The 72,089-nt window shown below is 45.9% G+C and overlaps 2 protein-coding genes across 3 annotated transcripts; one reads left to right on the top strand and one right to left on the bottom strand.

The window, feature by feature from the left end:
* Positions 1-18,013: 18,013 nt before the first annotated feature.
* LOC135375634 (zinc finger protein 271-like) lies at positions 18,014-38,697 on the bottom strand. Its single transcript, XM_064608306.1, has 5 exons — positions 38,530-38,697; positions 36,950-37,093; positions 20,022-21,791; positions 18,135-18,726; positions 18,014-18,086 (listed from the first exon to the last, which is right to left on the bottom strand). Exons 1-5 carry the CDS (start codon positions 38,654-38,656, stop codon positions 18,014-18,016), a joined length of 2,706 nt encoding a protein of 901 aa, XP_064464376.1. The 5' UTR covers positions 38,657-38,697.
* A 3,378-nt stretch (positions 38,698-42,075) lies between these two features.
* Positions 42,076-69,121, top strand: LOC135375620 (uncharacterized). 2 transcript variants are annotated; one of them, XM_064608291.1, is made up of 5 exons: positions 42,076-42,504; positions 45,700-45,932; positions 62,231-62,300; positions 68,509-68,639; positions 68,702-69,121. In XM_064608291.1, exons 3-5 carry the CDS (start codon positions 62,246-62,248, stop codon positions 68,978-68,980), a joined length of 465 nt encoding a protein of 154 aa, XP_064464361.1. In that variant the 5' UTR covers positions 42,076-42,504; positions 45,700-45,932; positions 62,231-62,245; the 3' UTR covers positions 68,981-69,121. The 2 variants fall into 2 exon arrangements, with proteins under 2 accessions (XP_064464361.1, XP_064464360.1); XM_064608290.1 differs by lacking the exons at positions 42,076-42,504; positions 45,700-45,932 and adding an exon at positions 57,887-58,002.
* The last annotated feature ends 2,968 nt before the right edge of the window (positions 69,122-72,089 follow it).

The following is a 72,089-nucleotide window of genomic DNA, read 5'->3' as shown; positions in this document are numbered from 1 at the left end:
CATGTATATTTTAATGAGACAAGACTTTCGTGCAGAAGGCTGAGCTTCTTCAGGTCCAACATGAAGTTACAAAATCCCAGAATATATAAGACACGTTGTAAGGTAGAGAGCGAGGGTTGGTAGAAACATAAAAATAAATATAGAAACACATATAATAAAATAAAAAGGGGGTACAACTCCATCAGTTTCAAGCCGGCAAGGGAGAAGTTGACAAGACACTGTAGCACTGTTTCCTTGAATGTGTCGCTCCTGAATGCCTTTTGTGCCAAATACTGACCTGGCCGCCGTGGTCATGCATGTATTATGCTACACAACTCATCCCTTGTCTGTTTGAAACTGATGGAGTCGTACCCCCTTTTTATTTTATTATATATGTTTGTATTTTTATTTGTATGTTTGTACCAACCCTAGCTCTTCTTCCTCTCTACCTTACAACATGTGTTATATATTCTTTTTTTTTTGTAACTTCTTGTTAGACCTGAAGAAGTGCAGCCTTCTGCGTGAAAGTCTCGTCTCATTAAAATTTAGATGCTCTCAACCGCCTTCTTTCTGTTGTACAAAATCATTATAAAGTAAACATGACTATCTATTTCTTGTCATTAAATTCTTTTTTTTTTCTGCAGTGGTGAGCAACCTTAAGGACACATGCAAGAAATGGAGTTTCTTTGGGATGACGAACCCTCATCACCTCATGAGGATTCAGTGGTTGATGAGTCGTTCATGTTCTCAGGCACATGGAAGCTTCAACAAACAATTCACGAAAAAGCCAGTCAGTGCTAGCACCAGGAATTGAACATGGACCCTCCTGCTACCAGTCAGGGATGTTACATTTCAGACACTCATTGACTTTTCGTGAATTACTTGTCGACTTTGTCCCGAGGTGGAGCTCGCCACAGCTCATTTGCCTATCTGTTAATGTTGCGCCTTGTGTTGTGTTTTTCTGTTTGTGTGTTCCTGCCTCAGAACAGTTACTTTGGATCAGGTCAGGTACATTTCATTTAGACATAGCAAACAGGAAGCTGTGTTTCTCAACACAACTTTGCAGTGGCCTTCCTGCACTACTGCTGCGGCCATTAAGCGTGAACGGAAAGCCACAAATTATATTCACTGTACTTTTATTCTGTGCTATGTAATCCTGTTCAAGTTCTGTCAAAGGAGCGTGTAATGCCACGCAATGTAGTAATATAGTTCAGTACTTCCTTAAAGTGGGAGGAATGGCAGCGCATGAATACAGGAAGGAAAGTGTACGAGTGTTTATGTATTGTACATTTAACTACTCATTTTATTTCTTAGCTTTCACCAGCGTATCATGTCAAGCAATGTTGTATTAATTTGGAACATCCCTAAGAACACACTGTCATCCCTGGGATATCCTGCGGTTATCATACCAGGACAGGCATGACGTCCGCAGGAGGGCGAAATCGGTCCTCAGGGTATCCCTCAAGTGTTAAAATGGGACTCTCACATGTCCTTACGATATTCTTTTGGTTGTCCCTAGGAGGTCATCAAGGACCGATGTAGGAGAGTATGATGACGCAGCAGGGACATAATCTAGCATAGTTTTATTGTAACTTATTTGTTTTCGTCACAAACCACACGCAGTCTTCACAACTATTTGGTTTCACTGATTTCACTGATTCATATTGATAAACTGCCGCGCAAAGTGTAGTACTTTGCATAATAGAAATAAGCGCGGCGACTTAAACAGACAGAAATCTAGAAGGGGCGAAAAAAACGAAAGAAAAAGAATAAGTTTTGCCCGGAGCACACAAAGGCCGACAAACCCACTCCGAAAGGTACTGGAATTTCCTTAAAAAAAAAATCAGACACTGTTCATTGCTTTTGCTTGTTATGCGATCCTCCATAGGTTCGAGAGTACCGCTCGTCTCCGACACAAAACGAAGGGTGAGCTATTGAAGTTTAATTACATTTAGCAAACACACACTACTCAAGCGACGAATAGCTTGAAGTGTCAACTCGCAAGCAGTGCGAAGTCTGTGTTTCCTATTCCTTTGGTTTGAGACATCCGGGTAGGACCTTCAAAAGTCAAAAGCAGTGCTACAGAATTGCGCTTTTCTGTCTTTTCCGCGGTAAATGCTCCAAGTATCAAGGTGCCTTTGTGACTTTTCGGAGGGGAGCGTCTCTTCTGACGAATGCCATTCAGCCCCTGGGATCGGCCCAGAAAGCAAAACAAATGTGTCACTCAATATTTGCAGTCTTAACAGGAAAATGGAACAAGGTGGCATTTGTCGTCCCTTGAACTACCTGCCGGGACTGCCACAGGATGTACCTGAATGACTCTTCACGGACAATCCGCGAGTGTCAACCTCAGTACATTCCGGGAATACAAATCGAAGGACGGGGACACGATGACACTGTGAGGACGTCCTGGGGACGGTCTGTGTTCTTGGGGATGTTCATTTTAGTAGCCTGAGCAGCTGTTACGCAGTGAGAACATAGCCCATGTGTGTTTTTCTTTTCCACCATGCCCCTTGGGTTTCCTCTCTGATGCTACACATGTTAGGGATAGGTTTTAGAACCGGTAGTTCCAGCCAAGTGAGAATTGCTTTGCAGGGGATTATCACGCTGGCAGATGAAACATATGGTTTAAATTATTTGGTGGACACGAATTGCATAGCTTCACACAAAAACTACTGCTACTACGACCTAAGAGTGGTTTCAAATCTATACTGCAAAGAATAAAACTCCTTTTTAGGTGTATTTGGGGTATATCAATTTGTCTACTCTCTTATTAGATCACCGTGTTTTTGGCGTGAAATGGGCGTAATACTTCTATGTCCCGCTCTGCAGCGTGTAATTTCGAGAATTGGTGTTAAAAAGCTGTGCGTTAAAACCTTGATGACCACCACACCTTTATCACACAAATTCTTGAAATTGCACCCTGCAGAGCGGGACATATACTTATTACACCCATTTCAAACAAAAAACGCGGTGTATTATTTTCTTTCTCGGCCTAATAAAGGAGCAGAGCAATTGATACACCCTAAATACACCCCAATTACTCCTAAAAAGGAGTTTTATTTTTTAGAGTGTAGCTTTCTTGTGTTCCTGACATTATCACACAAGATGTAGTATCCACTATGATCCTTTATATGGGGAGTATGTACAGTGCAATCAACAGATGCTATTTACAAATCTGTGTTTCCTACTGTGTTGAAATGGGGTAGTTTGTATCTGAGAGCCATAGTGAAACACAGGCAGCCAAGGACAGACTTTTGATGCCCTCGAGAAACTTGGCAACACATTGTAGGGACTCTAGATGCTGCCTAAATTTCCAGAACACAGAGATCAAGGCTGCGTTTAAACAACAAGTGGTTAGAGAAATCCAAGACAGATGCATGTGTAAGCAGTCCGCTGTTGGATTTGCTTCTGTCCGAGATAGATTATCTCAAAGGGGACGCACGGGCACACTCAGAATCATACTACGGCTGCCTTGCCTGTGAAATAGAATGAGGAGAGGGGGCAGGGACGGATACAGACCCTCGGTTTGGGAAGGGGAGGGGGGTTTCTTTGTCGGAGCGCGTAGTGTGGGAGGGGGACAGGGAAATCCAATGTATAAACTTACGTTTTGGGAGGGGCGATCGCCCCCCCCTGGATTCGCCACTTAGAGGGGGAAGATATATAACCCTTTTTTCTTGTCGGTGATTCTCTTGGTTAAATTGTCATTTGTTTAGCAGCATGTGTGTGTACCTATATATCAGTTGAGAGCTAGCAGTTGTGTTGTAGCTGTCTCATCCTGTCCTTGGCTGCTTGTGTTTCACTATGGCCATGTTTGCTATTGCAAAAAAAGTAAAAGAAAAGACCATAGCAAAGCACGAAAAGAGCGACCTGGAAAGCTGCCTCTTCTAGTGCTCACATGGAGGCAATGCAATGAGGTAACATGTTCTATTTATGAACTGCAGATAGTAGTTCAGATCACAATGGCAACCAATTATTCAGATTTTTCGGGAACTATTTTGTCTTTTGGAGCTTTGATTGCCCAGCCTATTATTGGAGCTTTATGTGATTCCCCTCTTGAGATACTTGAAGATTGCTGATGCTGTGCAGTTTGTTAATTTTGAAACTGTACTGTGCTGAGGTACAAAAAGAGAATTGTGATATCTGCATTTGAGTACATAGGAATAATTTGTAAGTACTTTCCTTGTTGACATTAATATTGTCACGAAGCGAAATGGGTCGGCGAGTCGTCGAATAAACAGCGGACGGTTTATTAGACTACTTGGTAGCAAAACACAAGAGTGATAGCTCTCTGAACACAACTGAGTCCAAAGAATGAATGCTCCAGCTTGGAGCGCACAAGCATTTAAGCGTCGCGCCGAGAAGTCTAGGAACAGCACGTGCGTTTGCCAGAGAGCAGGCGATGTGTCTGGAAGCTTCTTGCTTCCTCTTCAGCACGGGCCGGGATGAGATGTACCGTTTCGTGCCTGCCCTGGAAGTTTCGCGATGATGATTCGTGGCATTGCCCCTTCCGTAGACGTGGCATCGTCTCGATGCCGTTTCTTCTTCTTTTTTTTTTGTCACGTTGTCTCCTTCCAGCCAGTCTTCAGCGCTACCTGCTGTAGTACGGCTTGAGTCGAACGACGTGAACTATTTCAGTCCTCGGGGGTCGTCGAGAGGGAACGCTGCCCTCAGGTACCACTTCGTAATCCAGGTCTCCAATGCGTCGAAGTACTTTGTAGGGACCGAAGTACCGCTTCAGTAGCTTCTCGCTCAGGCCTCGTCGTCGAATCGGCGTCCAAACCCACACCAAGTCGCCTGGACTGAAGCGTACGTCTCGTCGGCGCAACTTGTATCTTCTTTCATCGACGCGTTGTTGTTGACCAATGCGTAGTCTGGCCAGCTGGCGGGATTCTTCTGCTCGCTGTGTGAAGTCCAGAGCGTCGTTTTCCTCATCACTGGGTTCGTGGGGCAGCATCGCGTCCAGCATAGTCGATGCGTCATGGCCGTGTGCAAGGCGGAACGGTGTGAATCCCGTTGTTTCCTGGACAGCCGTGTTATAGGCGAACGTGACGTAAGGCAGTATTTCGTCCCATGTCTTGTGCTCGACGTCGACGTACATCGAAATCATGTCGGCAAGGGTTTTGTTTAGGCGTTCGGTGAGCCCGTTCGTCTGCGGATGGTACGCCGTTGTCCTCCGGTGAGCGGTGTGGTTGAGTCGAAGGATTTCTTGTGTTAGCCTGCTTGTAAATGCCGTTCCCCTATCGGTGATTAAGGCGGTCGGAGCTCCGTGGCGTAGTACGATGTTCTTGATGAAGAACTTCGCCACTTCTGTTGCTGTGCCCTGTGGAAGTGCCTTAGTCTCAGCATAGCCTGTCAGGTAGTCGGTGGCGACGATTATCCAACGATTTCCGGAAGACGAACGTGGGAGGGGCCCGAGTAGATCCATTCGAATCTGCTCGAACGGCGCCGACGGCGGTGCGATTGGCTGAAGGTACCCAGAAGGTCGTACGGGTGGCGTTTTTCGTCGTTGGTATTCAGGCACGTCCTTACGTAGTGGTGTACGGTCTTGGCCAGTTTTGGCCAGTAGTACTTTTGCCTTATACGGGCCAGTGTCCGGCTGTATCCCAAATGACCTGATGACGGTTCGTCCTGGCAGGATTCAAGAATCTCGATGCGCATGTCCCCAGGCACAGCGAGAAGCCACGTAGCGCCTTGTGGTGCGTGGTTTTCGTTGTAGAGGACACCATTACGTAGGGAAAAACTTGGGAGTGATCTTCTGAAGATGGGAGGAACATTGTCGGCGCGGCCCTGCAGATAGTCGACGAGTGTCTTCAATTCGGGGTCGTTGTACTGCTTGGTAGACATGGTAGTCGCGCTCATTAGACTGAGGAAGGCGTCGTCGTCCTCGAGGCTGTTGTCCTGTCGCTGGAGTGGTGCTCGGGACAAGCAGTCGGCGTCGTTGTGTTTTCTTCCTGACTTGTAAGTGACGGTTACGTCATACTCCTGTAATCGGAGGCTCCATCTCGCTAGGCGTCCTGAGGGGTCCCTTAAACCAGTCAGCCAGCACAGAGAATGGTGGTCTGTTACCACCTTGAACGGCCGTCCGTACAGGTAGGGGCGCAATTTTGTGATGGCCCATATGAGTGCAAGGCACTCTTTTTCGGTCGTCGAATAGTTCTTCTCTGCCTTGGTTAGCGTTCTGCTTGCGTAAGCGATGACACGTTCGACGCCGTCGTGAAGTTGAACGAGCACGGCTCCTAGACCATCGTTGCTTGCGTCGGTGTGTATTTCTGTTTCGGCGTTTGGATTGAAGTGGGCAAGCACGGGTGCGGTCTGTAGACGCGTCTTCAATTCATCAAACGCCTGTTGATGGGCTTCACTCCAGATAAACGTGGATCCGTCCTTCGTGAGGGCATTCAGGGGTGACGCAATTCTTGAAAAGTTCGGAATGAACCGTCGGTAGTAGGCGCAAAGGCCAAGAAAGCTTCGAACGTCTTTCACGTTAGAAGGAACACGGTAATTTGCGATGGCCGCCGTCTGTCTGGGTCGGGGCGTACGCCGTCGCTGCTCACCAGATGGCCGAGAAATCTGAGTTCCTTGTAGCCGAATCGACACTTCTGAGGCTTCAACGTCAGCCCTGCAGTTCTGATAGCCTCGAGGACTTGCTTTAGTCGTTCAACATGTTCTTCGAATGTTCTTGCGAAGACGACAACATCGTCGAGGTACACCAGGCAGGTTTGCCACTTCAACCCGGCGAGAACTGTATCCATAACACGCTGGAACGTCGCTGGTGCTGTGCAAAGGCCGAAAGGCATAACCTTGAATTCGTAAAGTCCATCCGGAGTGACGAAGGCAGTCTTCTCACGGTCCCGTTCGTCGACTTCAATTTGCCAGTACACCGTCTTGAGGTCCATGGAAGAGAAAAATTTTGCGTTTTGAAGGCGATCGAGCGTGTCGTCGATGCGCGGTAACGGGTAGACGTCCTTCTTCGTTATTTCATTGAGTTTCCGGTAGTCGACGCAGAACCTGAGTGTTCCGTCCTTCTTCTTCACTAGTACCACCGACGATGCCCACGGACTGGTCGACGGCTGGATAATGTCATCTCTTAGCATCTCTTCTACTTGCGTTCGGATCGTTTCTCGCTCTTTGCAGGAGACCCAGTACGGCATGCGGTGAATTGGACGGGCCTTTTCGTCGACGATGATGCGGTGCTTCGCAATGGGCGTTTGTCTTACTTTCGACGATGCAGCGCCGCAGTCACTGAAATCGTTGAGCATCTGGAGAAGGGTTTGCTTTTGAGTTGTATTGAGTTGAGGGTTTACGTCGAAATGTTCGGCCTCGTGTTCCGTGGTGACCGCGATGCGAGCAGTGTCCATCAGGCAAACATCCGTGGTGGAGTATTGGTCTACGATGACGGCAATCTTCGTGCCGTTCGCCAGGTGTTGTGGCTCCGGGCGAAAATTTGTGACCAGGAGTTCGAATATTCCGTTTCTTACGGGCACAATTCCTCTTGCTATCCCAATTCGTCGCTCGAGGAGAAGTTGCGTGTTGCCTTCAGCCAACAAACAGCCAGTCGGTACTCTCTCGCACGTAGCCGTCACAAGGACTGACGACAAGGGAGGCAGGTTGACGTGCTGAGTCGTCACGGCGGTTACGTCCGTGTTTGCGCGTTTCTCCGGGGTTATTCGTGCCCACCACTTGTCTTCTACTGTTTCCGGCGTTTTAAAAGAGATAACTCCATTTGTGAAGTCGATGATTGCTTCGTTTTCGACTAGAAAGTCCATTCCGAGTATTACATCCCGTGGGCAGTTCGGCAAGACGGCAAAGCTGACGACGTATTGGATGTCACGCACTTGTATGACTGCCGTGCATCGGCCAGTCGGTGGTACGACGTGTCCACCAGCAGTGCCGATGTTAGGCTCATCCCACTTCGTTTGCACCTTGCGAAGCTTCTTAGCCAACTTACCACTTATAACAGAGTCGTCGGCTCCGGTATCGATTAACGCAATCATCTCATGGCCGTCGATGAGTATTTTCAGGTTATTGGTAATTTTTCGAGTATCGTGTTGGTGCTGCGTTGCTGTTCGTCAAGTTGGAGGAATTGTAACTTGTCGTCGGTCCGCAGCTTCACCCCCCGGAGCTGCAGTCTTCAGTTTTCCCGGTTAGGGCTGCGCCACACAGGTCGTCTTGCCGGTGACGGTGAACGTGCTCTTCCTGGCGACCTGCTGCGGTGGGGGACGCTCGGGGACAGGTCGCGTCGCGAGCCAGCAGAAGCATTCTGCTGCCGTAGATAGTCTTCAATTGCGGCGGGGCGACTACCGCGCTGAGGGCGGGGGGCGTCGGGTGAAAAACCGGGAAGGCCAAGTCGTCGGTAGGGACATCGGCGATAGACGTGGTTAGCCTCTCCGCAGTGGTAGCAGAGCGGTCTGAAGTCGGGAGTCCGCCAAACGTCCGTTTTGCGAAACGGCTGAGAGTGTGGCGGGACGCTCGGAGTTGGTTGGACAGGCCGAGGAGGCGTCCAACGATTTCCGTAGTACGACGGACGAGTAGGTGGCACCTGTCTCACAGCGGCGGCGTAGGTTGGTCTCGGTACTTCGGCGTCGGGGTTGGCGGTTGACGATGTCTGGATTGCCTGCTGAACCTCGTCCTTGATGATCGCACCGATCGAAGACAAAGGGTCTTGAGCCTTCTCAGGACAGAGGAGAGCTCGTACTTCTTCGCGTACCACCTCTCGAATCAGCTGTCTGAGCGATCCGACGTCGAGGCCAGCCGTCGTGGAGAAAGCCTCGTAGCCCTGGTGCCGTTCGTTGACGGTAGCGCGAGAGAGCAGAGTCCTCTCAATGCGGACGGCTTCGTCCAGAAAAGCGTCGGTCGTGGCAGGTGGATCCCGGGACAGGGCGCGAAAAATTTCTTATTTTACGCCCCTCATGAGTCGCTGAACCTTCTTCTCCTCGGATGCTTTGGGGTCAGCTCGCCGGAAGAGCCGCAACACATCTTCGACGAAGCCTGTAACGCTTTCGTTTGGCAGCTGGATCCGTCTCTGGAGCAGATGTTCAGCGCGTTCAGCTCGTTGTTGAAAAGCGAACGCCTCGCGGAGTTTGCTTTTGAAGACATCCCAGGACGTGAGCGAAGTCTCCCGGTTCTCGAACCATGTCTTCGCGGTGCCTTCCAGGGAGAAATAGACGTTGACGAGCTTCTAGTCGTCACTCCAGTTGTTGAACTTGGCGATCCGCTCATAGTGGTCGACCCAATCGTCCACGTCGTCGTAATACTCCCCGCTGAATGTCTTCGGCGACCGTGCAGGGGCTATGGGCGTGGCAACAGGTTGCGCCACTTGGGTACTGGTCTCCGCAGTCATCTTCTTCTTGCGTTTAGGGGGTTCTAATGGACCGAATTCTGCAGGCAGACCAAGCTGTCTTCTGCTTTGTCGCAGTTGGTCTTCCAGGCCGTTGGACAAGGAATGCCCCGCACCTCCACCAGAAATGTCACGAAGCGAAATGGGTCGGCGAGTCGGCGAATAAACAGCGAACGGTTTATTAGACTACTTGGTAGCAAAACACAAGAGTGATAGCTCTCTGAACACAACTGAGTCCAAAGAATGAATGCTCCAGCTTGGAGCGCAAAAGCATTTAAGCGTCGCGCCGAAAAGTCTAGAAACAGCACGTGCGTTTGCCAGAGAGCAGGCGATGTGCCTGGAAGCTTCTTGCTTCTTCTTCAGCATGCGCCGGGATGGGATGTACCGTTTCGTGCCTGCCCTGGAAGTTTCGCGATGATGATTCGTGGCAATATCACGTTTCTGAAAGAACATATTCATAGATTTGTAGCAATAATATGTGCAGGTTTGAGAACATCCTGGGAATATCCAAATATCCCGAAGTTGCGTCTCCCGGACGTTCGTGGAATGTGGAAAAAGTGGGACAAACCATAGTCGCCAGGACATACATGCGACGTCTACAGGCTCTCTGCAATGATCCATGGGATAGATATCCAAACATCCAATTTGGGATATCAGGTAGACATCTGCTGGATGTCTATGGTTTACCGGGGTCTTCCACCACCAATGGACCATTTCCGACAACGCGTATGCGCATGCCCAGCCCTTGAGTCCGCCATCTTTGAGCGGAAAACATAGCCATGGACCCACCTGCGGGCGACTATCATGTTTATTGTGGGGAGATAATCAGTTTCAAGGTTACGCGGACGTTTGAGGTCTGGTAATGAGTACAATACCTTTCACTCTTTCCGCATTTTTCTTCCAATCTTCTTTTGCTACTTTCCCATGCAACGTACGTGCCAGCTCGTAAAGCGTCACCATTATTGAGAGAAAAGACACGACGTTCGACATTCCACCGCCAGGGGCGACGCGAATATGGAAAAGGTCCATTGCCTGGGATCGCATTGCGGGACACCATGACCACCACTGAAGTTCTACCTTATTCAGGCGAATGGACTGACTGCATCTCTCATTCGAATGGTACCTGCGACTGCTCTCTCTCTTTCTCTGTTATCCAGTTGGAGAGGAACCGCAGCTACCGACGTGAAAGATGTTTGGTAGGCCAAGGTTCCCAATAACGTTACGATTAGCCTTGGCACGGGAGCTCGCGGCGATCCTTGGCCAGGTTGCGCATTAACTGTGCGTTATGGAATAACCCACAGCTTCAGGGGCCCTGAGATGGTGTTCGATTACATAGACCCGAGACTAGGGCCCCCCAAACCTTGGAGCGGCCTGTCCATCTGAATATCTTGTACTACTGTACTCTCGTACAAACCCCATCCGACCGGGCCTGGAGCGTCAGAAGAAATTTTGCTCCCCACTCCAGGTTCGCCTTGACCTCCGATGTGAGCGTAACCATGCTCTCGTAAGAACCCAGATCCAAAGCTTGGTTTACGAGAGGTTTTAGAGACATTGGGTGACTATGTGAAAGAGCTTTGATAGCGCGCTTGCAGCAAAAACGGTTTTCATACTTCCCTTTCCAGTGATCCAGATGCTGAACTGACTGTACCTCACTGACGTACCCAGTCGGCAACAAAAGTATTATGCAGCATCGAGCTAGAGTCACTATAAATAGGGGTACAAAGTATAGCATTCCTTTTCCTCGCCGGAGCCGTCGTTCGGTGTCCGCGATTGGGCCGATCGTGTCACGTGGTTTCTCCTTCCAAGAACGCGCCGTTCATGTTGGGTCACCACCACGCAAAACAGATTTCCTGGGTTGCGAGCTGGATCGACTGCGCATTCTTCTTCACCTGAGAAGGGGGAGATTAGCGTCCCATTGATAGGCGACGCAGCCTGATACAAAATGGCGGACTCGCTGGTCGGCGTGGCTGAGTGTCGCTACTCTGCTCCCTGTTTAGTGACTCTACATCGAGCTGCTGCATCGTGCCGCTTAGGGCGCTTAGGGTCGTCATCTTAGATCGGGAGCCCATCGAGTGTCTTCCAATGTCCACTCATGGGATGTCATTAAAGTGCCACTACCAACTATACGAACATAATCTCGTGCCTTCAAAATCCTATCAGTTATGTTGCTGAAAAATTCTTGTCACACTTTACATTCCTGCAAGATATTTTGGCACTACGTGAGCCGAAAGCTAGAGAAAATGGTTATTATTAAGGACTCTGACGTCATGTTAGGCTCTAACGGAGCGCCTGGCTCTCATCTGGCAACGTTGTTGCACTTCGCGTCCTCGTGGCTGCGTTTGAACGCTGTGCCGAGTTGTGTTGCGGGTTGTGTTGGGTGGTGCGTTAATCTTAGGGAGATTTAGTGAGCTGGGTCCAGTTTTCAGCTGCTTGATAAGAGATCATTGGAGTCAACCATTGATGTGTGTAATAATTGTGCGAGGACAAGTGTAACAAGCATAACCGAAAGTAGCGTCAACGAGCAGTCAGTGCAGAGCGAGGGTGGTGTTCGAGTGTAGAATTTCGCAGAGTGGCGAAGTTCGAGAAGCATAAAAGAACATAATGTCGGGGGACACTGACATGGTACAATGCAGTTCCTGTAGCCGATGGGCGTATATCGGGGAAACATCTTTTAAGAACATGAAAGAAGCAGAAGACGATGTTTTCAAGTGCAACATATGTACCCAGATCGAGAAGGTCGTACAAGAAACGAAACTGCTTTTAGAGGAAGAACAAAAGAAACGACAACATGTTGAAAATGAGGTGAGAGATCTTTCGACACGGCTCGCGCAGTACGAAAACGACAGACCAACAATCATCCAACTACGTGAGGCGGAGAGAAGGTGGTCGCTTCTGCTAATGGAAGAGCAGCAGAGGAGGAAAGAACTAGAGAAGGAGATGAAGGAATTGAGAGAGTTCAGGTGTGGATGTACGCGAAAAGGTGAGAAAGAGGAAAATGAAGAAAGCGCGAACAATCCAGTGAGAACAATGAGTACAAGGGAACTAAAGCAGAATGAAGTTAAGGAGGTGGGGCTGGTACAAGCAGGAACTGTAACCCACCGAACCTCACTGGTGGATCAAAACGAATTATTGGGTGCGACAGCAGGTAACATGGACAACACGGAAATTGCTAACAATGGCAGTCAAGAACCCGGTACCAACAAAACGCCAGATCTAACCCCAGAGGGCAGCCTTGACAGAGAGGATAAGGAGAGCGCATGGACAGAGGTTGTGTCCAGGAGGAGGAAGAGGAATGATCCCCAGAAATCAGAACAGACTATATCGGAGCCAGATCTGAGACAGCATTCCCCCCAGGATCAGGATCGAGCCCCCCCATCCCCCGTGCAGGGATCAGACAAGTAATCTTAGCAGGAGACTCTAATGTGCAGAGAGTCAAAACTCCAACGCTTGCAAGGTTAGGATATGACAGGAGGGTGACAGTGCTCGGAATCCCTGGAGCTTGTACAGCAGAGCTATTGAAGAAAGTGGAGGAAAGACTAGAACCAGGGACGGGGAAAACCCTCGTCCATAATCCATGCAGGGCTGGTGGATGTCTTGAACAACACAACACGGCATAATGCGATAAAGGAGATGCAAACCACACTAGAACGCTGGCTCACAGAATACCCAGAACTGATATGTGAGGTGTGTGCAGTGCCAGTTGTGGACAGTGATGATGGAATAGAAATTTTCCCCATCATTCGCACACTAAACAAGGACATCCATGGGACGTGCGAGGAGCTAGGTAACAGAGCAAGTTTTCTGAACCCTGGATGGCATTTGAGGGACTGTTTTGCAGGTGGATTCCAGGGCATACACCTTACCCGAGAAGGCAGTGATGCACTGGGAGGTTGGTTGTCTCGGAAAATAACTGCTTTTTTAGGGATGACGCAGTTGAGCTCTGTCCAGGGACGAGGCAGACCCAGACTCACGCTACCATACAGGGAGATATACCAAATGGTGAGTCAAGCCATGATGGAAGTGCAAAGAAGGGGTCAACAGAGGAGTCGAAGGATATGGTGAAAGAGAAGAGATCAGAAGATAATGTTACCGCACAAGGGTATAAGGAAGTCAATCAGGAACAGAGCAAATGGAAAGGAAGGCAGAGAGGAAGAGGGCGGAAAAGTGAACCAGTAAAGGTGGGTTTCCTTAACATGCAGGTGGAAGGCAAGAGAGAAAGTGGCAGGAAATGACAGATATGCTTGAGGAAGAAAACATGACAGCAATGGTTCTCACAGAAACGCACCTACGGGGGTCGGGGAATCCTCCGAAGGTGGAAGGATTTATATGGGAAGGACAAAACAGAAATGAGGGAGACAGAAGAAGAGGAGGAGGAGGAGGCTTCCTAGGAAAAATGACACTGTCATGGAAGAGAATCAAGCTGCAGTGCAAAGAACACATGTGGATGGAACTAACAATTAATAAGAGGAGGCTGGCGATTGTATATTGGTGGACTGGGAACCATGAGGTACAAAACACAAACATGGCAGAATGTCTAGAAATGGATATAAGAGATCTAAACCAGACGCATGACATCATGATATTGGGTGACTTCAATGCCCACATTGACGAATTGGATGGAAGAACTGACAGCAATGGTCACAGGCTCCTTAACATTGTGGAAAACAATGACCTGACAATAGCTAACCTACTGAAGCCAAACGCTAACTTGTACACATGGATACAACGGGAAAAGAAGTCAAACACTGACTACTGCCTATTGTCGAGAAGGTGCATGAGATCTTTCAGAAATTTTCACATAGATGTAGATGGTAATATCAGTCTTGGGAGTGATCATAGAGCACTAACTATTGAGTTAGGAAGCCAGTGCAAACCAAGAGACCTCAAAACGAATGGACAGCGCAAACCAAAGTTGACGGAAGACGAAATCAAAGAGCTAATGCAGACATGGGAAGAAGACCCAGCAGTAAGCGACAACTATACAGCATGGACAGACATGGCATGCCGCCTAATTGAAAACAGAAAGAACACAAAGGAACCCCCCCAGCCACACCACAAAGGATGGTGGGACAAGGAGGCAAAGGAAGCTATAAGAGCCAGGAAAGTGGCATGCCGGGAGCATAGGCACTGCATCACAAGAGGATCGTCTCAGGAGGAAGTGAAACAGGCATGGTACCGATACCAGGCACTTAAACAAAGCGCAGGGGAAGTTATACAAAGAAAACGAAAGACCTTCAACGACAGGCTGATGTGGAGCATACGTACTAGTGGAAGAGATGGACCAAGGAAATTTTGGAATTTTATTAAAGAATCTGAAAAGCGAGAGGAAGCTAAACCAATTATACCTCATCCAGTGGAAGACAGACCTTACTATGCTTGGGAGCTCCGAGAACATATCACACAGCACCTGACAGCAATGTTCTATGACCCAGATGTGGATAATAGAGTAGGTAATAGACAAACGTTTTGCTCCAGGAAAGATAACCAATACAACAACGAGAACGAGGAGGACATATGTGAACCAATAACAATGGTGGAACTACGCAGGGCCATAAGGAACACTCCACCAAATACTGCCACAGGCATGGATGGCATACCAGCCATGGCTATTAGGAACATGTAGGTTCATCGGTTGGAGGAATTAAGAAGTTGCCTGAACAAGATTCTAGAAGACAAAATTATACCGGAACAGTGGAAAACAAGCAGGGTGTCACTAATATACAAAGGAAAAGGGGACAAATCGCATTTATCTATGTACAGACCAATTACGATAACCTCGGTGGTATATAGAATCTTTATGCGGATAATCAAAGGCAGGCTGGAGAGATGGGTGGAAGAAAAGAATATTATAGGAAATCTACAATTTGGATTTAGGAACGGGAGACAAATTGAAGACAACATATTTGTATTGACCCAATGCATAGAACTGGCAATAAAGGAGAAAAGGGACCTATGGACATGTTTTTTAGATATTGAAAAAGCTTATGATAGTATAATACATGCAGTTCTCTGGCAGACACTAGACTTGAGGATCGAGAAAGGCATAGTAGAGATACTGCGGAATGTATACTCCGATAATAGAGTAAGTGGGCTCTGGCAGGGAATAAAGACTGAAGAGATCAAAGTGAACAAAGGTTTACGACAAGGTTGCCCCATCTCCCCACTACTGTTCATGTTGTACATATCACAGGTGGAAAAAAACCTGGAAGAGTCACAGCTTGGGTTTAACATCTCCTACAAGAACATGGGACAGACAATGAAACAAGCAGTACCAGCCACAATATATGCGGATGACGTTGTACTCCTTGCTGACAACAAAGAAGATTTACAGGGACTCATGGATATCTGCAGTGAAGGTGGAAGTCCACAAAAACCAAGGTTCTGACATGGAGGAACAGCGGAGGGAGCGAGGATGAGGAAGGTGAAGAATGTGTCATACAAGGAAACCCCGTAACCAACGAATCTCAAACAAAGTATCTCGGTATAATGATAACAGCGGAGGAGCAGTATCTGAAGGAGCAGGAGAAAATGTTGAAAACAAAGGCGACTAAACATGTGGGATTGCTTCGGGCAAGAGCCCTATGGGCATTTAACCGATTGGAAGTGATACGGGAATTATGGAAGACTGTGGCAGTACCAGGTCTCACATACGGTAATGCAGTGCTATGTATGTCTTCGAGCACAACACGGTTCCTGGATAGGAAGCAAAAGGAGGTTGGGAGATCAGCGTTGGGAGCCCATAGGTCTGCACCAAATGCAGCAATTCAAGGGGAGATCGGGTGGTCGACTTTCGGTCCGAGAAGCTACAGCGAAGTTGGCCTTTGAAGAAAGAATCAGAATGCTACCGGAAACATGGATTGTCAAAAAATTTTACAAAAGCTTGATTTATCAGGACGAGCATACACGATGGAGGAAAAGAACAACAGTATTGAAGAGAGAAGTTGGGATAACCGAAAGAACCCTGGACGACGAAGAACGGTATGGGAGACGTGAAATTAGGGACCGCGTGAGAATATCGGAAACAAAAAGGTGGTTTGACGAGGTCAGTTCCAAATCTGCTTTGACGATATACGCGGGAGATAAAAAAGAAATAAGGAAAGAAAACATGTACGACAACTCATTCGCAAGTTCAATGTTATTTGAGGCACGGGCGGGAGTTCTACGCACAAGGGAATGGTGGGCGAAGATTAATGCAAAGAGGGACTCGGCCGTCTCGACAATGAAAATGACGAAGATCGAGTGCGCCATCTATGGAGCCGAAAGAGAGACAATTGAACATTTGGTGCTTGTTTGCGAAGGAATTTCTCCGAGGTGTGAAACGAACTCATTGGCGGACGCACTTGGATTTACCAGCGGCGAGCATATTGCCACCACAAAAATGAGACTAATGTTTTGGTGGAAGGAAACAAATGGGACACGGATGGAATATTAGGGTTCCCGGCCGAGACGCGCAGAAAGAACTGCGACGTCCACCCATTACAAAGGGCATGGCCATCATCAGCATCATCATCTCCGGAGGGCGCACTTTCTGCACTCAGAGGAGCCCCACGTGACATATCCTCCGACCGCTCCGACCATCGTGAAAACACAAAGGAGGGAGAAGACATCTTTCAATCAGCGTCACGTGACTTCACCATGTGAACCTCCCCAGACGCCGGCGTCGTTGCTAGGAGACAAGTGCCCTCTCCAGAACATGACATCATTGCAATTTGTGGGCTTATGATTACTGCACCCGCTCCTCGTGTCATCGAAACTTGTGGAGGCTCAGCAGATCTTGAAGAGCTGACGGAAATGCACAGGATTCGTACAGGATTGAAATTGTGCCCATAGAATCCTTGAGGCACCGATTTTTTTCATGAACTAAATAAGGTTAACTCTGTTTTCCAGAGTCCGGAGCAGTATTTAACAAATTGTAATGCATTCTACGACAGATGCTCGTGACACAAAAGGTAAGTTGAATGATGAAAGTCGATGAAAAAAGTGAGCCAGCTGTAGGACTCGAACCCACATCTTCACAATTTTAGGCTTTGTTCGTATTTGTCCTTTCTATGTTCTTCCAGCCTTAGAACATCTGTTCTCTCATGTTGGTTATAAGTTGTTACATCTTGCAGAATATACACATATATTTTTATGTTCTTCGGGTTGATTTATTTATTTATTTCATCAGTTTTGGGGACGTAGGGCAAAAATAAGTAAAAATAGATCAGTGTTTGTCACGATAATAATGAAAGAAAGGGGAATAATTTATTCGTCGAAATAAACCCTGGTTGGCAGTTTAGAGCCTGCGTGGTGTCATAATGCATGGCATCTACAGTGCATTGAGGCAAACGTAGACAGAACGTCCGACGGACATTTCTACATGTGTTTCAGACATACACCCAGTAGAGGGGAAAACATCCACCCAGGATATCCTCCGCAACGTGATCTTGACAAGCATTTGATTCGTATGTCTTTTCAGCGTATACTGGACATATCCAGATATCTTATTGACACACTAAATGTCCTAATCAAATTATCCTCTGGACGTATAAAGGACATCTGTGCTTTATTGGGCCCTGAACTCGGTCCAGGACGTATAATAACCCCCTGCCCCTCACTCCTTCCTGCTGTCCTTTCTCCATCTGTGTTGAGGTTGAGGACACCCAACAGAAAAGAATCGGCAGCACTTGTACAGCTCCTGTCCCAAGTGTGTTGTGCTCACTCACTAGGCCACAGGTCCGTGATCTGCTGGTCCTCCGGCTGGTGTGTGTGTGTGTGCTGTGGCTGAACTCTGCAGGAGAGAGGTCGCATTTCCTCATGCCCATGAAGGTCCACTTACAGCAACCCTGGAGGTTTGTGCTCTGCCTCAAGTTTATAGCACAGAGACACCCGTCCATGTGTGTCCGCTTGTATTGCACCAGGTCTGCGCAGTGGCTGAATTCTGTCGAACAGGGATAGCACTACTAGGGCCCATCGCTCATGTGTTTCCGCTCTGCAGTTGTTTCCGCGCTCTGCAGGACAGAGCTTGCACTTATAGGGCTTCTTACCCAAGTGTGCCCACTTGTGGCATGACAGGCTCTTGCTACTGCTGAATTCTCCGGTACAGAGATCGCACTTATAGGGCTTCTCACCTGTGTGTCTTCGCTTGTGGAGTGACAGGTCAGACCTCTGGGTGAACTCTGCAGTACAGAGATCACACTTATAGAGCTTCTCACCTGTGTGTTTTCGCTTGTGATACAATAGTCTCGTGCCCTGGCTGAACTCTGCAGGACAGAGATTACACTTGTAGGGCTTTTCGCCCGTGTGCGTCCACCTGTGGTGTGTGAGGAGTACCCTACAGCTGAACTCTGCAGCACAGAGATCGCACTTATGGGGTCTCTCGCCTGTGTGTGTCCGCTTGTGGCTCAACAGGTACGAGCTACGGCTGAACTCTGCAGGACAGAGATCACACTTACTCTGTATTCACACGAGTCAGTTTTCTGCCGGCTGACGCTCAGGCGTCAGGAAACGTCACCGCTCTCTGGTGCCACGTGACCGGCGCTCTTCGCCACGTCACCACTTTCTGATCTCCGGAGCGGCAGTCGGAGGCAGCTGGATATCTTGTCCTCCCGGCACAGATTCTGACGACCGGCGGCGTCTGCTGACGGCAGAAGGAGGAGGTGACGCAACGGATCCTTATCGCGCTTGCTTTTTATTTCATCGGGATTGTTCTGCATGTGTCCCATACAACGGCATTCACTGTACTATGGCAAATTCTGAATTGGAACGACCAACGATGCTTGGCTTTACTGCGAAAGTGGTGCAATGACACACCAGCGCAGCAGCTTCGGAACAATTATGCAATATATAGAGAGATACCTACAATGTAGTGTTGCATAGTAAGCTTTTTCTCTACGTGAGACGAAACAGACACGGAATACAAGCATGAATTTTATAAACGCGGATATTTCTTTCGCTGGACAGATGTTGACTACACATAATCGTTTGCATGCACGTTTCCAATGCATGTATAAAAACATAATAATTGGAAGCTACTCGTCCTACCGAAAGGAAAAGAAAAGTTGATTTGATTTAATTTAATTAATTATTGACTACCTGTAGTTCGACACCACAGCTTCATCGCCAATCCATCACTTGTCGGCACGCTGTCGCGCCTATATTGATGCTCAGCATCGAGATACGCTTCATTAGTGGAAAATAAAACCGAATGTGACAGCGTCTATTCTCAAAATACTCCAACAGGCGTTTGGATCGTCCACATGGAGATTTGGGTTAACGCTGTTTTACATTCCGTAGCGCTTCTTCGGAATCTATTCTTTGGCCCATATCCTGTCCCGTTTCTCATGTGAATGCACTCTGAATCACTCACAAGGAGCCCAAGCGCAATAAGTTTTTTTTCTATCATTGGTCCATCCTACGCTAGACACAGACGATATGCAATCACGAATACAGAAGGGATCGGAAAACTGACAGCCGCCGGGAAAATGACTCGTGTGAATGCTAGAGAATGAGCGGGCGTCTTCAGACGCGTAGTGACCTCGTTTATCTCGGATATCCTCTCACTCCTTCCCGACTTGCTGCCGGCAGAAAACTGACTCGTGTGGATACAGGGTTATAGGGCTTTTTGCCTGTGTGTTCTCGCATGTGATGTGACAGACTCTTCATGTGGCTGAACTCCAATGCGCAGACATTGCACTTGTATGGCTTCTTTCCCGTGTGTGTTTGCCTGTGAGACCGCAGGTCCGCCCTCTCGCTGAACTCTGCAGGACAGAGATCACACTTATGGGGCTTGTCCCCCATGTGCGTCCCCTTGTGGCGCACAGCATCGAGCTGCGGCTGAACTCCGCAGGGCAGACATCACACTTGTATGGCTTCTCTCCCGTGTGTGTTCTCCTGTGACGCTGTAAGTCGTACCTCTTGTTGAACTCTGCAGGACAGAGATCGCACTTATGGGGCTTCTCGCCCGTGTGTGTCCGCTTGTGGACATACAGGCTAGAGCTATGTCTGAACTCTGCAGGACAGAGATCACACTTATGGGGCTTGTCCCCCATGTGCGTCCCCTTGTGGCGCAACAGCATCGAGCTGCGGCTGAACTCCGCAGGGCAGACATTGCACTTGTATGGCTTCTCTCCCGTGTGTGTTCTCCTGTGACGCTGTAAGTCATACCTCTTGTTGAACTCTGCAGGACAGAGATCGCACTTATGGGGCTTCTCGCCCGTGTGTGTCCGCTTGTGGACATACAGGCTAGAGCTATGTCTGAACTCTGCAGGACAGAGATCACACTTATGGGGCTTGTCCCCCATGTGCGTCCCCTTGTGGCGCAACAGCATCGAGCTGCGGCTGAACTCCGCAGGGCAGACGTCACACTTGTATGGCTTCTCTCCCGTGTGTGTTCTCCTGTGACGCTGTAAGTCGTACCTCTTGTTGAACTCTGCAGGACAGAGATCGCACTTATGGGGCTTCTCGCCCGTGTGTGTCCGCTTGTGGACATACAGGCTAGAGCTATGACTGAACTCTGCAGGACAGAGATCACATTTATGGGGCTTCTCGCCCGTGTGAGTCCACTTGTGGCGCAACAGCATCGCGCTGCGGCTGAACTCCGCAGGGCAGACGTCACACTTGTATGGCTTCTCTCCCATGTGTGTTCTCCTGTGACGCTGCAAGTCGTGCCTCCTGTTGAACTCTGCAGGACAGATATCGCACTTATGGGGCTTCTCGCCCGTGTGTGTCCGCTTGTGGACATACAGGCTAGAGCTATGACTGAACCCTGCAGGACAGAGGTCACACTTATAGGCCTTCTCGCCTGTATGTTTTTGCTTGTGATACTTCAGCATCGCGCTTTGCCTGAACTGTGCAGGACAGAAGGTGCACTGGTATAGCCCCTCACTCATGTGTGCTTTCTTGTGATTGCGCAGCTTGTACCTCTTGTTGAACTCAAAACCACAGAGATCACACCTGAAGCTCTTCTTGCCCACGAGCGTGCGCTTGCGACGCTGCAGGCACATACTGTGGCTGGACTCTGCAGGGCTGAGATTGCACTCGTGTGCGCTCAATGCACATGCAGGTGCACTTACGTTCGACTTCTGCGAGCCTGGTCCCGTGCAATGTCTTGCGTGCACTCGCAGAGTTGATGCATGACGGAATGTCACTGAACACTTGTCGCAGGTAAGTGTCTTTGTTTTGTGAGTTTTGACATGAACCTCCAAGTGGCCAGTGTCGATGCATGCGGCTAAACAAATGTTGGACTTATAAAGCCTGTCTTTCTCGTGTCCGAACGTCGATGACTTGCTTGCCACTTGAGTCTCGCTCTGGTCTGAAGATTGCTCTGTGGGTCGACCGTCAGTGATGACTAGTGCATCGTTTGTGCACTGTGGTTCAACTGTTGTTGTGCCGATCTCGAACTGTGCACTTGAAGAGGAGAGACCTGAAGATGCGTGATCGCAGGTGCCTCTGAGCTCGTCCTTGACGTGAAGCCAACCGCTGCTTTCTTTTGCTCCTGAAATTGCAGAATGTGGACATTGAGAGCACAGACAGTTTTTGTAGTTGACTGACGTAAGCATAACGTTTGCTCACGGAACTAAGGCACAATACACTCCAAAAAATGTAGGGTTATATTAGAGGCCACATTATTTACGAGAGAGCGAAACCAAACAGTCATCTACCATTCATCCCACCCTCTCCCAGCAAAGAACGGCAGTATCGTCAAAAATTTGTTTTTCTTGCATTGTGCAGGGCCCAGTTTTTACACTCCGTCAGCGGAGCCCCAACGACTCGGGTCTATCACTCGACACTGAGTGGGCGGTCTCTACCGCACGCTGGCGGATGCTCAGCCGTCTACGAGAGCCAGCAGGGTTGGTGTGAAACGGCGTTTCGCTTCCGCTATTTGCAGGTTTCACGCTATGTGGTGGTAACCCTTCTATTTTTACCTCGCGCGGAACAACGTTTGCCAACCAAAATTCTAACGAGACCACCCACCCTCACCAAGCAAGCAACAACCACGACAGTGCCCGAGGCGGGGCTGCTCAGTGTTCCTTAAACATTCACACCACACCCATGCCACCCAGGGGACGTACCACCATATATCACTTACATTTAGGTTAGATTCCTAGATTAATGGCATGTTCCCAGTTCAATCCCAGTTACTATATTAATGGCATGGCTCGCGCTCTGCAAAGTACATGCTGGAGGGAGGTGGTCAACATGAAGGCAGTGCAGTATGTACTATCTCTGGGTACAACAAGTACTCATCGTGTTCTAGATGCTGATGACTTAGATGTAGATCGTGTTTAGATGTTAATGTTGGATTTCCTCCGCCAGAGACAAAAGCAAAAATTAAAATACAAGTAACGTTGGCATTAAGGTATAGCTAGGTGTATGTGGAATGGGTCATGAAGAATAAGAGGGTGTTGACGAGGCTACAGGATTATAAACTCTACTTGCATGACTCTATCAACAGTGAGTTGCGGAAAAGGCGCTGGCTAGATGCGGGTTGCCCGGGGCAACTGCAGCGACACTCCCAAAGTGATCCTTCAAGGAATCCTTTCCCAAATTTCTTGGAATCAACGGACCGCTCGCAGGCTGGTGTCACACTGACACAGCTGTAGAACATCTATTTTGGAGATGGATATAGTACACATATACGTTGCCTTGGGGAGTTTCATCTGCCTCGAAACCTAGCGCTATTTCTTCGTGGTACGCTCATGGGAATTCTCCAAACAGCTCAGATCGGAACATCTCCAGTTCTGGAAAACCTAACGAACGCCAAGCCAGTGTCCGCTGTGCACATTTTTCTGCATATTCGCATTGGTCAATCACTTCTATATCCTATTGGTCATTTACGTCGTGACACCCCAGCCTCGCCCAAACATAGTTGCTGGTTCTGTCACCTACAAAGAATAAGAGTTGAAAAAATCTGCTTCTGAAGCACCAAACCAGAAACCAGATGCTCCATGAAAACGAGAATGTGTATGTACACCTTGTCTGAGATCATACTTCGTCAGGCACCCATCTTGTCAGCACCATTTCGCTCTTGTCGACATAATTTGCGGAGTAGAACATGCGATTCTTGGAACCGAGAAACACTGCTCCTGTACACAGTATGCCAGTACCATTGCATATAATCAAAAATACAAAGAGCGGAAGTGAGCAAAAAAAATTTCCCGGTTTCACTCTTTTCACGGTCCGCACAGATGGTGCATGCTTGCAGCACTGGGATATACAAGACAGGTAACATGATGGTGTAGACATATTGAAGCAATTTAATGCGGGACACCAAACTAACAGCATGCTCACAGGTGGCTGTACAGACGCCGCCGTGTGGCAGCGCAACCTCACCCTGACATACCTGCTATTATACAGGGTTTTTTTTTTCGATTCAGATTTTTCATTAAAAAACCATCAGGGCTATAGACATCCAGATTTCACTACCATCATCTTTGGGCAGGCAGAAGATCTTGGCCATCTGTTGTTCAACCGTCAAAATACTAATTACCTAAAAATCGTTAGTCAACTTTTTAATTACAAAGGCTACGAAGTTGTCCCAACGATAACATCTCTTCCCTTCGGTCACCTGATATCACCGCCGTTTCCCGAACGGAAATCCGTTCGATAGATTCTCCGAAAAAAATTCGTGAAGGAAGACCATTTTTTCTTTACTTTGTTCATTGCGGATATTCGTGAGAGGGTGTGAAAGGGTGAAAGGGCACACTATCGCCACTTGCATCCTCAAAAAAAGATTAAAGGGAAACAGAAAATGCAACCCAAGATAACGGAGTTCCGATAGCGTCACCCGATATATTTGTTTTTGGTTTGTTTCCGCCAAGAAAGCTCATCTTTGACGCCCATGAGGCGGCACTGTGCTCCTTCACCCTCTCACACTGGGGGTGAAGGAAAGACGCGTCTCAGAAGGTGCGCAATGAACAAATTAAAAGAAAAAAAACGGTGTTCCTTCACGAATTTTGGAAAATTGGGACAACTTCGTAGCTTTGATAATTAACAAGTTAATTAACGATTTTTTGGTAATTGGTCATCCAAAGGCTGAGCAAGAGAAGGCTAAGAACGTCCACCGGCCCAGAGACGACAGAAGTGAAAACAGGATGTCTATAGCCTTTAGTTTTTTTTTAATGAAAACGCTGTATTGAAGAAAAAAAAAAGACACCCTGTATATACGATCCAACAACTTGCAACTAAATATTGTGTGCACGCGAAAGTGCTTCACACACAGCACAAACGGTTCTCCTCCTTCCCTCTCAAGTGATCCAGATGTTGAACTAGCTGAATCCCATCTATGATGAATTATACCCCCATCGGCAACAAAAACATCATGCACTTTCCGAGGTCAACAACAGGGGAAGTGTGTTTATATGCCGTGAGGTAGTGAAGCATAGCCGCCCAGGGCCATCGTCTTTTGCAAGTTTTGATCTCTCGTACCCCTACACGAGCGTCTGTCAATGACCACTATTGTGATGTCATTAATAAATTGTAATGGATTCCACAACAGATGCTCGCGACCGAAAAGGTAATTCTCAGGATTTTAGTTAAAAGTTGTTACATCTTGCAAAATTTCTTTATTTCAATGGTTTAGCAAAGTGAGGGCATAAAATAAATAAAAAAGATGTGTCTGTCACAGGGATAATGAAAAGGGAACAGGAATTTTGCTCGTGGAAATAAAGGATATAAAGCTGGGTTGGCATTTCACACCTGTGTGATGTCCTTTCCATGTTTGTTTGTTTGTTCCTTGGCACTGGGTACGGTGTTTGAGATTTCACATCCATCACCACCCAACCCAGCACCAATTCAACTCCCATCAACCTCCGTCTGTTCATGTGCTCGAGTCTCAAGTGAAACATCCAAAGAGAAGAATCAGGAGAAGCATACAAAAGAAAATAAGATACGCTGGGCATACAGATAGAATCTCTACAGCCTTTCCCCCCTGCGCCTTGCCATGTGCTCCTTTAGGTCGAAAGGTTTAAGGACATGCAACGAAACAGACACTTGGATGCCTTCTCTCTTTCATGTGGTCGTGTTGACTGCAGTTGTACAGCTTCTATCCCAAGTGTGTCATGCCTACTTATGAAGCCACACGTCCATGCTCTGCTGGTCCTCTGGCTGGTGTCTGTATGTGTGTGCTGTGGTTGAACTCTGCAGGACAGAGGCTGCACCTCTTCACACCCATATAAGTCCACCTATGGTATCACTGGGCGTCTGTGCTCTGGTTCAAGTTCGCAAGACACAGAATGCTCTTGTATGGCTTCTCGACCATGTGTGTCCACTTGTATTGCCCCAGGTCTGGACTGTGGCTAAATTCTGTCGGACAGCGATCACACTAGCAGTGCACCTCGCTAATATGTGTCTGCTTGTGACACCGCAATTTCGTGCTGCCGGTGAACTCTGCAGGACAGAGGTCGCACTTATAGGGCTCCTCGCCAGTGTGTTTTCGCTTGTGATACCGCAGCTTCGTGCTCTCGATGAACTCTGCAGGACAGAGATCACACTTGTAGGGCTTCTCGCCCGTGTGTATCCGCCTGTGGCGTGATAGGTTTCCGCTACTGCTGAACTCTGCAGTACAGAGATCGGACTTATGGGGCTTCTCTCCCGTGTGTGTCCGCTTGTGACTCAATAGGATCGAGCTACGGCTAAACTCTGCTGTACAGATGTCACACTTATAGGGCTTCTCGCCTGTGTGTTTTCGCTTGTGATATGACAGACTCGTAATGTGGTTGAACTCCGCAGGGCAGACATTGCACTTGTATGGCTTCTCTCCCGTGTGTGTTCGCCTGTGGCACTGTAGGCCCGTCTTGTTGCTGAACTCTGCAGGACACAGGTCGCACTTATGGGGCTTGTTGCCCATGTGCGTCCACTTGTGGCGCAACAGGCTTGAGCTACGGCTGAACGCTGCAATGCAGACGTCACACTTGTATGGCTTCTCTCCCGTGTGTGATCTCCTGTGACACTGCAGGGTGTCCCTCTTCTTAAACTCTGCGGGACAAAGATCGCACTTATTGGGCTTCACATCTCTGTGCGTCCCCCTGTGGTCATAGAGGCTAGAGCTAAGGCTTAATTCTGCAGAACAGAGGTCACACTTATAGGGCTTCTCGCCTGTATGTCTTTGCTTGTGACATTTCAGGATTGTGCTATGCCCAAACTGTGCAGGACAGAGGTTGCACTTGTATGGCCCCTGACTCGTGTGTGTTCTCTTGTGATCATGCAGCTTCTCACTGTTGCTGAACTCTGCAGGGCACAGATTGCATTTGTAACGTTTCACGCTTGTGTGCTTTCTTTTATGACGGCACAGGCTCGTGTAATGGCCGAACTCTGCAGGACAGAGATCACACCTGTAGCGCTTCTTGCCCATGTGTGTCTGCTTGTGATGCCGCAGGCACATAGTGCGGCTGGACTCTGCAGGGGTGAGATTGCACTTGGATGCGCTCGATGCGCATGCAAATGCACATATCTTGGATTTGTGCAAGCTTACTCCCATGGAATGTTTTGCATGGACTTGCAGAGTTGATGCATGACTGATTGCCACGGAGCACATGTCAGAGGTAAATGTCTTTGTTTTGTGAGGTTTGAGATCATCTTCCAAGGGCCCAGTGTCAATGCATGTAGCCAAACCAGCACTGCACTTATAAAGCCTGTCTTTCTCATGTCCGAACGTCGATGACTTGCCCGCCACTTGGGTCTCGCTCTGGTCTGAAGATTGCTCTGTGGGTCGACCGTCAAGAGTGACTAGTGCAACGTTTTCGAACAGCGGTTCAACTGTTGTTGTGCTGGTCTCAAACTGTGCACTGGAAGAGGTCCAACCTGAAGATGCGTGATCGCAACTGCTTCTGAGCTCGTCCTTAATGTGAAGCCCACCACTGCTTTCTTTCGCTCCTGAAATTTCAGAATGTGGACTTTGAGAGCGCGGACAGTTTTTGTAGTTGACTGACGTAAGCATAGAGTTTGCTCACAGAACTAAGGCACAATATTGCACAAAAATATAGAGCGATATCAGAGGCCACATTATTTACGAGAGAGCGAAACCAAACAGTCATCTACCATTCATCCCACCCTCTCCCAGCAACGAACGGCAGCATCGTCAAAAATTTGTCTTTCTTGCATTGTGGAGGACCCAGTTTTTACACTCCGTCAGCTGAGCACCAAGACTTAGCCCAATTGTGTGATTTTTGAGTGGGTGGTCAATCGCTGCTGTATGCCGGCAACAGTTAGGCTGCCTGTGAGCATGGTTTGAAACGGGGTTTCACTTCCCCTATTTGCAGGTTTGATGCTAGGTGGTGGTGGTAGTTACCTTGCTGCTATGCCTCATGCAAAATAACGTTTGCCGACAGAAATTCTGACGAGGGCATCCACCTTTAACAAACAAACAATACGCACGAGAGTGCCCAAGGCAGGGCTCCCTCGGGATCCTTTAAAAATTTATTCAATATCTCATGCCACACAAGGGGCATTTACCTACCGCTATACATCAGTAACGCTCCTATAGCAATGTACACGCTCAAGGAAGGCAGTCAACATGAAGGCAGTGCAGCATCTAATATTTCTCAGCATAAAAAGTGCACCTTGTGTTTTAGATGTTAATAAAAACACGTTGATCAACGTGTCCACCTCTCCATCTGAGACATTTCCTCCGCCAGGGACAAACAAAAATTTGCACACTGGCACTTGATGTATGTGGAATGGGTCACGATGGTTGAGTGGGTGTTGAGGAAAAACAATAGGTTTATTGACTTCACTTGCATGACTATCTAGAGTGAGTTGCGGGAAATGGAGAGAATTGCGGGAAATGGAGAGAATTGCGGAGATGCAGGCTGCCCGGGACAACAGCAGTGTCACTCCCAAATTTTTCATCAAAGGAATCACTGAATCACTGCTGCACGTACATGTATGCTATGGCTGAACTCTGCAGGACAGAGGTTGCACCACTGAACATCCACGTAGGTCCCCCTTGTGGTAGCCCTGGAGGTTTGAGCTCTGGGTCAAGCTCGCAGGAACTGAGATTGAACTTGTGTGGCTTCTCGTCCGTGTGTGTCCGCTCGTGACACTGCAATTTCATGCTGTGCGTGAACTCTGCTGAACAGAGGTTAGGGCTTATCGCCTGCGTGTTTTTGCTTGTGACGCCGCAGCGTCCTGCTATCGACTAACTGTGCAGGACAGAGATCGCACTTGTGTCGCTTCTCGCCCATGTGTGTGTGCACCTGTGGCGCAACATGATTCCACTACAGCTGAACTCTGAACTACAGACACCGCACTTGTAGGGCTTCTCACCTGTGTGTTTTCGCTTGTGGCGAGTCAGGCTGCCCTTCAAGATGAACTCTGCGGTGCAGAGATCGCACTTGTGGGGCTTCTCGCCCACACGTTCTTGCTTGTCATGACCGGCTTGCGCTCTGGCTCAGCTCTGCGACGCAGGGGTTGCACTTACCGGGATTCTCGCCAGTGTGTTTTCGCTTGTGATACGGCAGCCTCTCACCCTGGCCGAACTCCGCTGGACAGAGGTCGCACTTGTATGGCTTCTCGTCCATGTGTGTCCACCTGTGACGCCACAGGCCTGCCCTCGCACTGAACTCTGCAGGACAGAGGTCGCACTTGTGCGGCTTTTCTCCGATGTGTGTGTGCTTGTGATGTGACAGTGCCGTCCTGTGGTTGAACACTGCAGGGCAGAGATTGCACTTGTATGGCTTCTCGCCTGTGTGTGTCCGCCTGTGGCGCGCGAAATTCGCGCTACAGCTGAACTCTGCAAGACAGAGGTCGCAATTGAAGGGCTTCTCGCCAGTGTGTTTTCACTTGTGATACGGCAGCCTCTCACCCTGGCTGAACTCCGCTGGACAGAGGTCGCACTTGTATGGCTTCTCGCCTGTGGGTGTCCGCCTGTGGCGCGCGAAATTCGCGCTACAGCTGAACTCTGCAAGCCAGATGTCGCACTTGAAGGGCTTCTCACCAGTGTGTTTTCGCTTGTGGCACGACAGGCTAAAACTCTGGGTGAACTCCGCTGTACTCCGCTGTACAGAGATCACACTTATAGGACGTCTCGCCCATGTGTTTTCACTTGTGATACAACAGGCTCACATTGGAGCTGAACTCTGCAATACAGATATTGCAATACAGATATCGCACTTGTAGGGCTTCTCACCCGTGTGTTTTCGCTTGTGACACGTCAGAGCTGTCCTATGACTGAATTCTGCAGGACAGAGATCGCATTTAAAGGGTTTCTCGCCTGTATGTTTTCGCTTGTGGTACCTGAGCATTGAGATCGCACTTGTATGGCCTCTCACTCGCATAAGTTCTCTTGTGGTCTCGCAATTTCCTGCTTTTGCCGAACTCTGCAGGGCAGAGATCACATCTGTATGGCCCCATGCCTGTGTGTTCTCGCTTGTGATGTGACAAGCCCACGCTTTGGTGGAACTGTGCAGGACAGAGATCACACTTGAACAACTTCTTGCCGATGTGTGAGTACCTGTGATGCCACAGGCGCATATTGTGGCTGGATTCTGCAGGGCAGAGATCGCTCTTGTGCGTGCTTGATGTGCATGCAAGTACACACATCGTGGACTTGTGCAACCATTCTCCGGCGCAACACTTTGCATGCACCCGCAGAGTTGATGCACGACGGAATTTCGCGGAACACGCGTCGCAAGTGAATCTGTTTGTTTTACGAGTTTTGTGATGAAGTACCATGTGGCGAGTGTGACTTGACTTTCACTCGGTCTGAAGGTTGCTCAGTGTGTCAATCGTTGGTAGTGATCGTAGCAGCGTTTATGAGTTGTGATCCAACTGTAGTTGTGCTGACCTCCAACTGTGCATTCGAGGAAGTGCAACCTGAAGATGCTTGATCGAAAGTGCTCGACCTTAATATGGGGCTTACCACTCCTTTCTCTTGCTACTGAAATTGCAGAATTCGGGCATTAACAGCACAGACAGTTTGATACAGTCCACAGCTGTTACTATGCCACTCGCTAGTATGATTTTAGGATTTAGGATTTTTAACGAGCTGCCCAATGAAATTTTCATCACCCAACGTAAGCAAGACTTGACGGCATGTTTAAGAAATCTCCATTTCAGGTAGCCTTTGTGAAGTTTGTTTCCCGTGTCTGAAGACAGTTGCTGGGTATTTCAATTTGCTTTCATTTAATTTGTTTCGCTCCTGATCATCTGGAACATATGAGGTCAATCATGCCGGTTTTATGTATTTTATGTAACATACAATGATGTCAGGTATTATAGTTTTCATGCTCCAGGTAACCGCTGCTGATGTCTGTCCCTGTGTCACAAGCCCCACAGACTGAGGTGGGCCTGGTAATGTTGTGTACTAAGTGAGAGCTCATGAATAAATGAAATTAAATGAGAAATGAAATGAAGATGACGTCGTCACTTTGTGACTGCTTTTCTAGGGAACGATTTCCTCCCCACAGGCGCACCGTGTATTTCTCCCTCGTTATCATGACAACTTGTAAAGGTAAGATAAGATAAATTTAACTCCTACTATGTTTTACCTTTTTCTTTCAGAGCTACATTGAGACTGAAAGGTCAAGCCCACAACACAGACCTGGAAATAAATACACGTAAAATAAAGATAATATAACATAATATAACCTTTATCTGACTGTGACCAAACTTTTGAGGATGGATCAGGTACAACGTGTATATTCTGTCCCCGTCATTACGACCACTGACTGACTTTCTAGACGAATGTCGGCACAGTTCCCCCTGAAGTCGGCCCAGGATGCACACTAACCCCCCCCCCACACACACACACTCCTTTCTGCCCTGCTGTCCTCTCTGCATCTGCCCACGTCTGTTTCGTCGCCCATAGCCACAGTTGCTTCAATGCGCTAATGCGAAATTCTTTAAACAAAATATTGACCACTGACCGTCGATCTCACTGACTATGAACGAACTCTTGAGGACAGTCAGGGGGGCAAACACTGGCGTTCTGCTTCTTTTACGACCACTGACCTTGCAGCCACTGCGTAACACAAAGTACAGAGGGAGGGGCCTACGCGATGCCTGTGCAGATAGCATCATCCAGAGCACAACGCCATTTTCATGTGAACCCATTGTGAGACACAGCTGTTGCACGGAAAGCAGCGTCTATTAAAGGGACACTAAAATGCAAGAACAAGGTTGCACGCTACACTGATTTCGTGCACGTTACTACGCTACGGAGCCACAAACCACGTCAATGCTCGACTTAACCTTCTTTGCTGGTTTCCTGTTTTGTTGTGAACTCTCCCTGAAGTTTTATTTTCCAGTCCAGTGCAACCTTTCTCTTGTCAACTGTGTGTGACGCTCCCTTAGTACTCGAGGCAGAGCACTAAATTCCACCAGACTCTTTATTGGTTCAGTGTTCCAAACCTCGTTTCTGCTCATGCATCAGTGTTTTTAGACCATTCTGCGCGTGCAAGTGTGTGTCACACCATGGAGCAGTCCCGTCGAAAAATGTGGTGCGCATCGAAAAGCAGATGGGCGTCGCTGTCCGAAGATAAATGTCGTCAGCAGGACATATGCGAGAACTGTTTCGGGTACAATTCAGGGAATCGGTACTGAAAAATGAGCAGTGGACACCATGCCACTCATATACACAACACTTCAACCGGACCAGTTCTAAATACACGCACCTACAACACGTATGCGCCTGCTTTTCCTGCTGCCCCGCTGCCAATCCTTGCCTCCTGGGGATACGATTCACTGACGCCAAAGACTGCTCCGCTTTCGTTGTGTTTTCTTCTAAACAGTAGCGCCGTGTGAACTAATCTTGCTGGCATTATACTAATTGAAACACGGACTTTCTTTCGATAGCAACTTTTTGCATTTTAGTGCCCCTTTAAGAGTACAGGACCATCGGACACTTGACCATTGTGGTCATCATCGACGCAGGTAGCAGACTGAGCATGGCAGGAACGAAGAGCAAACGGACAGAATTTGCAGTTGATAACACGTGCAACATGAGGGGTGAAGGAGGAGGAGAACAGTATTTTCAGGCTGTTCCTCATTTGCGCGACAATTCGCTCTCTGACAAAAATCTGCGGGAACGGACTTCGTTGTATCAACGAGTTCAGGCCGCAGCAACGTCGTACAAAAATGTGGCGCGTGCGTTGGAGGTGGCATTATTTATGGATGACTGAAACCCAACAGTCATCTACCAATTCGTTCAGCCACGCACAGAACTGAAGCATTCCTCGAGGCAGTCCTTCGACCGAATCCCGCCCACTCCCAACAGGCGACGGCAGCACTGCTGAAAATTTTCATGCTTCGAATTTTGCAATCCTCTAGTGCAATCAGTGACCTCTCTCGCCTGCACTCTCCTTGGTGGAAGAAAAGTCTAGAGAAAGATCCTTCTCTGCTGTTTCTCTTGCTCACGTGGTCTTGCTGCGAGATTACGAACCATTTCGCTGCCTTTTGTCACGCTTTTCCATGAAGATGTTCTCCATTCATCTGTCTTTCCTCTCTCCATGCTGTTCTTTGTCCTAACAGCATGAGGTTAGAAAAACATCACGTATCACTTGCGCATTTTGAATACCACCTGGTAAACTTTCTACGCTTTGTAGCCGCGCTTGTTTTTTTTTTAACTCAGTGCACGCTGACAAACTGGAGAAAGCACAACGCGCACGAATGTACTTTTAGGGAAGGCCTCGTCTTTATGCAGTCTTTTGTGCCGTCAAGATGGTATCGCTGGAGTGAAGGTGAACTAGGTAATACGCGTTCCTGCACAGGCAGAGAGGAGAAGCTGCTAGGGTGCTGACAATCTTTTATGCCATTTCACATTTTCTTGAGATATTTTCCGCTCCTGTCATTAAGACACCCACCCACCCCTCGAAATTGAAGAGGCAATCCGCTTCTGAGGCTTTCAAATAACTTGAAGAGAGTAGCAGGCACAGCAAAACAAATAGGTGGACCATCTACATTTTTACCTCGTTATCAACCATGCACCAGCCAACTGTCTGGAACGGAAGTTTATCTGCTAGATAAAGCAGGAGTGCACGATGAACAGTCCAGAATTTTATTTGCGAAATAAACCAGTTAGTGAGTTTTGCCTTTGACTGTTAAAACAAAGCACAGTCAAGCTTCGTTTGCATGCACGTGCTGTAGTGCTTAGTCTTGACCTCCCTCAAAGCTAAAAAAAAGTGCATGAAGTTCGGTGCACCTCCATTTTTAACGCCCGCAGTCGCAACTCCTCCTCTTCCTCATCCGTGGCGCTGTCTGCAGGTCCATCTCATAACAGTTTAAGACTTCTTATGATACAGTCGACCCCCGTTTATCCGGACTTCATTTATCCGGATCCCGCGGTATCCGGACAAAAGACATGGGAACGAATTTTCCTCCATGTATTTTGTTCTCGTTTATCCGGACTTCAGCTTCCGGACTCGGACAAGAATTCCAGGGAACGAAAGTCGAAAATTCTTGTAATCCAGCTTCAGTTATCCGGACTACGGTGAGTAAGAGGAGACGCTGACCCCGCTTCGTCACCCTTTTCGCTGTGTTGGGGTTATTCCCGTCACACGTCAGGGACCTACATTCCTCCGTAGGGGAGACAACCGTGCACGATGACCTGCTTTTCTATTTGTGTGCGTTGGGTCACGTTGACCAGTCGAGTCATTTGGAAATATCTCGAGCAACTGTCAGGTTCTAGAGGGGAAACCTCCAACCCGAGGGCCTGCTGCTTACGGCCCGTTGGCCGATGAAGACATTCCCCTAGCTGAGCTGCGATCCCTGATGCAGAGGCTCACTGCGAATGCCGTAGATGATGCTGCGGTTTCTGACTAGGTTGACGTTGATAAGGATGATAACGTGTGTGCAGCTATGACTGATGACGGTGTGATTGTTGCGGTTGCCCCCGATGATGTGCAGCAAGACGGTGCCGATCGCGCCAGTGAGAAACAAGGCTCCGACATTGACACTCTGCGTCCGCACTGACATTCTTCGAGCAGCGCAACAGCGTGTCTCAACTCTATGCAATTAGCAAAAGTTTGCAGGAATCGAGTGTGACTACTATGTAACAGCTGTCATTGTCGAGATTTCTGTGTTTTAATTAAACCTAGCTCTGTAGGACGTTTCTATTCGGTCGTTTCATTTATCCGGATGCCCCGGTATCCGGACGATTTCGCCGGGAACGGCACCGTCCGGATAAACGGGGGTCGACTGTAGTTTAGAACAGGCAGTTCCGCTGCGGAACTGCTTGCATTAATGAAGTCCGTGAATCTTGGAGCACGTCACGCATGGCTGCATCCCTTCTGCCTTGATGTCGGACTCCTGTTGGGTGTGTTCATTCACACTTTGGCAACAAACCCACAATGGGGAAAAGAGTTCGTAATCATTGCTGGACTGACTTTTTGAGACTCCGTGTTGTGTCTGTCCCCTCATGTTCCCCAATCTCGGGGTTTAATATTATGCACGGACTGACCTGCACTCATGCGCGCACCAGCATGTGCAACGCAATGAGCACTGTCTCCGCACTCGATACTCCACTCATGAGCTAATAAGCGACACTGTGCACGTGGAACGATGACAGCAACGCAGCCACGATTCCGAAAAAAGAAAAGGAGAGAAGGAGAAGATGCATTCCAGTGGTGTCTGCTGATTGGCAGAAATAGTAGCTTGGTGCACAGTTTGAACCTGGAAAGCTGACAGCGGCAGCGTGCAATTGTGGGCGCGCCGTTCAAATTATCCGTAGCGGAGCTGATTTGAGTGTGATATATATTGATGTACTATATGGCGGTACCATGATAACTTTGCCTCCTCCAATTTGCGACTTTGCCTCGCAGACTTTGAAGTCGACCATGATGACTTTGAGAATTATCCAGCAATTCGAATTAATGAGGTGCAAATTAACTAGCTTTTACTGTATCTCAATGTGCCCCCTTATCTCGAATTTCCCCATCTTCTACAATGCAGTAAGCGTAGTAAGCCAGCGTAGTAAGCTAGACGTGGTAAGCCAGCGGAAGGGTTCACGAAAGATGTAAACTGTCTCTAGCAAGGAGAGGTCTTGGTGCAGACACATCTATGAATTCAGGAGCCATTATCGCTTTGTCTTCTGTGACAGCCTTCAGTATAAGTAGGGAGTGACTTTTTCGGGTTAAACCCGGCTATCCCTCCCCCCCCAAACAAACCTGCGACCAATTCCGGTTAAACTGAATTCTCCCCGAATTCCAGTCGCCACGTAATCCTGAAGTGACATTTCCACTGAAGACGAGCAGAGGTTGCCACGCGTAACACATGTAAGAATGAGTCACTTGCGTTCCCTGAAATACACCCATGTGTGTCAGCACTGCCGCTGCCTAAGAGGATTAGCGCTGGGAGGCAATTGTAGTTAAATATTTGTTATCAACTACTTGCAGAAATGCAGTGGCAACTACTAGTTAAACTACTATTTTGAGTAGTTAGCTACAGTAGTTAGGTTAGTGCAGGCGCCAACTACTTCCGATTTTGTCGCAAGCTTTACGACGCGATTGTGTTTCCGACTTTTACCTCGAGCTACTTGTTTGATGAGAACGGAGGTGCAGTGCAATTGTGCCATGCATGGTTACTAAATCTTCACTTTTATCACTGCTTGTCGTTCACACTCGGGTGTCCAAGAACACTACAGAATGGGATTGGTGTTGGTGGTCAACGTTAAGTAGTTACAGATGTTACATTGTAAAATACATTGTAGTAGTTAAAGCAGTGGTTTTAACTTCCTCACTGAAAAGTAGTTGGACTACTACTTAAACTACTTCATTGCAAAGTAGTTAGTAGTTATAGTTAAACTACTGTAGAAGTAGCTAGTGGCCATGACTGCTGGGAGGTCACAAAAAAAAACTTATAAAAGGACCTGAAGGGTCACTAAAATGTGAGAACAAGTTCATTTCAAATTAAGTTACATGCCACGTTAACTTCATACTTGTCATAAATAGAAGCTTGGATTCCAAGCAATTTCATTACTAAGGATTCTGTTACGAAGCCAACAACAATAATTTTACCAGATTATTTTTTGCTTCGCCGCTAAGCAGTCAATGTTCCTTTAACTCACGCATCGGGTGCTCTTAGTCCACGCTGAGTGCGCCACGCCGTGGAGCAGTTTTGGCGAAAAACATGGCGCGAGTTACAAAGCGGACTTACGTCGCTGTTCAAAAGACGTTGCCAGTGGAAGATTTGTGATAACTGTCGTGAGGATTCCGTAAATCAGTATCGAAAAATTTGAGACTAAAGCATGCGGCGCATGTACGGAACAGTACAACAGGCCCCATTACAAATCCATACGTGCACAACAGACAGACACGTGTTTCTCGTACAGTCTCATTGGATGACACCAAAGACAGTTCTTTTCACTGCATTTTTGTTCTAAGCGGTAGTGTTGCGTGAACTAATTTTGCTTACACCATAGTAATTAAAACACTGGCTCTCATATGAGAACAAGTTGCATTTGCATTTTAGTGCACCTTTAATAGATAAGATGAGAAACAAAAACATCCCATAGCCCACGGATGCCCAAGTGATGCCGATTTCTCCCCAAATTGAAGACAGCGCCAGATTTTTACTGAAAAATTCACAGCCCAAGTATGAGCGAGCATGACAGGAAAGATGATACGTGCTTGAGAGGAACCTCTCCAAAGCATATCTGTTGCATCACACTTTTTTGTAGATTTTTTTTTGTAACTAAGTGAACTAATCATTTTGTATCACCTTCTGACGTTGAGTCATGGCTGTGTCCCACCTGGTCCAAAATTGCAGTGTTGTAAGGCTCTGTCTTCACTTCAATGATCGGATGTTCGTCCGAAGATTCCTCTCGAGGTTCTTCTTTAATTTGGATCATCCCTCGAGTTGCCCCTAAAGTTAGACAAAAAAGGTATTAGTAAGTCACAAAGCAAAGCTTCAAGCCACGTGATATGTAGTCATCTCTGTCCCCTTTCTGAATCTCATTATGCTGTGTTACAATTCATGTGTACACATCAAACACAAAAACACCAGTCCAGAAAAACTTCCTGGGATCCTTTTGTTAAAGGGGCTATCGGATCTGAGAACGTACATAAAACACCGATACGGTAATGCTTGTCGCCGCTTAACAACCAACTTGGTCATGTCTCTCTTCTGAAGACAGCTTCAATAGTATTAAACAAACGAGTCTTAAAAACGTGTCCTCCTCCAGCTAGGCACACAAATGGGAGCAGGCGATTATCTCTGAAGTCATCTCCTCAGCTTTCGCTTCACAATATACTAAGTGGAGAGACGTCAGTAAATATGCTGACTTTCGCTCACCACTGCGAGTTCTTAAGGGGGAATCCCTTCTGCGCGAGACAATAGAGAACGTTTGTTCGTACAGCGCTCCGAAACGGCGTAAAATATCGTCCGAACGGAAGTACTGGTGGGTTCTCCTTGCTTTGCCCTTGTCAATGACGCATTTTGTAGAATTCCAGGACTATCCGTCGATTTGTATTGAGCCCGAATTCGCAAATATTTGCGCGACACTCTACCGAGATGGCAGCACATGTTCGAGACGCGCCAAACTTTAATTTATTAAAAATCAACGGCTCAACCTTGTCAAATAAAAAATACGTCACTGACTAGAGAAAAGCTAAGAGAACACGCCAGTACCAATCTTATGATGATAACTGAGTATTCATGTGTCTTGTGCGAATGAAAATCATCCATAGATTTCTGAAGAAGTGATTCGCCCTTAAGTGACTTCGCTGTCTGGAACAAGCTGTGACGCTCCTGGCTTTATGAACACGTCCGACACCATACACAAACAACAATACACATGCGAGACGATCACAGAGCAGACGCATTCCACTAGTACTCCAGCCAGTCCAACTGCATAGGAACGACACCACCAATTTGTGTCGGATTTTTTCCCGTTATTATCAACAACCAACGCGGAGTAAAACTGCACTATAGTTTTAGAATCAACCGGGACGGATGCGACAGCCCCTTTAAATGACGTGAGACAGCCAGATGTAAGACATTCACCAGAACATTTGGTCTTAGTAGCACAATGCTGGACAAAAGTTTGCGGAAAACACTCCGTCGCCTTCCTTCTTCGGAGTGACCCGGCAGCAGAAGAAGGAACCCTGTTACCTGGGCAAATCTCCATAACTCCGTATGGTCCCATTCACTGCTAGCGTGTCGCCCTGGGGATGGAATGTGCTGAAGCGTGTTCCGTAAACTTTTGTCCAGCACTGTACATAGTTTAGACTATTTCATGTTCCTCAGGAATATTCCAGAAAGCATTCACCAACCGAGTACAATGTCTACAAAAATTTTACCATAGTTGTTGTCTCCCGATGAAGAGTCGTTGCATTCCTGTTGCTGGCCCTGTTCTGGTAGGCTAGCGTCAAGAGGCTCCAATTTTACTTTTGGGAGTTGACCACCGAACTTCAGGGAGAGCTCCATCTCTCGGGGTTGAAAATCCCGAGGGCTAGAACTTGACGTCCCAAAAATGCAGATCTCTGTCTCTTCGGCTTTCTGTTAAAGAGAAGCCAAACTGTTGCCACCCTTTCCAAAAAAATAAAAGAACATCAGCAGTTGTCACACGCTCACAGAATGGTGGAGATGTAAGCTTTATGCAACACCAGTGTGGCATATATCTAACCGCGATCAAAGTACAGCTGAACTTTTGGAGCGCTCGCAACTTCCCCCCCCTGTCGGAGAGATCTAAAATTGCTAGATTAAAGTTCTTTTTCGCGTTGTTGGGAGAAAACAGTAAGCTCGAAGTGCACAAATATGTATCTTACCATTCAAGAAGAATTCAAAGAAACAAACATTCTAGGCATATTACACTCATAAGCTATCGCAATGACTGCTTCAGGTACTCTTACTTTGTACGGGTTATTAATGAATGGAACGAATTACCGGACAGTATTGTGACGTCCCAAACAGCATCTCCTTTTGTTTCAGAGCTTCAATCATATTTGTGTAATCTGTGAATGGCCATCTTAGCCAAGTATAATGTATATATTTTGATGTCGTGTGTTGTTGATTTTTCTATCTTTTTTCTTCTTGATGATGCATGTTGTTTCTCAATGTATCCACTCCTACAATGACGTGCTTAGGACGTTAGTGGTATCTGCAAATAAATAAATAAATAAATAATCTATATTGGGGAGACACCCAGGGAGGGATAACGGACATATTTTCATTACCGTTTTCGTTTTTGCTACTGCTATATTTTCGTTTCCATTATCCGTTTCTGATACCAGCTTTTGAATTTTGTTTCCGTTAATGTTTCCGGTAATGGAACGGCTGTTACACAGCTGTCAGCTGCTGAAAACACCCTGTTTTACCCTAGTGCTACTTCGCTGCCACACGTACACAAGTAATTTTACGTCGTTGGGATGAGCACATCTTGCAAGATTTTTCAAAGCAATGTAGGAACATGTCTTCGGTCACTCAGAGTCCAGAAACCCAAGATGGGCGTAACCGTCATCCAATGCCACACTCATAGGCCGACCCTTTTGGTAGCAAACCATACTGCCATAACCACGTCAAAATGAAAAAAAAAGCAAAAAATAGATAAGGATATATAGGCTGTCATCCTCGTGCTATGGTGGAGGAGAATGCGTGGAGTCCATGCTGCATCTCGTATATGTGTTGATGTCATGGAGTTATGAGGACTAGGAGGAGTAAGTAAGCGATGGATGCACCCTAGAGATCCAATATTTCTCTTTGTCTCCTTTAGTATTTAGAGAATTACAGAGAATAAAGCCGTCAAAATACAAAAATAAACTGAAAAGTCACTGAAATGATATCGCACAACAGGAACAGCCATTACCCGAATTCAGTACTGGACCATAATTTTCGCTTCCGGTAACAGAGGACCATGGAATGCATTTCCGTTATCGCTACACCTGCAGCAAAGAGGATCACACACACTTACAGACAGGTGGCTCGCTATTCTATTCGGTATTCTGGGCCCACTTGCGTTCCCTGCTAACGTGTCGACCCAATCGAGAAATATGTTACCCTGGTGTTCGGTAAACTTTTCTCTGGTCCTGTAGGGCAAGAGTTCTGCGTGGTACTTGTTCACGCACGAAAAACGGGCAGGGTCACAGTGTCACGCGGCCGTGGTGAACTCTGAACGATAGGTTTCGTGACCGAAGGGCAGGGGCTATAGCCAGCCTATGAACTAGTACATTTTTTGCACACTACAAATGACAATGACATTATGTGTGGAAGGCTCGTCAGCATGCCCGCAAAATGTACTGTGATCCTTCGATATATGTAGTATACTATAAAATAAAATTTTAGAAACTTGATATTTTTGCATCGCTATCACTGCGAGTTATGCAGCCCAATACGTTTAGACTAAACAAGAAGTGTTTTGCAGACGAAGCCTGGTTTTTGTCACTTACCTAAGCATGGGGGTCTCGGTTTCCTCCTAGAACTTCTGCTCGGGGTTCTTTGGTTCCAATTGGCTTGGAGAATCGACACTAACGGCAAGAAACAAAGGGTCCCGTCAAATGGTGGAGATCCCAATATTGTCTCCGCGGACAGAGCACCACTTTTCAATGTTCAACGCTGCAATATTTACGTTCGCTGTGCGCGCCGCCATGTACGGAGAAAGGAAAGAACGATGGCGATGTCGTTGCATGGGTTAAATAAAAATATGGTTACGAGCCTATAAGTAAGAACATCGCGGTGTGTGGAACGCACTTAATTATCGGATTAGAATTTAATTATCGATACAACTGAATGTATTTAGTTTCATGCGCTCAACACAAAAAGCATGATGATGATAGCATTTCATGTCCACGCGTCGTCTGCTATGACCGTTTGCTGGAGCACACTCGAGTTCATTTTCTACGTCAAAGTTCTGAACTTCTGACTGACGCCAGCGGTGAAACGCGAAACGACGCTCTTACACTCCCTTACCCTTCAATGAACCACACCAGTGAAATACGTCCTTTTGCACTTCGCCGCGACAAAAATATGTAAACCGAAACCAACTAATCAGTGCAGAAATGATCCACTTCTGTTCCACATTCTTCTCTAAACGGTGTCGATAAAAAGTAAACGACAAGCCCGAGAACAAGCGAGAGCGAATGTGTTCTCGTTTCTTGTCTGCGTCTCATCTTGTAATTTTTCTTTCATTGTCCCTTTGGACGAATCCAGCTTATGATGTATGGTGCTCTGAGGTCAGATTAATGGGGCCATGCGAGCTCGCCTGTCCCCCTAAATCCACTTCGATGATGAAGTTGGGAGAACCCGGCCAGTTGGGCTGCCCCGAGCGCGCGATTGTCTCCGTTCCTTGTCTAACTAACTTGTTTACAGTGTCCTAGGTTGGTTTGGTGATAATTTAGGTTAGATCTACGGTATGGAAACGGAGAAGATCCGAATATCGTTTACATTGACAGAGCACCACATTTCTAATGCCTCGAAGCGAAAATTAAAGGCTGTTTCTAATTAATATGACATTACTAAAAACACGTACCGCCACCACAGAGGTAAGAAGGAAAGAATGGTGCCGAAGTCGTTGCATGGATAAAGAAAAAGAAATAAAATATGATGATACTTTTTCTAGCACGTATATTGAATTTATTCCTCGATATCACTGACTCGCGTTATTTATTTAATCCAGCACATCGCCGTAGCCGTAGCAGACGACGTCTACCGCCGTGATCAACACTGTTTTGTTTTGTTGCGTATACGAGTTTCAATGATATCAGAAACTAAATTCTCCAAGATACGTTACAGAAACAGAAATTTTATTGTTCTCGGGCGTATCATTATATTTCATCCCTTTTTTACTCATGCAACGATATCGACACCAATCTTTCCTCCTTTCTTCAATGGCGGTAAGTAATCATGCAAATAGGATCGGTACAAACTTTAAAGCTCCTAGTACGCTTCTAGTAATGGCAAAGTAGCTTCGAGTGTCACTTAGAAGTAGCCTTTACTGTTCACTTCGAGGCAAAAGCAACGTGGGTATCTGTCAATGGAGATGGCATGGGAATCTTCACTGTTCACTGACTGACATGACGCGCGTAAATCTACATGTGTGCTGCGCTGTGTGTTGTGTCGTCCTTTGTTTGTTTTCCGGCACGTTTTTTTAATCGCTTTTAAAGTGTGAATTTACGTACTCCTTGTTATTATTATTTATGAGATCCTTCAGTGCTAACATACTGCTCCAGGATCGTCTGGGACGAACAACAATCGGGGAAGCACCCGGAACAGAACAACCTCAAGGAACAGGACAGAGACACCCATGCACAAGCAAGTGTGAAAAACCAGGCTTCAGTTCAGTGAGTTCTATATCTAGCCGTGTGCCATCGGCCTGCTGATGTTGCAACGGGTGTTCTAACTTTTCTGCTAGTTTTCAAAACTACAATGAAGCCTGAATACATGTTCCTTTGAAAGGAAAGCTATCAGAACTGGTTATCTTTATGTGGATACAAGCAGAAAGAACTGCATCAACATTAAGGTGCACATGGTGACATGTTCTCTGGGGCCCTATCCTGGTCAAAGTAACCTACCTCGATTACTTGAAATTTCTTCTGTCATTGGTGCACAATCAAAAAAGGCGTGAATATTAAAAGTGGTTGACACCTTCTATCAACCAATCGCCCCACGTATTATCTTGGAAAGCGACCCGCCTTATCGGTGTTTCCTCCTGAGAATCCGAAGGCCACACCTGTGATCTGCCTGCCCCGCCTGCCCTGCATTGTTGCTTCGGTTCTTAGGTGTCGGAAACAGAAAACTCTACCGGCGTAAAACTGAATTTCGTGGAAAATGCGTGGAAAAGCACGCCCGTAATTTCCTTTTTTGCTGTTTGTCATTTTTCTTGACGTACAGGTGTGCAAGACGGCAATGTTTGTGTGACACCGTGCTTGTACTTGACATTTATAATTCGGTATGTACCTGTGAGATGGCGCTGATAGCAGGCAACAAAACTGACAAAACGGTAAAAGCGCGAAGGATCATTGCAAAGGGTCGAACGGACAGTGTTTCGCGAGCCGTAAACGCGTTTATGAGAAATTGGTTCGTGCTTTAAATCCTGAGCTTTATTTATGAGCTTTTCTTTATATTTTTCTGTGTGTTCGTGTGCTCGATATGCGAAATGATAATTCGCATTGCAATATCCTTCTTTTGCTCTTGAGCCGTGGGGGTGCCGCAAATGAGCATTGATAGTTTACTCAAGAAACAGTGAACTTTGATCGATGAGTTTTTTGTGTGCACACTGCTACGTTGCAATAACATTGATTGTATGACGTACGGCTCGGACGACGCTTCGAAAAGCCCGCCGCTTTCACGCATACGATGCCGCGATCGGCGCACAGAAACAACGGTGTTACGCGGTGCTTTTTTCTCATCATTAAACACAAACGAAGAAAGACACGAATTTTTTGTTGTGACGAGCACATACAGACTTTATACAACACAATAAACGGAAATGCACACGCGGACCCATCACGAAACCCATCGCCGCTCAAAGTAATCGACCCTCTTTCGCTACATTACTTTTCAGCTTTGAAACTAATCTTTTACGTCATTGTTACGTCAAAATGACGTAGGGTCATGGTCCGAGATTAGGGCCGAGAGGCTGCGAAGGAAAACTAGGTATAAATTTCAATTGAAACGGGCGGGATTTAAGGGCGGAGTATTTCGTGCCAGCCCCGCCCTACAGCTTGTGACGTAAAGTAATCGAGGTCGATTACTTTTGACGAGGATAGGGCCCCACGTGTAAAAGATGTGCCTCGTGAAACATGTTCATTCGTTCTTCACTTATCCACTCTGGTGTTCCATAAAGAGGACCATTAAAAAAGGCCAAAAAATATATATACCAAACACTCAGAAGGCGGAAAAGTCGAAAGGGCCAATGAACAATCACGAGCCATCAAGAAATGAAAAGTGTATTTTGAAAAGTTAGAACTGCTACATAAAGTAGTAGAGCAAGAAAGTAGAGTTTGGGACAGGCTTTGGGAAATCATGTGCTAAGGAGAGATTTTTTTTTTAAAGCACTATGGGTTATGCGTTTATTGAACGCGGTGAGACCTCAATAAACCAGCAGACAGGAATCGTGAGCACCCCATCGCCTCAATAAATTATAAAGTAAATCATTAGCAACCCACCCGTATCAGTTGGCAGCGTGTCATAATGAACTAACCCTAACCCGTCCCTCCCGCGGGCAACTTCCTCCCGGCCGTGTCGGCAGTGAAGTTTATTTCAACGTCAATCTTGCCACCGTTGATACAGAGAGAGTTTATTTTCGAAAAGTTATCCGGAAAAGTGAATTTCCACACCAATTGTTTTCGGCGTTTCATTTTTTAAACGATCTATTTTGGCAAACACCGACAACTTTATTTTATCGCGATTAATTGAGCTTAGAGCTATCTTTTTTTTTTACTTTTGGTAGTTCTGGCTTTTTGGCCTTCTTGTAGTTCGCCCTTATGGTTGCCGCCCATTTCATAATGGCGCCACTGTTTTGCAGTTATTTCTTTGAACTCTGTATAAAAAAGAAACTTTTAGAACTTATCAGAACGGAAGAACCTAGATCCTCTGAAAAAAATTTGAAGAATCTTGCTGTGGCAAAGGAACGCGGCCTTGCGTCGGCAACATGACCTTCGTGAAACTTTTCCTGTCTCCAAAGACTTACTTTCGGGTTTTTAAACCACCAATGTGGGACCCGTAGTGGGAGGGCGAGGAGTCAAGCGAAAATGTCAGTGAAAACTATGAGTAGTCCTCGTTCAATAAGGGGACGCTTGAGAGCGCTGTGACAGGTCTGACGGGGGGTCTGAGCCCCCACCGAAATTTTCCCTGGGGGGGGCCAGGCCCCTTCCAGAAAGTCTACCCAGGTGACAATTTGGATGAATGTTTCGAGGGATCTCCTAGGAACCGCGTGTTCCGTGTGAGTGATCATGCTAATCCTGTAGAAATTTGTCTCACGACGTCGCAACAAGGAATTCCGGACACCCTGCCTGACCTCTGTGCATGAATGGGGCAGGGTGGACGTTGTGCCCCAGCTCCCTTTGGCAGATTGAAAACTCTCCGTCCATGGGTCAGACTTTGTTTTTTTGCTCACCTCAAGTTAATCTTTGGAGCTGACACAAGAAGGGTCCCTTACAGGTACAGAGTTGCAATCAACAGGTTACCTGTTGTTGTATCACCCACTACACCTTTCCCATTGACATTTTGGCTCTGTTTCTTACAATTAAAAAACTGGCTTTCACTTCATTAATTAGTTACAAAAATGGTTTGAGTATCCTAACACCACTGGTAAGGTAACACCATATAGTCCGGCCTTTATTATTATTTTTTTTGGTGCGCGATGAACCATTTTTTTAAACTTTGGCTAATTTTTCGTGATGCACCCTGAATAGCATTGAGTTCATAATAAACGAGTAGATTTTTCATTGCATTTTTTTACCGTATTAGGTGAAACAACCTCGCATATTTTTTTATATTTTGTCACCCACGTGTCTCTTTTTGTGTCATTTCAGGGACCAGGGGTGTTTACTTCTCATTAAACAAGATCCAAGTGATACCTGTACATTTGAGTTCTTGAGTCCCAGCCTTATGGATTTACAGCTGCAAGAGATGCTGCTGGCTCCAAAGTGCAGTGTTCAGCTTTCGAGAGTAAAACTGGAACCTCCTGACGTTGCATGTCTACACGAACAGGGCCAGATACAGGAACAGTACTGCAGCGAGTCTCCATCAAGAAGCGATAGTTACGGTAAATTATTTTATAGATTATGTAAGGTGGTGAGTGTTTTACGGTATGTTCACAGCGAGGTTTCAGTAAGTAATGTCCGATTCACATTTGAATTTGATTGCGAGACAAGTCTTTCTTTTTTTGCCTTTTTTTTTTCGAAAGGCCAGATTTGGCAATAGCCTTTCCACGTGTGAAGACGCAGGTGTGTTCGGAGCAGTGGTATCCAGTCCCATGCGAGTCGCTTCTGCTTGGGCTCCATGTGCCATGCAGGGTGCAAAGTGTGTTTGTTTTGCTTGCCATCACCTGTGCGCTTGGATTCCGTATGGAAGGAGTATCGTACGGTTTCCACCTTCTGCTGCCACATGAAAGAATGGACCTCGTAGGAGACACCGTTCGTAACACACTAATTCCTAACGTATCGATCATGACGGCTCCCAAGTTGAGGTTCCCCCCTTGGCTGGCTCAGTGTCCGGTTATTATGAGAGTTCTACGCGTGATTCGAATATACCGAATAACTCGAATTTGAGTGATGTATAATACATATTTCGAATAATATTAGAATCGTCGCGGTAATTTAAGAAATAAATGTTCTGTTCCGCGCTGATTTGCTGTTGCGTTCATCATTATGTCTGTAATTTCAGATGCCATGTTCCTCACAATATTTATGGTAGTAGTTCAGCTATTTAAACGCTGCATTTATAAGGAGAGGATAGAGAGGTAGGAAGTGAGCTGGTGGCATAGATCCATAACTTAAAACCTCGAGACTAGGGGACAAAGAATGACCTCGATACCGAATGAGACCTTGAGACGAATTGAGACTTTTTTTTCTTTCGAGCCGTCGTTTTTTTATCCCCTAGTCTCGGGTTTTTAAGTTATGGAACCGCATTTATATTTTGTATATAAATACTCGTATCAAAAAGTATTTATGAAGATGATTTAAATACGTACCCCTTTCAACGAAGTATTTTGCGTTTATATTTCAATACCATACCTGCCAACTTTCCCGGATTATCCGGGAGACCCCCGAATTTCGTTCAGTTTCCCGATTGCACGGACAAGCGCTCCAATCTCCCGGAAAATTGTGGCCTGCACGCACGTATTCCTGAAGAATGAGAGAGCCCGTAACACGTGTTTCACGGCATGACCATCCATGGCTGTAGGGTGGTGGCAGATAGCGTAACTAAGGCTGGTGATGCCGAAGACCTAATATTTCTAGGTTAAAAGGAACAAAGGAGAAAAGACCACTGTGGCGTATTAATGTTGTTTCAAAAGTATAACACCACAAAATTTGTGAGAGTCAGTTGGTGTACTTAGTTATGTTGGTCACCTCCTGCACCAATTTTTAATAAGGTTCAATTGCGTTGCTACCAACCAGGACCTGGGCCTGACCTATGATCTAATAATAATAATAGTATCTATCTATGACCTATATGGACCTTCAACACTAGTTTGGTCTAGGTTTCACACGTGGCTTCTAGTGAAATTCGAAGCTGCTCTGTAGAGCTGACAGGAGACTTGCAGAGTAGAGAAATTTTTAATTTATATTTTCCAAATAACATGTAAAAAAAAAAAGTACTGTACCACCTGTATTCAAAGAAATACAAATATACTTTGTTTGAGCTATGTGCATGTTAGCAGATTACAGGTGACCGATGCCACACAATGGGCGTCAAGGGTGAGAACACAAGAATACTACCACTCCAGGCACTGTCCTGAAATTATAAGTCACCATTTGTCAGAAAGCAATGACCATGCACAGCCTAAGGATCATATTTAGCTCCTTCCATTATTCTTTTTATTGACAGCACGTTGGCTGCCATCCAGTTCATGAAAGTGACCTTTATCGTTGAAAGAATGGTTCAACAGTAAGCGAGCTGGTGATAGTGTCCATGATGGCGAGACCTGAAGAGGAGATACAAGGGACATACACACACTGTGTCTTGAGACATTGTGTATGTCCCTTCCTATCCCTCGTCTCAGGGTTTTTCGTTATAGACCTTCATGATGTTTCCTTCCGGAAACTTTACATATTTTTATGTAGAATTGTGAAGGTACAGCCAGGCGCTGTTAGCAAATCACGCAGTACTTTTCCTGAAACAAGAATCCATAGAAGGTACACAATCATCTTCAGCATTGCACACATCTATGGGACATGTTAATCACTTTGGAATGTCACAGGCATGTCATGGAGGCCGGCACATGATTAGTGGTGTTGAACAGACAACTATTTGTCATATTTTAGGCACAAAAAGGAGTTTTGGCACCTGCATGTTGAGACAGATGTTTCTCTACATACTTTGCCATGACACAAATATATGAAGCAACAAATGTACCCTCTACTTTATTATGGTTATTAGTCAACACTGCCAAGAATGTGGGAACACAGTCTTGTACCACCTACACTCTTCAAAATGACCTTCACACACGACACATTGTAGGTCAACGAGACTCCAGAATGATGTCCTCTCCCTCCCCATTAGCTGAAAACATTTTTCTAAAACCTTGCATAAGGGGAAGTTAGTACAAGAAACACACACATTCCTTTTTTGAGCAAATCAGTATTCAGAGTGTTACCATACTGTGGTAGGCCTGCAGTGCATTACGTGGTACAGCACACACTGTAAAAAATTTCACCGTAGAACATATCCCCCATTCTAATGACAGTCTTCTCCGTTTTTTCAAACTGCCATTTCCCATAGTGCTTTATGGTATGACACAGTATTTCTAAATCTTTACTGTAGTTTACTGGTTGTAGCAGAAAAAAGACACCACTGTTTCCGATCACAGGACGCGAGCCATAACTGCTATACGGAAACAGTACATGCTGCTCTCTAGCAGTTGGTCGTGTTTGGACATGGTATGGTGCATGCAGGGTAAATTGCATGGTTAAAATATCCAGACGTGAACAACTGTTAGATTACATGATGTAGAATGCTGTATAGTACAGTAAAACCTCCAAAGTCGGACACCTCCCTCCCTCGGACAACTCCCCATGATTTCATTGCACGGGCAGGCTCCCATTGAAACTACATGGGGACGAAATTCTCTGACGGACACCTCCCTATCTTGGAAGTAGGATAGGGTTTTCCCTGCAAAGTCGGACAAAACCCTGGCCAAATTACCTCAATATCGGCCCATCTTTGCACCAAAAAGACCCAAAATGAGCCAGTGGCCTTGACTTTTGCCCCCTTTTTTCCCCTATACTGGTCTCAGCATTTTGTTGCTTTAGTTTTTAGCGCCCAAAAACAAGTGCTGTCAGTCTACATTGTAATTCTTTATGTGAGCACTTGTCTTCAGTTTGTCTAGAGCCTTTGAACGAGCACTGCACCAAAGCTATGAGAAGTGGGCTGACGCTTCAGAGACAAGTCCTTGCTGCTCGAAAAGCTCCAGAGGTAATGCCATTGAGTAGAATCTGAACAGAATTGAATATACTAAAATCAGTAATAATTATCAGTGAAGAGTGGGTAGAGGTACCACTACCAAGCTCCACCACCGGGCACCACCACCAGGTACCACTAAGGACCTTAAATTGAAGAAGGGGGACATTTCTCACAGCTGTGATCTCTTCCATTTTTTGTTGCCGTCATATTCTGTAACTCGGACACCTCTATAAGTAGGAGACGCTTCGGCTGCACCGCGGGTGTCCAACATAGGAAGGTTTCACTGTATTTATGTTCCGTGTCATGTGACCACAAACAATATATGCTTTTGCTCATGCTGCACAGCACAGGCGAATTGAGCTGCATGTGAGGATAATAACATGAAACCCGAGGCGCGGAGGAAAAGGCATGACTTTACGGTCTCTGTGTCAGTTGTTTCATGTTGTAATTGCTTACCACCTGGCCTGTACCTGAGAATAGGTTTGATGCATTGTACACGCACCATAGACATGCAGTAGGTGGTGTGTTGTGATAGTAATGCCACTGCCAATTGAAGAATAATGCTCCAGGTGGTTTGTTTCGGTACAGTCTTGAACTATGCATACCAAGGGGTAGGGCATCTGCGTGACAGGTTTACCTGGAAGTAAGAATGTAAATGTTAGCTGAAGTCATTGAATAATTAACATTATCAATATACTGCTGCAGATCATACTAACAATAGCTAGGGCCTGACTTTTTAGGGTTAAACCCGTATCCGCCCGATATTTACTCCCCTAACGAAATCTGTAAAATTCGGGTTTAACCCGAATCTACCCGAAAACAACCGGGTCGCGTGGCACACTCATAAGTGTGCATTAAAATAAAGTTTGATAACATTGCTAAACATTAGTTCCATGTTAAGACAAATTTTTATTAAACAAAAAAAAATCACCCGAATTCCTGACGACAGAATATGCCGTAACGGGATTTAACCCGAATACACCCGAATTTTCACATGAAAAATATCACCCGATATTTACCCCCCGAATTTGGCCAAAAATAAAACCCGAAAAAGTCAGGTCCTAACAATAGCACACAAGATGCTCCGATATGTTCTGCAGGAATGTCTCTGTACTCATAATATTAGTACAGCAGCTACAGAAAGGCATAAAACAAGTTTTTGTATACATGATACCACTTGAATGCAACAAAAGCTTCTGCTGCACTGCCAGAACACCACGGCAGACAGATTTACCTTACTTCACCTGAGAAAAAGTATGTACTGTTGCACACATGATGCTGTTTGAATGTCTCGAAAAACATAATTTATGACCGAAAGACATCAACTGGGAGATTTCGATTTACCTTACTCAAAACTGAGAAAAAGTATGTGCAGTTGGACACATGAAACTGCTTGAACTGCCCTTGAGCGCTCTGGAAGAACACCTTATTTGTGACCAAAATACAACAGCTGAGCCAACATTGAATTTATACCTTACTCAAAATACACAAGATGTGCTGCCGTGCATATTATACGATGATACTGCTTAAATGTACTCTGAAAGCGCTGGCACCTCAGGCATGGTTGCTCTAAGCTAGCGAGCAACAGCAAGGGTATACGAACACAAGAAATCGAACACAAGTGATGGAATGCACTTGATTAATCAGAAAATGAAATGTCTCAGCACCAGGTGTCACTGTTCCGTCAACAAAAACAGATGAACTTTGAAGGGGCGTCTGGTTGGCACTGGTGACAGCCTTAAGTTTGAAACCCAGACGGTGATAGTTGAGACGTGGAGTGCAAGCTTTTCGGTGGTGCCAGAATGCCTGCGAAATCATTTAACAAATAAGGCAATTCCAAATTTGTACTGAGAATACACCCGCTGGGGCGTAATCTCTAAAGGATGAAACAGTAACTGACAGATAGCGTATTTTTCTCTTCTACGTGATGCAATTTGCACCGCATGACTGACTTGTCTAACATTACGCGTCTTACCTTTATCTGCTGCCTAGTCCTGCCCCTGCAATCTCCTGCTGCAGATAAGGTTGGCACAGCATCCCGGACGAGACATCTTCGGCTTCTTGTGAAACAAGTTGCGCATTGCTTCCGTAACATTCGTATGAGCCAGATGAACAGATCAACTCGCTGCTTTCGAAGGTGGCACCCAGTCGGAGTTGTAACCGATTGTTGCAGTCAATAGATTTCTCTTTCGCCTTTCGGAAAATTGTGGTTTGAAACATGGGAACTGCGTGCTGAAGTGTTCTTGCAGACAGGAGCAAAACATTCACGCATTCTCGGCACGCAGCACAGAACACGAATCACACCAGGAAGACTGTACTGGCCTAGCAAATGCTTTGCAGTCGAAGGAAGCAAAACTCACGTTCCTCGTGGGTTTAGTGAAGTCCAGAAATATACTGGCTCTCTAATAGCGAACTGTTTATCACTTCCCCAATGTGAATCTGCGCAGCAGACGGCTCGGCAGCAGAAACTGGCCGGCTTGGCGGAAGAAACCAAGCCAAAGATCATGCCAAGCCGGAGCGCGGGCACACCACGAATGTGTCGTCGACACAGGGTTTGCGGGCCACAAGACGGGATGTCAGTGAAACTAAATATTCACTTTTTCGGAAAACCGCGGGGAGTTTGGGATAACTATTTTGCATATATAATCAGTGTTCCCTTATGAACACATCGTGTGAGTACCATTCCATTCTGTAACACTCGAAAATCGACGTAGCTGAGCTTTAAATCATGACCGGTTGTGCAATCGCTCATTCAGTTTGGCACTGATGATCTCCGTCGCATGACGGATGAAACGTCTGAGTAAACCTTGTTATTTTGTTATGTTAAGTTGGAGTTCTCTACTTTTTTGTCTAGTTATGTCATCTCCCGGCTTTTGGAGTACTTTTGCATAAAGATGCAGGTTGTGAGAGGCACATAAACACTGCTTACATTGCTAACCTGTCTATCACAAGACATGTGAAAGGATTGCCAAATTAAAATTCAGTAATGCAAAAATGATTCTGAAATACATAATTCCAATAGAAGGGAGAGAAAACATTGGAATAACAGGTAAAGGTAAAGCACTGAAGTGTTGGCATTCTTCTGATGTGTATGATATACTGCTCTATTTAACCCATGACATATATGTTGTCAAACATTAACTTCTTGCATTCAACATCAAGATGCTGTACCTATTCCATCTAAGCGACTCGTCTTTACACGGACACGTGGCACACCATTTTGGCACAAAGATTTGATATCTCTGCTTGTTGGACATATCAAGCAACTACTGTGCCAAAATTGTGTTACCTACATGACATACTGCTTTGCTGAGATATGTTACGGAAGAAATACTCCTGAAGCGATTAAAGGAAGTGCATACGAGTACATATGCTTTGCAAAGTTGTTCCAAAGTTCCAAGTGTTGAATTGGCAAAGCATTAGTCATCTCATAACAAAGTGATGAAAGAAACTAGTGAGAAATGCGAAGCCGCGAGCACTGTTGCATGGCCATGTTCACAATGGGCAATGACGCTTTTCACTTTGTGCACCGTGGACTGACTATGCTCAATGAGTGGTTTGCAGTATCTATGATTGATGTAGGCCATGGCAACTACCGATGCACTTTGCAGAGTGTGCGATGATGTCTTTTGTGAACGAGACAAACCTCAATATATGCCCACGTAATTTTGATCCTACAATTAATTGAGTTGAGGGTTTCAGGTATTTAAGTGTGCACCTCTCTTCTGATATTTAGTGGGAATCACACATTAGTTACGCATCCTCTAAGCCTCTTAAAAAAATTGTCTTCTTGAAGTGGACACGGAAACTACCTTTCGCAGACAGTACACTGCTGGCATACAAAACCCTTGTACAAAGTGCCTTAGAAACGGTACAAATGACATCACACTGTCCATCATAAAAACAAATGACATCATACTGTTCAACAGTGCCACCAATTTGGTACAGTTGAGCTACGCTCAAACCTAGGGGGGACGAGTTCGCATCAAAAAGGCACGGTCTTGAGGGGATTATGGTGGTCTTTGACAGAGCACGCGACTTTCGGTCCTACTTTTCTTTCAAGAGGAGGCAGTGAACAAGTGCCCATTCGTGGAACCCAGCCCTCCCCTTCCGATTTGTTTCGGTATCAGTCTGTCTACCAATGTCATGATGACATTTATATTCTCTTGAGTTTCTTACATGCTGTCCAGGACATATATGTAGGTAGGTAGGTATGCCAAGAATTTTTTTTATTACTACCCTTTTTTTATAGTTTGAATCCCTCGAAAAACCATTGCACAGCACCAGAACACAAAGGCTACATAACGACCCAGTTTCACCAACCTTTTCAGCATCTGAACTAAGATGAACGGTCATTAAACTATCTGCTTCACCACATCACCGATGGAAAAAAAGAAGTGTCTGTTAAGTGTCTGTTCGAGGATTGGCAACCCTTGATATTGGTTCAGTTAACCAGAGTTGGTGAAACCGGGCCTATGGAAGTCACCGAAACATTCATCACATCACAAATCAGAGTTTGAAAAAAGAATTGAGTGCTAGCATGAAGTTTTGGCAATTCTGAGTAGCATTTTAACTGCTGCCTATGTAGCTGCTGCATAATTACAAGTAATTCAGAAAAAGTAGTACAAATTGTGAGGGTACTCTACTCTATCTTCCTCTGCATGGTATTGAAAACTGTGATGATTCCAAGTGCTCGTCGTCTCTGCCCAGATTCTGTAGCAGATTTATCAGCCATTTGTGTTCCTATTTGTGGTACTGTGGCAAACTAGTCACTCCACCCACATACCAGCATTCCTAGGTTACACATACCATGTGGTTGATATACGAAGAGGGGAGTCAAGTCCTGTAGATCGCATAAACAAAATACAGAAACTGACACTGAAGATTTTTGTTTAAGTTTAATTTGTACAAGGTTTCGCATGGAGGTCCACGCTTCCTTAGGTCCTACCTGAGGAAGTGTCGGTTTCTGTATTTTGTCTGTATCATGTAGTTATAAGAGTGGTTTAAACCACCTCACAGAAGTTGCAGATGTTGTTCATCAACTTTATTTTGAGATGGACAGAGAGTTTCATTGCCTGGGGTGCTACTCTACCCCATAGCTGCTTGTGGTGTGAGGAAGGAAATAATGTCCCATGGAGTCCAAAATTGCCAAAAGAGCTTCGAGAGCAGCATTCGTGGGCTCGATTTAGCTATAGGCCAAGAAATTTTAGAGAGAGGGGCAGGAGTTCAGATTATTGAGATCTCAAAATGGCAGTTTGGAAAGCTCAGTAGTGTGGGCAATGACAAAGAATATACTCTGGATCTTCTACAGCACCTGAGAGAGCCAACTTGCCTCATGTGGTGGAGCTACGACAGGGGAAATACCAGTCAGCAAGGGTCTACGACAAGGGTGCCCGCTGTCCCCTCTCCTGTTCATGTGTTATATATCGCATATGGAGAAAAGACTAGAGGAATCGCAATTGGGGTTCGATGCCTCCTACATGGACATGGGCCTACAAGTCCAGCAGCGGATTCCAGGGGTGATCTATGCCGATGATGTGGTCCTACTAGCAAATGACCAGGAGGAGCTGCAGAAACTGACGAACATCTGCTCGGAGTGGGGCATAGATATGCGAATGAGGTTCAGCGCACAAAAAAGCGCCCTGATGATATGGAATAATGAAGAACCCATGGAAAACGGAGATACTGAGCTTAAGATACAAGGACAGACAGTACCACGTGTGTGCCAGACTAAATATCTGGGGGTGGCCATCTCGGCAGCACAGGACTACCTACAAGATCACGAAAAACAACTTCGTACAAAGGCGACCAAAGCGGTAGGGGTACTCCGGTCCAAAGCACTGTGGTCCTTCAACAGATTTGTAGTGTTACGGGAGCTGTGGAAAGCAGTAGCTGTCCCTGGCTTGACCTACGCAAACGCGGTATTGTGCTTTACAGCGGCTACTATGAACTTTCTAGAAAGGAAACAGAAGGAAGCAGGCAGAGCCGCACTGAGGGCACATCGAACAGTCCCGAGCGCTGCGATACAGGGTGATGTTGGATGGTCGAGCTTCGCGGCCCGTGAAATTAAAGCCAAGACCACATACGAAGACCGAATTCGAACACTCCCCGATTCGTGGATAGTTAAGAGACTGTACAGAGCAATGGTCTTCAAAGATCTCAATTCGCAGTGGAGAAAGAAATTCAAAAGGTCGTTGAGGGAAATAGGCCTAACGGAGAGGACCCTAAACGAAGCCCCGTACCCGTTGCGGGAGATCAAGGAGGCGGTAATGCGATGGGAAACCAGCAAATGGGTTGGAAGCCTTGGCGCGAAACCTGCTCTGAGGGGGTACGCGGAAGGGAAAGACTTCATCAGAATGGAACGATTCTATGATAACGCAATGGGCAGCAGCCTCCTCTTCGAAGCACGCGCGGGAGTACTTCGCACGAAGACATGGTGGGCAAGAATCAACAATCGGACGACGCACACGCACCAGCCAGGCACGACAGAGTGCGCCATCTGTGGTGATGAGACGGAGACTATGGAACATGTTGTTCTGAAGTGCCGGAAGATTGCGCCACAATCCGTCTCAGAAACCCTGACCCAAGCACTGGGATTTGGAATTGGTCTCGAAAGGAACATTGAAATAACAAAAAGACGGCTAGAAAACTGGTGGCAAGAAAGTGGCCAGGGCACCTTTTGAAAGGATTGGAACTCGGACACTTGAGGATTTTAAGGCTAGGACGTACAACTTATGCTGTGCTGTCCACCCGCTACAAAGGGGCAGCCGCCATCATCATCATCATCATGGTAATGACACTGAGCTGTAAATGCCCCATTGAGTCACAGTGCACCACATTGGCGAGAAGTGTTTTGTGGCATCCAGAAACCAAGCTCTGGGCCAACATTTCTCAGTATAGACGGGGCGAAAACGTCAGTTGTCCATTGACAGGAACACTATTTAAACAATCCATTGATATGTTGGTGAACGAGATCTGCTTTCTACATGACCAGTAACATTCCTTTGCTATCTGTCACTGTGATTTAATTAAACACATCCCTCATGTGACGGCGTTCCCGGCACAGTTTTACGTTTTACCTTGCTAAACCACTTTTCGCGGCGCTTATCAAACATAACATTAGCGGTTCTTCGTAGGCCGAGGCCGAGGAAAGCAAGAGACGTTTCCATGATGTTTACTGTGATGTACGTGATTACCGTCGTGACAAATGGTCGACACAGCAGTTTTGCGGTACGTTTTATATGTTGCCTATCGTGGACATTTTTCGCTACCCGATTGCCTGTCCAAAACAGCTACGACGCCATCAATGTCACTTCACCAATGAATTCCTTCATAAGTTACACGCGCGTGTTAGCACACCAAGTCGTTACACGTCTGAAAAATACCTGACGAAATCGGCAGAAGAAACATATGCTTTATTAGAGCTTGCAGTGATCATCCTTTTCATGCAGCTCATCACGCAACACCATACAGCTCCGTCGTTACTCCATTTTCTCTAATAGCCTCGTCCCCAATCAGTGTTGCCAACATTTTTTCGGCGCTCCCTCCAAGTCAACCCCAAAACCCTCTAGAATCTGGACAAAAACCTCCGTTTCTAAAAATATCGTGTATTTTCAGTGAAACAATTAGATATTGATGATATACCGATATATTCACTTGCGCGGAACAAGATATCACAGGTTTTGTATACGCAGGCATGTCCTTTACCGAGCAACGCCCCGACTCGAGTTGAGGTGAGAGTAGTGAGAAAATAAAAATAAAGAGTGGGGACCGAGTCTAGAAGTCTGGCAGAATGCACTGCTTTGCAATGCTATGCTTTGGGGTACCTCTCCATGCCAGTCTTTGAATTCATGAAGTTTAAGTCACTCCTTCGAGAACTTCTGTCGGTATGGTGACTTCTTCTCTGGATTGGAAGGCTTCCCCATTATTGTGAGGAGGGATACTGTGCCCCAGAAGCAAACAGACTCGCGAAAAATCCAAGGAGCTTCACAGAGCATGCAAAAACTAACACGCGTCCGCCGTCACGGAGGGGAGCGGACTCTTGGCCGGAGCAGACGCCAGCACACGAAGCACGAAGAAAACCTCGAGTAAGCCGCATAAGTTGTGCAACACGCTACTTTCTAAAACATAAGGCGTTCTGAAACTTCTGCAGTTTGTCATCTGACATTCGTTTATCCTGTTTTGGGGTCGTATTAGCAAAACTTTTATGGGTACACGACGAAAGTTGAAATTCGTCGGAAGTGAAACCGAAACCTCCAGATTTCCCTCCTCCCTCCAAATCGAAATTCTTCCCGCTAGGCTCGGGCACAAACCCTCCAGATTTGGAGGGAAATCCTCCAACTTGGCAACACTGTCCCCAATAGTAGCCGAACGGCCGAACCTCTGAAGCGTTGTTTTCCTAGTATTCATACGCGTAGTTATTTACGCCTCTAACTTAATTAAATTGATGAATAATTGAGAGATATATGCTGAATACCACACAGAATTGCATAAAGACTCGTTATTCTGGAGTGTGACACGTGACACACATCACTTCTAGCGCATGCGCAGCGCAACTGATTTTCCTCTCCCGAAGGCCAAGTGCACGCGACCCGCGTGAGTTCTGGAACGCAGCATTGGCGGTTTCGTGCGTGGTTGCGTGACAGTGCTACTGTGTGGGCTGTTCTCCCATTGCTTCCTTACAAGAGTTGTGCGGACTACAAACAATGAGAGTAAGTTTACGGATGTCTTCAGGCGCTAATGTTGTGGATCGATAATGCAATTACGACTGAAATTGTCACGAGGTCACGAGCCGGACCTAACTGCACGCAGTGTCCACAGCTCTGTGCAAATGTTCAAACAGTGGCTTATCCATAATGGTAACCACGGGGACGCGATTCTGGGGCAGTGTTGCCACACGTAAAACAAACTTATATCTGTAGATCCGAGTCCGAAAAATCTGTAGCCACTCAAAACTCAGCTTCTTGAACGTTTTGTCTTCACATCTGGAATGTCTGCCTGCGTCTCTAAATTCAAGGGTTTATTTCGTTCCACTGCTGAAGACCACAGTCGGAATTTATTGCTGCGGCGGCATTGCGCGTTGGAACTTTCGGTTTGCGATGTCGCGTGTTCAACTCAGCAACAATAGAAAAAAGTGCCACTGCACGTTGATTTTAATATTTTGACATGTGTATATTCACATGAGCTGTGGCAACTAACGCAAGAATCGCGTGTAGTAGGAACACCCTCGTTCCACTATCACAATGGTGAGCGAGGATCGCAATTCATGGACAACAAAAACAATAAATTTTATTTATTTATAAAATACTACAAAGGGTCCAAGTAGGAGGGGCACAGAAAGTCCAAAATAATTTACAACAAGACACATATGTCACATCATGTAACTGCGTTTAAGCCTTTCACAAATGCCGTGACAGAGCGGTGTGAGCAGATGACAAAGAATTCCATTCTTCGATGGTTCGAGGAAAGAAGGAATATTTCAAGCAGTCAGTCCTGCACTGGAATGGTTTGAGTGCGCGGCTTAGCCGTGTTGATCTGGGTGCGTGTGGACTGATATAGTCCTGATGATTGATTCGATATTGACCATTGAGTACCTGAAAAAGAAACTGGAGCCTATGGGTCTTTCTACGCTCTTCCAGCGGCCACTCCGTGCGTAAAGAGGAGTAACTGAAGTGAGACGATGGTACGACTTAAAAATAAAACGTAACGCTCTCCTTTGAACGGATTCAAGTTGTCGAATATTCGCAATGGTGTACGGGTCCCAAACAATATCACTATATTCCAGAATAGGACGAACTAATGTTTTGAATGCCGTTAACTTAGTATGAGCTGTGCATTCACGAAAATGACGTTTTAAGAACCATAATTTCTTGTTAGCCTTCTTTGTTATGTATTGGATGTGCTTATTCCAGCGCAGGTCTGATGTAAGAAAAACGTCCAGGTATTTGTATTCGGAGACCCTTGAGAGATTCACTGAGTTAATACAGTAATTGAAGGTGAGCGGTTTCCTTTTGCGAGTGACACTCATGACCACACACTTATTTATGTTAAGAGGTAACTGCCATGTCTCACACCAGTCAGCCATTTTCTGCAAACAATTATTTAAACATGCACAGTCATCACCGCTATTAATCTCCTTATGCAATACACAGTCATCGGCAAAAAAGTTCATTTTAACATCGATACCCATACCAGCATCATTTATAAAAATTAAAAACAACAAAGGACCCAGGACCTGGGGAACACCGGATGTAACTGGTACGAAGGACGAGTCGGCGTTATTCGCATGGACAAATTGTTTTCTATTGTCAAGGTAGTTGGAAAGCCAGGTAAAGAGTTGATCACTTACAATTTCCTTCAATTTTAATAATAATTTCCTGTGAGAGACTCTGTCGAATGCTTTAGCGAAATCCAGAAAAATAACGTCGACTTGTCCACGAGCGTCTACAACTTTGGCAAGGTCATGGGTAATGTTCACAAGCTGTGTCACTGTGCTTAGACCGTGGCGAAAGCCATGTTGACTGGTAGAGAAGGAATTCTTACTTTCCAGATATTTTGAAATATGCTTATATACGATATGTTCTAATACTTTACTACATGTGCTCAGAAGGGATATCGGCCGGCAATATTTAGTTTGGAACCTGTTTTAGGAATAGGAACAACCTTGGCTATCTTCCAATCGTCCGGGAGCTCCCCACGGGTCAAAGATACGTTAAAAATAAGAAAAAGGTACTTAGTGCACCTGGTGCACCACTCGGCGTACCGAGTTAGAAAAGCATTTGGGATGCCGTCTGGGCCTATGGCCTTCTTGCCGTTTAAGTTAAGAAGTAGAGTAAGGATTCCTTGCTCGCTAATGCTAAGTCGTGGCACTGGTTCTGTGGGAAAACTGGGCACAGATGGTAAGCACCCGTCGTCAATGGTAAATATGCCAGCAAAATGTTCATTGAGTAGAGAGGATACCGAGCAGCCGTCGTGAACAATATTATCGCCATGTGTTATCATTATTTGATTATCTTTGTTCGGCGAGGCGTGCCTCCAGAACTTGGATGGGTCCGATGCTAGCAGATTATGTAGTGTTATGTTGAAGTACCTTGTTTTTGATTCCCGTATATCCGCTCTCACTTGAGCATGAAGCCGCCTGATATCAAGAGATAGGTTCTTGTCGCCCTTCCTAACTAATCTTTGTACTTTCCTTTTCTTATGAGTTATCCATGGATTTTCGGAACGAAACCGTCGTTGGGGCACGAACTTCCGGATGCATTCGTGCGTTTAAAGAGGTCCCACAGGGAGTTGACTGACACAGATGAAATTGCTAGGGCACTGAAGGTATCAAAGAAGTTGGAAAGCTCATCAATTACACTATTGTCGTCTGCCCTAAAAAAGTCCGTTTTTGGTGAAGGGTCCCAAATTCTAACAGTACCATCCTGTGGTCCGATATGCCTTCAAGGATGCTGCATTCCGCTTCTCTAGTAAATATCTTATTTGATACAAACATGAAATCCAATATTGACGAGGTAGTGCCCTGCGTTCTCGTAGGCTCCTTAACGAGCTGGAGTAAATTGAACGACGAGAGCGTGGGAACATTCATCGTTGGTCAACGCAGACCAGTCAATGTTGGGCAAGTTAAAGTCACCACCAAGGATTACATAGGGATGGCGGGCAGCGTGAGTGTTTATATAATCAGACAGCTTATTCAGAACGGATATGCCTGCAGAAGGAGGCCTGTAAAAGCCGCCTACAAGCAAGCTTCACCCAAACCATTTCGACATCAACCACTTCCGGCAGCACAATGTACTCAATATTTTTTTTTAGGACAACAGCGACGCATCTAGAGGATCTATCCTTACGAACAACAGTATAGTTGGGTGGAATTATTTCATTACTTTCAATATCACTGTGAAGCCAAGTCTCCGTAACAATGAGCACATCCGGATCATGAGACAAAAGCAAACTTTCTATGTCTACTATTTTGTTCACCATGCTTCTGGCATTTAGATTAAGAACCCGAAATTTATCAGAACCAGTCTTTCCATTAAGTCAAGCTTTATTAGTACTGGTCAGTGGTGCATCCTTTACAGAGGTTGCTTTGCGTCGCTGACCAGAAGCATAGTCCCAAACGTACAACACACCATCTATGTACAACTTGTCATAACTCGACCGTACTTTAGCACCTCGTGACCTTTCATCGCGAGCGCTGTCCCATAACAATTTCCTTGTTGCCCTAATTCTGCTAGAGAAGTCTTCCGTGATGAACAGCTTCGTGTTTTTAAGCTTACTTGCATTACGCAACACCTCAGTTTTCTCGCGAAAACTCTTAGTATGACAGGACGAGGTTTACTTGAAGACCGCCTACCCAATCGGTGTATACGTTCAACTGAGGAAACCGTAACGTTAAGCTTATTTTCGAAAATTTCGTTCAGCACTTTTATTTTTAGGTTGTCCTCAGATTCGCCATCCTCTTCTGGTACGCCGTGAACGATAAGGTTGTTGCCCACACTACCAACTCAACAGTTGGTAGTGTGGGCAATGAAGAATAGTGTGCTCTAGATCCTCTAGAGCACCGCAGTGACCACACTGAGGAGAGCCAACTTGTCTCAAGCGGTAATGCCACTGAGCTGTAAAAGCCACATCGACTCACATTTGATGAATGCAGCATCGTGGCGAGAGGTGTGTTGAAGCATGTGTTGGACAACTCTACATCAGCAAAGATGGGGAAAAAAAATGTCGGTTTGTTCATTGGCTGGAAGCCAGTGGTGTCATGAGGTGTTACTGAATGGAACGGATGCGGTGCAGAGGAAAGAAATGGTGTTGCGTGGTAAATCACTGCGTTCTACTTCTTTTCTATCTGTTGCAAGCTCAATGCTATTATACAGTTGCTCTCTGAAGATATGTTAATTTCCAATCTTTGTTAATGATTAACGCAGCTGTTTTGTTTTTCAGAAATCAGCCGGCAGAATGTCCAACATTAGCAGAAAGAAACCACCAGTGGAATCTCTCGTTGAAAACCTGCGTGAGTGATCCTGTGGCGTCAAAATATGTGAAAGCCGTGCCTTGTTCGACTAAACGTCCGGGTGTCGACCACAAATGTGCGATGTAATCTAACGTCGTACGATGAACAGTGAACAGAATATTGAGGGTTCTTGGCACGGCTTGAACTGGCTGTCTTGGATTTGATGAGTGGGAATACGTTCGGAATTGACCTCACTTTTCGATATTGCAAAAAAAATATTGTATAAACGTCCCGCATTCTAAATGGCAGATGAGGCACGACGTCAAAATGACGTGTTACTATTGTCCCCAGGACATCGCAGGGCGGGGCATGAGGGCGAAAGAGTGCAATAATAATCAGTCAGTTTAGAGGCATTATTTACTTTTGGCGACTACGATTTTCTGAAAGCGTTCATCATCGGCAATATATCACGATGCATTTTTAAAAAGTGTGCCTCTTATACCTGTTTGTTGCCCCCTAAAGGGCTTGCGACAGGTCGTTTCGGGTTATCCTAGATAAAGGCAACCTTTACATCAATCGGTGTTTTGCATGGACTTGAACTTGTATTGAAAGTTTCACAGTGAAGAGGGTAATAGAAACTGAGAAAATTGACACCGCGGATACCGCAACTCGTGCAGCTGTGACATCACAGCACTCACAGCCACCAATAAGGCAGCGCCCGAGAAGTAACATGCTTATGGCTCCCAATAAAAATGGCTGCAACTGTAATGTCTGTGACGTCTGCGCTTTGAAGAGGAGCGTGTTCAAGGACTTGTATCTCGCTAAGTGCGACCCGTAGAAGGATAATTCTTTTTTCCTTCGTATGCTGGCGTGCTGTAGAATGCATCCATGATGTAATGAACCACATCGTTGAAAGTGTCTCAACCCCTTTAAGTGTGCATTCATCTGTAACGCTTTTTTTGCAGTAATGCTCGTTGCGATGATTCTGATACAATAGACCATATGCAGAGCCGTATATTAAAAGGGAGTCTGGCCATTGGGAGGAGTCACAAAAAGAGGCTCAACCTGTCAATCACAGTTTCGCTCCTCTGATTGGTTCGCTTTTTACCAAGGGGGTCGCCATGACACCATACTGCCACCCAAAATGGCGACGAAAACAAACACAGTGAAGCGGGGATTTCGTGACAAAAAATTTTCACTGACTAACCTGATTTTACGCTGCAAATGTACACCCTGATATAAATTTCTCGGAAATCAGTTTCAACTTATGCTCATCCATCGATATCGAACTGAAAATAATACGTTTTGTCGCCGGTGTTCGGCCTAGTGAACACGGCGATCACGACGAAATCATAACAAAAACGGCGCTGTGCTGTACAATCTTATATTTAACAGCTGGATTTCATGGATATAAACATTATTGCCTCTTATATTCCAACTATTCATGTAGATTTGTTTAAAAATCATACCGACAACAGAATGTGTCCCAGCAGGTGGTTCTGCCGGCAGCGGTACAACGACGGAAGCAGACAACAATTCCCGACGTGCCTTACGCTCCCTAGGTGGCGCTTATCAAATTTGCGCCAACAATCCACTACTTTTGAAGATTGCGAGAGGTATCCATTTCAATCCAATCCACTCCACTTGCCACCCAAAATGGCGCTGCCCATGTTGGATAGGGGGGCAAATAGTGAGGATAGGCTGATTGATAGCGCCCCATATTTCAAGACTTGATTGGTCGGAAAGTGGATAAAGTGGGTGGAGCTTCAGATATAGGCATGACCCATTAATGGCCAGACTCCCTTTTAATATATGGCTCTGACCATATGCAGTGTCGTGTATGCCAAAGGGAGTCTGGCCATTAATGGGACCTGTATATACCTGGAGCTCCACCCACTTTTTGAGCTCTCTGGCCAATCACGAGACAAAATACAGTTCACTATTAATCCCATGCTATCCAAGCTATAAATTACCTGTATTCACTGTTTGCTGACATTTTCGGGAAACTGGATTGGATTGGATTGGATTGAATAGGATATTCCCTGACAACCAAGCAACCTAATGGATTTTGCGTCCACTTTTAACGGCGCCATCTGGATGAAGAGGGGCATGTCGGGAAGACGCAGGGCAGCAGAAGTAGCAGAAGCAGAAGTGCATGCTAGCAGAACTGATTGGCCGGTAGAACTGCTAGTTGGAACAGACTGTTTGTATTATACGTATTTTAACTATAAAATATCATATGATTGAATCGAGAATGGGCAAAGGTGTGTACATGAATAAAGCTATGTCATAAAATGCAAATTTTTGGCAATCCGTAGCGTTTTTCTCACTATTTGCCTGTGATTGCTGTCGTTACTAAGGCCTAACAAGGACGACAAAACATGTTATTTTCAGGCAAACATTGACACTGGAGCATAATTTAAAGGTGATTTGCAAGGTATATGCAACAGAATCTACCTACACTTAGGGAATAAAATTGATGTAATTTGTGAAAAAAATTGGTCATGAAATCCTCTCTTCGCCGTTCCAAGCTAGGCTGCCATTTTCGGGAAAATTTTGGTGTCATGGCGGCCCGCATAGAAAACAGCTGCCAATGAAGAACGCTCAATTTGATTGACAGGTCGAGCCTCTTTTTTAGGCTCCTCCTAATGGCCAGACTCCCTTTGGCATACACGGCACTGACCATATGCAAAACTTAGCGCCATCCCAGGAACCTACCGGAGTTCCGCCACGTATGAGGCATCCTACCCGGCTCGTACAATGCAAACGACTGCCATACAACAGTTCTCTCGCGTGTCATGCCTCTCACATATGCAGTTTCACTATCTTATTTGTGTGATTGATGAGATGCGGGTTTCAAAAGGGAATGTAAACCATGATTGACAGCCTCGTATATCTGTATTCCTTATTGCATTGAAAGCGTTGAGCGCGGTAATATAGGTTGGGCAAGAAAATTACGTTAACCTAGTGCAACGATGCTTTGTTATCCCATCCCAGGAGGAGCTTAGTACAGCTCATTTGAGAACTTGTTAGTGCACTTGATACAGCAAAAACATTTGGCACGAAATAAAACTTTAGTGCGATTGCAGTTGTTGCTATGAAACCTGCTGTGATACACACCGTTACGTACTGGTATAAAATGTGGCCTTTCTCAGCTCGGTGAATCCGAGTCTTCGTTATCTGAGCATCTCCCACATAATTGTCACGTTTGGTTGCACTGCATTTCATGTGACTGTTTACCAGACTGATAGTCCTCCTTAAATGTGCTCCTCAGTCGGTGCACTCTGACTGTTTCAATCATTTTGTGCAAGGACATTTCATGATCGCCTTACAGTCACTTTCAACAGCTTCCCTGAGATAGAAATGACTGCTAACTGTCAATAGAAAGATAAGTTCGATGCTGACATAGCAAAGGTGTGTTCACAGCACTTCAGATAGATGGATTTTGTCCCAAACGTGCCGATGGAAGACGCTATGAATTTGCTGTGCCATCAGTTTCTCATTCAAGGATAAGCCAGAGCGAAAACTACCAAGGGAACGCGTGATGCAAAACCATCGATAAGTCATTGATATAGTGTCCAGAAACATTGATACTTGCTGCAATCGTACTAAGTTTTTATTTTGTACCAATGTTTATGCGTATACAGTGCACTAAATAGTTCTTAAATGGACTGTACTGAACTGTCTAAATATGTCATAGGGTGGCATTAAAGAGCAGCTTCGCACTGGGCTAATGTAATTCTCTTCACCACGATCGAAATGACCACGCTCCAATGCAACAAGTAGTAATCCAGAATTACTTTTACCTTGCTTGCATTCCCTTTTGAATCCTTCGTCTCACCATGCGAATAACATACTGAAACAGCACATATGCGAGGCAAGACACGCGATAGAACAGCTGGAGGTGAGTAGTGCGTGTGACTCGGGGAGGGGAGGGAGCCTCAGACATGGCGGAATTCCGGAGGTTTTCACGCGCGCTACAAGAGGGCGCCGCGTTTTGCATATAGTCTATTCCAAATGGAAGGACTACCTGTGGCATAAATTTTGAGTTTGTCAGTCTGATTACACCAACATGAAAAGCCCAAGAGAGAACTGATGTCAGTTCAGAGGCTGGAACAACATTAACGGAACGGTAATCCAGAAGATGTGGGTTCGAGTCCTACAGATTGCTAACCTTTTCAGTGAGTTCCATCTTTCATGAAAAGCCCTTTGTGAAGCCACCTGTCTGAAAGTTCTGCTATGTCCCACAAGGGTGCAGAAATGCTACGAAACGATGAAAGGTGAAAGTCACTCAAAAGGTTAGCCAGCTGTAGGACTCGAACCCACATCTTCTGGATTGCCGGTCGAGGGCTCTACCAATTGAGCTAAGCTAACACGCCTTCTCAGCGACTTCCGGGGTGCGTCATCTGAAGGGACAAACCAGCCACTCTCTCTCACTCATCCTCCTTTCACTTTTACATTTTTGCTCACTCATACACACATTCATACGACGGGATCGATGCAGGCGGCAACTGTTGAACATGAAAGAACTGATGTTCTGAGGCTGGAACAACATAGAAGGAACAAATACATACAAAGCCTCATTTTATGTCCCTTCTATGTTGTTCCAGCCTCAGAGCATCAGTTCTTTCATGTTCAGCAGTTGCCGCCTGCGTCAATCCCGTCGTATGAATGTGTGTATGAGTGAGCAAAAATGTAAGAGTGAAAGGAGGATGAGTGAGAGAGAGTGGCTGGTTTGTCCCTTCAGATGACGCACCCCGGAAGTCGCTGAGAAGGCGTGTTAGCTTAGCTCAATTGGTAGAGCCCTCGACCGGCAATCCAGAAGATGTGGGTTCGAGTCCTACAGCTGGCTAACCTTTTCAGTGACTTTCATCTTTCATCGTTAATTTCTTAGGCAAATTGAGGCTTTGTATGTATTTGTCTCTTCTATGTTGTTCCAGCCTCAGAACATCAGTTCTTTCATGTTCTGCGAAATGACTGGAATTAGCTTCATCAAGTGCAAGCTCCGATATGGACCTTGAGAAATTTTTAATTAAGGCCTTTTTGGATGTGTTGTTTATGCAGTCTAATGTAGTCTCTGTATAGCTGTGCAGCTCTCGGCGCGTATATTGCCAAGATTTCTCGAAAGTCTTTTATAAATTGAAGGATTTGTAGATTGACGTTTTGAATGAGCGGAAGGATTTCTAGTCAAAGAAGAGCTTAGTGGGACACGGTTACAAGGAATACATTGTTGAAAATGTGCGAAAAACCTTGCTCGGGGTGAAAGTTGCTGCCTCAACATTGGGTTTGCACTCCATTTTTCTACCTGTGGCCTACACCGTTTTGTGTATCATATCTCTAACGCAACACATCGTAACCTAGATGTCGTTCCCAATTGGTTTACCCCTCCCCCCATTCGTTTACCTCTGGCAGGACATTTCAGATAGTGAAACTGGTGTGAATACCTTTACCTTTCTTTTTCTTTTCTTCTTTTTTCTGCTTGTGGTGATACAAAAACGAGACAACGAGCGAATCAAACGGACACTTGTTAGACGACCCCTTAAGGGCCAGACATAAACAGAAGACCGCATATGTAACCGAATACGCTGCAGGTTGGGGCCTGGAACGTGACTTTAACCGATTTGGACTTGGTGATATCTCCCAATGTACGCACTTCTATTTCCGTCTGTTGTACAATAAAGTAGTGTTTGTCTGTCTTCCTAAGAGAGCAGTCGTGTTTTTCTCCTCTGCGGAGCAGCGCCAGTTAGAAGCGATTTTATACGAGTGACAACATCGCTAAAGAGTCACATTAGTATATTACATGTGGTATGCAACCTATGCATGCAATGAGTGTTTCCACATTGTATACTACGCCCATAATTTATCTATGTGTTGTAAAATCGCAAAAATCTCCTTTGTCTAGAACTGATTATGCTCATGGCTTTTCTAGTGGATTTATATTTATTTTTGATGTCAAGAGCCTGTGACTGATGTTTGTACGCTGCTGCTGGGAGTTGGGGCCTCTGTCAAGTCCTTTTTTGTTCCCTCCTCCCATTTGCGGAAGTGATAAATTAACTCTTATTATTAGAACCCCCCAGGTAAAGTTCCCATAGAACTCTCCCCATAACGTTTTTCTGGCTATCCTTGCTATGCTGCTTACTGGCTGGCGTCCCGAATAATAATAATAAATAAGTGACCGTATGTATACTGAGTGTTCTTGTAATTTTGCAAGCATGTTGTAAAGGATAATCGATGCGTATCCTTAATTGTAGCACATCTTGTATTCCAGGCACACTGAAAAGGAAACACAAGCAGAGCCTTCGCAAAAACAAGGCCCTGGCTGCATCGAAACAAAAGCTCACAGAGCAGTGCAAGGCACTGAATCGTAAGCGCGAGATCTTCAGCATCCACTTTCTCAGGGTAATGATAACACCCCGGGGTGGTCATTAATTCTAGAGCTATTAATCCTCTCTGTGTCGCAGCTCAAGTCATGGATCGAAGACAAGGTAAACGCCCTGCAGAAGGTCACTCTGAATGAAATCAAATCATCACTGGAGCTGCTGGGGCAGAGCCTGGATCCAGATGGCGGCCTCTCCCTCACTCCAGTGGAGCATCCAGAGGGGCAAGCTTTTATTGTAACTCTATTAGCACCAGCAATATGGTCGATCGCATCAAAGCATCTGCTCATTGGTGGTAGCCAAGGTCCACCTGGACACAGAGAGGTGGCAGGTTTGAATCCCACCACTGGCTGTGTTGTCTGAGGTTATGTCGGCACCCCTTAGCGTGTGCTTTGTCATCAAGATGTCTCAGTAGAAGTACGGTCATTGCATTACGATCAATCTTCGTGGTGAAATAAAAGAGCAAGTTGAGTGAGTTCAGGGCTAGATTTTTCCTTCATATCTGCAAGTGTGAAGACACACTGAAGGAGCTGTCACTGCAGTGCCGTTAAAGATCTACCAACCTTGCCAGACCGCACTCTCCGGGAGTCAGCTGGACTTTCGTTCCTTCTCTCTATCGAAATTGCTCAGTCCCTGGCCGAATCCAGCCCACCAACGCTGGACACAAATTGTGAAAGGGTTCATTATTTCATTACCCTCATCACCACCAGCAACTGGGTAGAGTATCGCCCCTAGCGACGAAATTCCCCATTCATTATCTTAAAATGAAGTTGTTGTTTCTCTCTCGTGCACTTGATCAATTTCAACAACTCATTTCCAACCAAGGTGATAGTGAGCATGACTTTTGCTGCTGATGGTTGGCTGTGAAATTCTTGGGGTTTGCTAGTTCTTTTTGCTGTTGATGATAGTGCAACTAGGTTTCATCTGCTGCAAAGACACACGAGTCACCCTACTGTGCTTTCATCCTGTGAAGAATTTCAGTTGGTTTAGCACCTTCACTACCCAATGAACCCATCCCAGGTTGTTGCTCTAACGCAGTTCATGTCAACAATGGGGAGGCTAATTTTGCACTAACTCTGTTTCCTTCTGTGGATGGATAGATGGATAGCAGCAACGAATGTTGCTAGGGTGCCTGCATGCACACACACTCTCTTCCTCCGGCGTCGTTGACACGGTGGGGACTTTCTAGCGGCGGGTCCACGCTGGCTCCTCATTTTGAGGTCATATCTTTCAGTGTTTCGTTCATTCGCCTCATGCAAATGCAATACAGAGCGCGAAACATAATTGGAAATGATGGTGTGAAAATGCGCATACAATGCAAGGAATTTATGCATGAAACACAAAGTAACAGTGGCTTGTGTTGTACCAACAAGACAAACATGTCTTCCAACATTACACTGAAACCTGAAGGAAATTTAAAAACGTCTGTCCACGTATTATATTCACATATCTTCTGAGCATGATCAATCTTAGTCAGCCTGTATGTTGAGGTTTGCAAACACTTCGAAGGTCAAAATGGTTTGGTAGTCATAAACACTGTACAAAAATTTTAGAAGAAAGTTTGTTCTACATGTTGACAGTAAAGGCCATTCCAGCATGGTTTTCATTTGGTAACAGTATCTGCAATACAATACCGATTGCTAGCCACAGTTGCTTCGTGGCGCTAACACGCAATAAAAAAAAAAAAAAAAACAATACCGATTGCACACATACTTGGCTGCATCATTTTGTTTTTTTTCTAGTTTGCTTGTACAGGATGAGTAATCTGTGTCCCATAAGATACGCGCATATTCAGGTGTCAGTCTAACATGCGTAAAATACATTGTCTCCTTGACCTTGGTCGGCACATTTTTAAAATTCTGTACTACTAACCTTAAGAGGGCATACCAGTCGGGGAGCAACTCCGAGTCACGATTTTCCCGATTCTAGATGGTGCCACGGTCGCCGTCCTTATCACGCCGTTCGCCTCCGACTCCCGAAATAATCCCCATTGTGCATGGTTGACCTCGCGAGTTTAAGGCGGCCCTCGCCCTCTGCGTTGTTTGTCGAGTGGTAAAGTGTCGGACTTTGCCATGAAAGGTCCGCAGTTCGATTCGAGACATTCACGTCTTTTTGCTTGTCTCCTATTGCTACAGGAGAATTTTTTTTGTTCTTATATATTTATGCTACAATTATTGTTTTCACAAGTCACTACCGCCTGTACTGACTGATTATGGAATGTTTAGTTGCTCTTCGTATTGTTTTACTAGCGCATACTTACTGAATGCCGAGTTGCCGACGTACAAGTGTGATCGGATAGTACGGATGCCGGTATCTCAGAGGCTCTCAATTGGATCTACCAGCGGCTATAAATTAGGCTATTAACATTGCCTACACACAGCGCTTACAATGCCAGTCTGGAGAATCTAGTGCTCGAAACGGTATTCCTTTTTTTTTTTTTTTTGCACTCGCTTACATAATAATAATAATAATAATAATTTTACTCAAGAAAGCAAACTACAAATATAATAAAACAGGCCCGTCTAAACCGAAAGGCTTGTGGCACTCACCCTGAAGCAGCCAGCGGCATACAGTTTGACAGTATATGAACATATAAAGGTACTACATCCTATGATAAAGTTGCCGTAGCTCTTTTTTTAGTTTGTACTTCGATTCCAAAGAAAAACTGTCGAAGGGGAGCTTATTAAAGTTACAAGGTACATAGCATTGCCTGCGACAAAGTCCATATTTTGTGTGTGAGAAATGCACAACAAAGTTAACGCGCCTGCGTCTAGAAGGGCAGCATTCGCTAACCGGGGTCCTATATGAGGGGTCCCAAAAGTGTTTTTACAACATGCAATTTACCTTGATAATAACTCTATTATTCATGCAAAAATGACATTTTGATATGTATATTTCTGGTAAGTAAGCATTATGAAATATCTGAATTCATTTACAAGGCGTTGGTGCAAAAGACTTCAAAATTTCCGTCGTAGAACAGACTTCTTATTATAACCCGAAAACTTCAGTAACATGTTTGAAAGGCTCTTTTCCTCCATTTTCTCCCTTCTCTTTCTTTTACCTTACACCTGCTCAGAAAAATGATGTCAGTCAACAACCCCAGTTGACCTTTTCTTCTGGTGTACCAGGTTGCAAAACCGTGCAAAGGAGGTGAAGGGCGATAAAGGCTTCGGGTCGACACACGGAAACCAACCAAAGAGATATGGGAAGGTCGAGCGGGAGTCGCGATATTCCCTACACAGTCTTGTTTTTTCTTTTTTTTTTCCTGAACGCCAAGAGGAACGATCCGACAAAAAATAAAAGGACACATTGGAGGAAAATAATAACTATGGTCACCTGACAACATAACAGGTTCTTGTTTGAGTGTGGCAAAAAAGTACAGTTCGTCCTCCTTATTATGTGGGACTGGATAATATATGCATTCCTGTGAGAAGGATTTCAGACCCATCGTTCCCATCCTCATCGTCATCAT

This window comes from Ornithodoros turicata, unplaced genomic scaffold (genome assembly GCF_037126465.1).
Source record: "Ornithodoros turicata isolate Travis unplaced genomic scaffold, ASM3712646v1 ctg00000911.1, whole genome shotgun sequence".
In the NCBI taxonomy this organism is placed as follows: Eukaryota; Metazoa; Arthropoda; class Arachnida; order Ixodida; family Argasidae; genus Ornithodoros; species Ornithodoros turicata.
This window is presented reverse-complemented; position numbering and strand designations above follow the sequence as displayed.

Excerpts from the sequence above, each read along its gene's own strand:
- LOC135375634 (XM_064608306.1), bottom strand. The coding sequence starts at position 38,656 with ATGGAGCTCTCCCTGAAGTTCGGTGGTCAACTCCCAAAAGTAAAATTG. Across the intron at positions 37,094-38,529 it reads ATCGGGAGACAACAACTATG|GGGCAACTCGAGGGATGATC; the intron begins GTAAAATTTTTG and ends GTCTAACTTTAG. Across the intron at positions 18,727-20,021 it reads GCGGACCTGCGGTCTCACAG|AGTTCAGCCGTAGCTCGTAC; the intron begins GCAAACACACAC and ends TCTGTCCTGCAG.
- LOC135375620 (XM_064608290.1), top strand. Across the intron at positions 62,301-68,508 it reads ATCTCTCGTTGAAAACCTGC|GCACACTGAAAAGGAAACAC; the intron begins GTGAGTGATCCT and ends CTTGTATTCCAG. Across the intron at positions 68,640-68,701 it reads TCAGCATCCACTTTCTCAGG|CTCAAGTCATGGATCGAAGA; the intron begins GTAATGATAACA and ends TCTGTGTCGCAG.